The sequence below is a fragment of the Staurois parvus genome, unplaced genomic scaffold (assembly GCF_062004578.1).
Source record: "Staurois parvus isolate SC_StPar_1 unplaced genomic scaffold, SC_StPar_1.0 ptg000388l, whole genome shotgun sequence".
NCBI classification, from domain to species: Eukaryota; Metazoa; Chordata; class Amphibia; order Anura; family Ranidae; genus Staurois; species Staurois parvus.
In genome coordinates this window covers 3,501,690-3,573,778 of record NW_028318184.1, presented here as the reverse complement: position 1 = coordinate 3,573,778, position 72,089 = coordinate 3,501,690, and positions in this window count along the sequence as shown.

The window sequence follows — 72,089 nt, the reverse complement described above, 5'->3', positions numbered from 1 at the left end:
ATACCAAAAGATCAGATCTATAAGGGAACATCCAGGAGCAGAGTCAGGCAAGCCAAGGGGTCAGGACAGGAGAAGGCAACAAGGTCAGACAATCCAGATCAGAGTACTCACAACACAGGCAACAGGATACAAAAGACCATTCAGCAACAAGCGTCTGTGCAGGGCTGGCTTAAGTCGCCCGCCCTGCACCTGACAGGCGCCGCCTAGGTCCCAGTGTCTGCCTAGTACTGTCAAGACGACGGGTGCGCCTGGGTCCTAGTGCCCTGCTACCTGCACGTCTTGACAGACACCTACGCATGTGTAGACCCATGCGTCACGATGGTCCCTGACACTCTGTCCACTCCTTGTGAAAGTCCCCAACACTTTTGAATGGCCTTTTCCTGACAATCCTCTCCAGGCTACGGTCATCCCTGTTGCTTGTGCACCTTTTTCTTCCACACGTTTCCCTTCCACATAACTTTCTAATAATATGCTTTGATACAGCACTTTGGGAACATCCAACTTCTTTTTCAATGACCTTTTAAGGCTTTCCCTCCTTATGGAGGGTGGCAATGATGGTTTTCTGCACAACTGTCAGGCCAGCAGTCTTTCCCATGATTGTGATTCCTACTGAACCATACTGAGAGACCATTTAAAGGCTCAGGAACTCTTTGCAGGTGTTATGGCTTAATTAGCTGATTAGAGTGGGACACTTTGAGCCGAGAATATTGCACCTTTTCACAATATTCTAATTTTCTGAGATTGTGTATTTGGGGTTTTCATGAGCTGTAAGCCATAATCATCACAATTATGACAAATCACGGCTTGAACTATCTTGCTTTGCATGTAATGAGTCTATGTCATATATTAGTTTCACATTTAAGTTGCATTACTGAAATAAATGAACTTTTGCACGATATTCTAGTTTTTCGAGTTTCACCTGTATGAAAGCTGCGGAAACATGGACTCTTCACAACAATGTCTCTGTGATTCAATCAGGCATTGTGACCACATAGCATACTACCTTTTAAGACTCTATGACAACAAAGTCAAGCTGACAATCACCACTTCAGTAAAATAACACAGAACACAGCCACTTGCAATTATCCTCATCAACAGGGTCCCTCACATTGAAATCCAGGGTAACTCTAGTAACTCAGGTGAAAATCTGGAGGAATCCAAGGTCCAAAGACAATATGCTACCCCATTGGAACTGAGGTGCATTGTAGCAGTCGGGGAGGGTATTTTGGAATAGCTGTGTGCTATCGGCCTGTGGCCCAACTGCCAGCACATTGGTCCTGACAGTGCAATGACGCCTATCTGGCTGCAGATAACTTGCCCAGCTACATCTGCCTCATAAGGTGTGACCTCTGAGCTGCTCAGGGAGAGATGCTTTACTGGGGGTCTCCGGGAACCAAGGGGTTTTCAGAAAGGAGTTAAAGGGGCCACACCTGCATCTGATAATGGTGAGTAAATGGGCACAACACTAGATACCTAAAAGAGACCTGCTAGCAGTGTAGGGTGGCAACTTGTCTAATCGTTTAGTCCCTAATTCTAAGTGAATAAGTAAGTAAATAACGACTTGGCAAACTGGCTCTCCTCTCTCTTTGCACCCACAGCACCTGTAGCCCCATACAAGGTCTCACTACACAGACATGGCCAGAACTGAGAAGGAGCTCTGCTGGAGAGCCAGTAAACAGCATTTCAGTGCTGTGACAGGACAAGATTCTCCATCACCATCAGCAGTAATGCCAATCTGTGCTCCTGTCAGAGCCTGGGCCTTCTGCGGTGAGCGGCAATGTTTCTTCTTGCTGAGCCACCTGGAATGTTGGACAGCTCCCTTGACAATTATTTGGATGATCCTGCCTTGACCTTGTTTGTCATGAACTTTGAACTCCTTGCTCCTCCCATGAACTTCCTGATATAAGCCATGTCTCTGTACTTCCTGTTTGCCAGTTTATTGTGCTCTCCAGCCAGTATCTTGCTCCTTATCATCTCTGTTATTATCCATATTTTGCTACCAATCATTATTGACCCTTGGCTTGTTCTTGACTATGCTTCTGCCTAATCCCAACCTGCGACTGCTCCTTACTGACATTGGCTTGTTTAATAACCACGCTTCCGTTTGATCCTTACCTGCTTATACTCTACTGGACCTCCGCTTGCTCACCTCCTGGTGGGGTGATCCTGAGGACCGTGACCTGGTGCTAACACGCAGCCAAATCCATCTCCACCATCAGGAGCTCTGGTGAGCACCGGTTGGTACTTAGACTCCCCACCTCGTGTGATCCCACTCCTGCGCCACGGTGACCTGCCAGTGTACCTATTCTGCTGGTTTCAGGTGAGCCTTTCCACTACTATAGCAACTGGTCTTCGAGCCTGACCCCTGATCGTGACAGCTCCCACCTCTGAGCTGAGACAAATGGAGCTTGCACATTGGCATGTACAGTGGCTGAGTTGATGCAGAGTACAGATATGACAGCCAGTGTTCACTGACCTTTGCTTATCACCTTTTGGTCCAAGGGCAACTGAACATGGAGGGGGGGTTCATGTCTTGTGATATTTATTGTTGTTAAACTACTGTAATTTATGTATAATCAACATGTTTAAAACAAAACTAAAGCATGTCTATCTTATCAAAAGTAGATAATTTATTTTGTAATTTGTTCCTTTTCTAAAGGTACAAAAACTATGTTTGTGGGCAGGTCCAGTCCGCTGTCTGCACTGTAGGTGGTGCTCGACCCGAGTGGTACCAAAGCCTGGAGAAGAAATGAGGAGAAACTTAGTTTTTCTATGGTTACCTGGTCCCTGGAGTTAGCATTCCGATTGGCCACACTGCATCCAGGTGACCCTTGGTGGCCATCTTAGGTCAGCAGAGGCTTCACAAGTCCCTGCCCCCAGGTTTTGGCGCAAATTTGTGAGTGAGTAGAGTAGGGTCAGGTAGCACATATGTTAAGGACAGAACTAGTGGCTGGGAAAGGTTCCTGACGAGGAGGGAAAGCATAGGGCTTGCAACTTCTTTGAACATCTTCCCGCTTGGGTACAAGACAGCCAGGCCGCATTGTGACCCTCCTCACAGGCGCTGTTGACTTGTCTGAAACCTGCTCTTTATTCACTGTTAGGATCCGTGAGTGCTGGGATATCTTCTGACCAGGTTTGTTGTGATTGCCATCCCCCTAATCACTGGGAAGATCAGTGTACTGCTCTCCCTCTGCCACCTGCTGACACACCCCCCTGCAGTCTCCACCCCCACCTCTCTATCACCTTCTGCATCTGAGAACAGAGATCCTGTGATCACTTAAAAAAAGGTATTTATAAAGTGCATGAAATTTCTGTTTCAGTTGTTTTTATTAAGTTTCAAGTAAGAAAAATAAACAATATAGCATAACAGTATCGTATACAGCAGTGATGGCGAATCCGTGGCACGCGTGCCACAGCCGGCACGCCGAGCCTTATCTGTGGGCACGCCAGGAGAATCCAGCGGCGCGCTGTCTTCCCGGCTGTAGTGTGCGTGACAGCCGGGTCCCAAGTGCGCATGCACAAGAAGCAGTGCTGTTTGTGAATGGTAAGGCGGTACCTGGGACACATGACAGATCCCAGAAGCCGCCGGACCAATCACAAAGCGCAGCGCTTCTCGCGCATGCGCACTGGGCATCCGGCTGTCCGACGAGCGCCCACACTACAGAAGCCGGAAAGACAGCGCGCGGCTGGATCGAGGAACAGGTAAGATAAAAAAAAAAAACTCTGCGGAAGTAAGAGCGGGTACCTGTCAAATTCAGGTACCCGCTCCCCCTCCCTCCCCAAAGGTCCGCAGTCTCTGGTCATCTCTGTACTGTCCGCAGTCTCTGGTCATCCCTGTGCTGTCCGCAGTCTCTGGTCATCCCTGTGCTGTCCGCAGTCTCTGGTCATCTCCTGTGCTGTCCGCAGTCTCTGGTCATCCCTGTGCTGTCCGCAGTCTCTGGTCATCCCTGTGCTGTCCGCAGTCTCTGGTCATCCCTGTGCTGTCCGCAGTCTCTGGTCATCCCTGTGCTGTCCGCAGTCTCTGGTCATCCCTGTGCTGTCCGCAGTCTCTGGTCATCCCTGTGCTGTCCGCAGTCTCTGGTCATCCCTGTGCTGTCCGCAGTCTCTGGTCATCCCTGTGCTGTCCGCAGTCTCTGGTCATCCCTGTGCTGTCCGCAGTCTCTGGTCATCTCTGTGCTGTCCGCAGTCTCTGGTCATCCCTGTGCTGTCCGCAGTCTCTGGTCATCCCTGTGCTGTCCGCAGTCTCTGGTCATCCCTGTGCTGTCCGCAGTCTCTGGTCATCCCTGTGCTGTCCGCAGTCTCTGGTCATCCCTGTGCTGTCCGCAGTCTCTGGTCATCCCTGTACTGTGTCCCCAGTCTCTGGTCATCCCTGTACTGTCCACAGTCTCTGGTCATCCCTGTACTGTCCGCAGTCTCTGGTCATCCCTGTACTGTCCGCAGTCTCTGGTCATCCCTGTACTGTGTCCGCAGTCTCTGGTCATCTCCTGTACTGTCCGCAGTCTCTGGTCATCTCCTGTACTGTTCGCAGTCTCTGGTCATCTCCTGTGCTGTCCGCAGTCTCTGGTCATCTCCTGTGCTGTCCGCAGTCTCTGGTCATCCCTGTGCTGTCCGCAGTCTCTGGTCATCCCTGTGCTGTCCGCAGTCTCTGGTCATCCCTGTGCTGTCCGCAGTCTCTGGTCATCCCTGTGCTGTCCGCAGTCTCTGGTCATCCCTGTGCTGTCCGCAGTCTCTGGTCATCCCTGTGCTGTCCGCAGTCTCTGGTCATCCCTGTGCTGTCCGCAGTCTCTGGTCATCCCTGTGCTGTCCGCAGTCTCTGGTCATCCCTGTGCTGTCCGCAGTCTCTGGTCATCCCTGTGCTGTCCGCAGTCTCTGGTCATCCCTGTGCTGTCCGCAGTCTCTGGTCATCCCTGTACTGTGTCTGCAGTCTCTGGTCATCCCTGTACTGTGTCCGCAGTCTCTGGTCATCCCTGTACTGTGTCCGCAGTCTCTGGTCATCCCTGTACTGTCCGCAGTCTCTGGTCATCCCTGTACTGTCCGCAGTCTCTGGTCATCTCCTGTACTGTGTCCGCAGTCTCTGGTCATCCCTGTACTGTGTCCGCAGTCTCTGGTCATCCCTGTACTGTGTCCGCAGTCTCTGGTCATCCCTGTACTGTGTCCGCAGTCTCTGGTCATCCCTGTACTGTGTCCGCAGTCTCTGGTCATCCCTGTACTGTGTGCGCAGTCTCTGGTCATCCCTGTACTGTCTGCAGTTCTGGTCATCCCTGTACTGTCTGCAGTTCTGGTCATCCCTGTACTGTGTCCGCAGTCTCTGGTCATCCCTGTACTGTCCGCAGTTCTGGTCATCCCTGTACTGTCCGCAGTCTCTGGTCATCTCCTGTACTGTGTCCGCAGTCTCTGGTCATCCCTGTACTGTCCGCAGTCTCTGGTCATCCCTGTACTGTGTCCGCAGTCTCTGGTCATCCCTGTACTGTGTCCGCAGTCTCTGGTCATCCCTGTACTGTGTCCGCAGTCTCTGGTCATCCCTGTACTGTTAATTAGTTTGCACTACTGTACGAGTTGTTTTTTCTAAACCAAAAGCTCGATATTCAGGTTTCATTGCAGTGTTGGCACTTTGAAAGAAATAAGTTGGTTTTGGGTTGCAGTTTGGGCACTCGGGCTCAAAAAGGTTCGCCATCACTGGTATACAGTATTCAGCCCCCGGAATGGGAACCATACATAGTGTTGCCATCAGGAAGGGACTTAAGCCTACACACAATCATAAAATCGTACAAAAAATACTGCTTTTGAATTGATTGTACGATAATCTGATCATTCGTACCCAACATTCGTCCGAAATTATTAGATAGGACAAGCACGAAAAATTTTCTCGTACAATACCAGATTGTATGATTTTCGTTTAATCAGTACAGTTTTTGTCTGAATGTACAATACATAACATCACTTATGAATTTGTATTCTGTCATCCGAGAATCTTCGAGAAACTTTAGTAACCTCTTCATTTTCTATATGGAGCAAAAAAAAAGGAGGTTGATCATTCGTCCGATATTCTCATAGTGTGTACGAGGCTTAAGTGAGAGCCCCTTATCACAGTCCAGCATTAGGTAAGAAGAACGTTGGTGAGGGAACTAACAAATGGGAGTCCATTATTGCTGTGGAGGAAAGCCCCAACTTTAAAACAAAACATTGCAACAGGTGCCCCTTTAATGCTATCTGGCAGTAGGACCCAGCAGAAGGCTAGGCAGGACTACACCTGCTTGCCCATCTACCAGGTCAGACCAGCAACAATGCTCCAGACTCAGCTTTAGCATAGATAACAAACAGAAAAACTCCAAACATAAAGTGGTCACCACATCAGTAGGATCATCTGTTAAGGTGTTGAAACCCATATCATTCTCATTAATGGACTATGTTACATAGTTACATAGTTAGTCTGGCTGAAAAAAGACAAAAGTCCATCCAGTTCAACCATAAACAAAAAAAAAAAAAGTTATAATCCTATACCCACAGTTGATCCAGAGGAAGGCAAAAAACCCAACAGAGCATGATCCAATTTGCTTCTGCAGGGGAAAAATTACTTCCTGATCCCCCAAGAGGCAATCGAATATTCCCTGGATCAGCTTTACCTATAAATGTTAGTATCTAGTTATATTCTGTGTATCCAAGAAAGAATCCAGGTATTTTTTATAGCCATTCACTGAGCTGGCCAGAACCAACTCTTGAGGGAGTCTATTCCACATTTTTACAGCTCTTACTGTGTAGAAACCTTTCCATATTTGAAGATTACATTTCTTTTTCTCCAGACGTAAAGATTGCCCCCTTGTCCTCTGTGTTGACCTCAGGGTGAATAACTCTACCCCGAGTTCACTATATGAACCACTGATGTATTTATACATGTTGATCATATCCCCCCTTAATCTCCTCTTCTCAAGAGAGAATAAATTCAGTTCCTCTAATCTTTCCTCATAGCTGATCTCCTCCATGCCTCTTATCAGTTAAATTGCCCTTCTCTGTACTTTCTCCAGTTCCCCAATGTTCTTTTTGTGAATTGGTTCTCAAAACTGAACTGCATATTCCAGATGAGGTCTTACTAATGATTTGTACCGGGGTAATATGATATCTCTCTCTCTGCAGTCTATACCTCTTTTAATACAAGAGAGGATTTTGCTTGCTTTAGAAACCGCAGCTTGGCATTGCATGCCATTATTAAGGTTGTGATCTACCAGAACCCCCAGATCCTTCTCCACCATTGATTCCCCCAGTTGTACCCCCCCTAGTATGTATTATGCATGCATATTCTTAGCCCCCAAGTGCAGAACCTTACATTTATCAACATTAAATATCATTTGCCACATAGTTGCCCAATTAAACAGAGCATTGAGGTCGGCTTGTAAATTGAAGACATCCTGTAAGGACGTTATTCCACTGCACAGTTTGGTGTCATCTGCAAAGACTGAAACGGGATTTTTAATCCCAGACCCTATATCGTTTATAAATATATTAAAAAGTAAGGGTCCCAACACTGAACCTTGGGGTACACCACTGACAACCCTAGACCATTCAGAGTATGAATCATTAACCACTACTCTCTGAATACAGGATTTTAGCTAGTTTTCTATCCATTTACATACGGATTTGTCCAAGCCTGTAGACTTTGCCTTACACATTAGCAGTGTGTGGGGAACTGTGTCAAAAGCATTTGCAAAATCCAAGTATACCACGTCCACCGCCACCCCTCTGTCCAAGTATACCACGCCCACCGCCACCCCTCTGTCCAAGTATACCACATCCACCGCCACCCCTCTGTCCAAGTATACCACACCCACCGCCACCCCTCTGTCCAAGTATACCACATCCACCCCCACCCCTCTGTCCAAGTGTACCACATCCACCGCCACCACTCTGTCCAAGTATACCACGTCCCCCGCCACCCCTCTGTCCAACTATACCACGTCCACCACCACCCCTCTGTCCAAGGTTTTGCTCACCCCCTCATAAAAAAAAATCAGATTTGTTTGACAACTTCTGTCTTTCATGAATCCATGCTGTCTGTTGCTTAAAATATTTTTTTCCAGCAAGAACTCATCTATGTGGTCTTTTATTAAACCCTCCAGTATTTTCCCAACTACAGAAGTTAAACTAACAGGTCTATAATTACTTGGTAAAGATTTTGACCCCTTTTTAAATATTGGCACCACACCAATCCAGTGGTACTATGCCAATCATGAAAGAGTCCCTAAAAATTAGAAACAATGGCTTTGAAATGACAGAGCTCAATTCTTTAAGGACCTGTGGGTGTATGCCATGCCATGAGAGTGCCTAAAGAAGAAGAAAGCAATGCGTGAGCAAAGAGTGAAAAAGGAAGAACAGGGGAAAGTAAAAGGAAAGAAAGTAAGATATCAGAGGCATGTATGTCCAGGAATCCATCGAGCCTGTACTCAGAGATAACGTCTTGGTGTCCAGTACCTGTAGATAAGAGAGCCAGGGGGTCCAAACTTTTTTGAATATGTGTTGTTTATCCCGTTAGACACTCACAATCTTTTCATTAAGCATAATCCAGGTTAACTTGCACTTCATCAGAGCCAAATCGATTACTGGGCTTTTTCAAGCAGTATCTATAGCGACTTTGGCAGCCAAAAACATAAAGTAATCAGTGTTTGTGTGTGTCTTGGGATATTTTCTACGGGTTTGTTTAATAAGTACATTGAATTTTTACTTTAAACTGAATGGGATGTTTTACAAGGTAAGAGTGAACATACAGTATACTTAAATATGGTACTTATACAGCTTGCAAATGTTTAAAGAGCTGTATTCATTTGTGACTTTTATATCTGTCTACAGTTCAGCTTTAATGCTAGTTTGGATCAGTTCAGCTGTGACATGCTAAATGGGAGGAATGGCCACACACAGCATCATAAATTCACATAACTTCACATGAAGAGGCATGGGGAATCAATAAGCAGTGACTTTTTTCACTCCCAGAATATTTTGTAGTTTTCCTAAAAAAGATCATGGGGTAATTTTACAGATACAAGTCATACTTAATGGAGTTCTTCTTTTAAAGATATATTTCTGTGAGTTTTAAATCTTAGATATATCTTTCCACTGTGTGGGCAAGGCGCCAACTCTGATCCACAGAGAAATAACAGCCTTGCCCGTCTCTGCTTCTTGCTGGAGCAATTAAAAAAGACAAATTAGAGGACGTTATCTTACCATTTTCCCTGACTATGGAAGGGGGCAGTGGAGGAGGAATGTGGAGGGCCCACAAGACTCCAACTATTCAAGGTCTTAACAGAAACAAAGAGAAAATAATAATCAGAAATGAAAATCAGTAAATGTGATGGTTTTACATTGGAAAATTCTCAGTATCTAGCCTCTGTATGGTCTTTGTCATCCTCTATTGAGTGTGATTCTTAGCTCAAACAGATCACATTGGTAATGCTTTTTGTTTACAAGACTGCACAGAGAGTGTTGGAGAATCTCAATGTGCAACAAATACACCTAATGCTCGCAAATTAAAGCAAAAATATCACCTTTGTAACAAACAGAACTTGTAAAAGCCCAACTTTGGGAACCCAAATGGGTTACAGGAGCTCTGGCTGCAATTTCCACCTTTGGCGTTGTCCCCCACAGTAATTGCCTCCATGCCACTAGATGTCCTCAGTCTACTGTGTAGTTCCATCCCCAAAGGTGAGGAAATCCTGTGAATGTATGGCATCATGGAACTGTCCCCAACACCTTGTACTCACAGGTGATGATGCAGAAAGTCATCATGTCAGTACAGCTATCTGTATGATTAAAAAGGTACTAAAGCTTAATTTAAAAAAAAATAAAATAAAAAACATGGTATACTTACTTGCTCTTTGGAATGGTTTTGCACACAGCTGCCCTGATCCTCTTCTTTTCTTCTCCAGTGCTCCTGGCTCCTTCCCTTTGAGCAGTGCCCCCAGAGAAAGCTGCTTGCCCTGGGGGCACTGCTGCGTGTTTACTCCTGAGCCACTGCTCTATGCATCCATAAAAGACATAGAGCTGCGGCTCGGCCCTGCCCTCTTGTTCTCTCCTCATTGGCTCACTGGCTGTAATTGACAGCAGCGGGAGCCAGTGGGCTGCCGCTGCTGTCTCAGCCAATGAAGAGTTAGAATCCCCATACAGCCAAGGTTATTGTGAGCATTGCTGGATCAGAGGGGTCTCAGGTAAGGATTGGGGGGACTGCTGCACACAGAAGGTTTTTTACCTTCTTGCACAGAATACATGAAGGTAAAAAACCCTCAGCCTTTAGAACCACTTTTTTAAAATTCATATTTAATTTTACTGATATTACATATAAATACATCTTACAAATAATTTCATATACTATCTCCTACATATGTAGAAGAAGAAGGGATAAAGAAAACAACTTAATAAAGAGCATATCCATATAGTACATACTAACTATAACCAATGTACAATCTCACTTGTATATAAAATACGATTCATTTAGTCCAGATCATTAGTAAAATGTACCATTCCGGCATATCCATAAAATTCTCTGGGCAAATAATTGCATTCATCACATTACCCTTCCCTACCTCCTCCCCACAACACAATGTGCTTCCATTCTACCTTACACACATACTTAACATATAACACATCTTCTCTACTTGTCTCTATTTCCCCCTACAAATTTAGTTACTTTTAATTTATTCCACAAAAACCATGTCTTTATTATCCACTTGCCATTAGCCTTTCCTACACCCACTGCATAGGCATTACTTCTATGTTGTTAACCCATTTACCCCATATTTTAACATATTTATCCAAACTACCTCTGTGATGGTATACCATATGTTCCTTCTGTATTACTTCTTTTACCATTTTAACCCATAATGTATGGCTTGGGGACAGGGGCGGACTGACCATTCGAGCACTCGGGCACTGCCCGAGGGACTGGGGTCAGTAGGGGGCCCCATGAGATGCCCCTGATACCTTTCATTGGCTTTTTCATAGGCTTTTTTGGGTGTGGGCGAGAACACAGGGGCCCCATGATCCCGTATTGCCCGGGGACCCCATGAGTTGCAAGTCCGCCCCTGCTTGGGGGGGTCCTGTAACCTTTGTGCGATAAATGTCAGAGCCAGCAAACGATTAACTGTTAAACATCCATACTTTGAAAATCGCCCTTTATCCATCCACCCCAGAATTCACACCTTTGGATCCCTCGGGATGTTAATCCCATATATCCTATTAATTGTTTCAATCACCTGTATACAGTATCTAAACAGCTTGGGACATTTCCACAACATGTGTATTAAAGTACCCTCTTTTTGCTCACACCGTGGGCACAGCGGATCGTCTCTTCTGTTCCTATTAAATAATTTTTGTGGGGGTTCTATACGACCAATGGATAATAAATAACTGAGTAAGTTTCTGAGAGTCTGACAAAGACACATGTTCCACATTCTCCAATATATCCAACTATTCCTGATCACTCATCATCTCTATCTCATCTTGCCACTGCCCTCTACATCTTAATAGTGTTGCCTTTGAAGTTTTCTTTAATAATGTCTTATAAATGACTGATATTTGCACCTTCTTCATATTTGCCCCTATTACCTTATTCAACACTATGGACTTTTCATAAATCCACTGTTTAGACCTCAATTAAATCTGTATAGCATGTCTTAGCTGTAAATATTGATAAAAACACTTGGTAAATTGAATTCACCCTGTAAAGTGCAAAATTCCTTCAAAACTTGACCCTAACCTTGAAATAGCTGAGGCAGATATTCCAGGCCACATATCTGCCACTGGCCAAATCCCTGTAATTGAAATAATTCCAGGTAATTACGATTTTCAAATATGCTGGTATAATCATTATATCCCCCATATTCAAAATACATTTTGATCTTATTCCATACCTTATCCACCATGACCAGCGTTGGATAATGCTTATCCTTCCTAAAACCCCCCGCCTCCAAACTATCCACCACCTTCCAACTTTTTAATACTCCCAAATTTTATACCTTTAATGGGATCTACATTTGATTCCAACCATCCTGCCATATGTTGTGTCTGAGCCGCTAAATAATACAAGAAAGGAACTGCCAATCCACCCATCTCCTTAGCCTCCTGTAATGTATGTAGTTTAATCCTTGCTGTTCGCTATTTGCATTTCAGTGCCCGGAATATAGTCTCAATTCTTTAAAGAATTACCATGGGTAGCCAAACCGGAGCATTATGCAGTACGTATAGCAACTGTGGCATCCATATCACTTTTATTAAATTTGCCCTCCTCACTACTGACAGTGGTAATTTACACCAACTGTTAGTCTTCTGTTTAAATTTGGCTATTAAGGGGTCTATATTTAGCCTAGCATATTGTTTAACATCCTTATGTATTACAATTCCTAAGTATACCAATCTTTCTACCACTTTTACCTGAGAGGATACTAATGGCATGGGATTTTGTGATGGGTCAAGTGGTAGCAGCATAGACTTTCTCCAATTTATGGTGAAACCTGAAAAAGTTCCAAAGTTATTAATAAGGAAAATCAACCGCTCTATTGATCCGGTCGTATCCCCTAAAAACACTAGGACATCTTTTGCATATAAAGCAATTTTGTCCTCCTTTTCACTTCTCCTAAACCCACCACCTGACTATCCCCACGTATGGCTATGACCAGGGGTTCCAATGCCAATATGAACAAAAGGGGGGACAACGGGCATCCCTGCCTTGTCCCCCTGCTTAGTTTAATTGGAGCTGATAAAAAGTTATTAATTATTATTATACAGGATTTATATAGCACCAACAGTTTGCTCAGCGCTTTACAAAATAAAGGGAGACAATACAACAACAATACAAGAGGTTTAGGAGGGCCCTGCTCCTTGGAGCTTGTAATCTAAGTCTTAATCGAGCTACAGGGGATTGATATAATAATTTCACCCATTCAATAAATTCTTCACCTACATTAAATTTCTTCATTACATTCAATAAATACGGCCACTCAACACTATCAAATGCCTTAGCGGCATCTAAAGATAGTATATCCGTTTCACCCATATTATCAGAGGGAACCTGAATATTCAAATATACTCTACGAATATTTACAGCCATCAACCTTTCTGGTATAATCCCAGATTGGTCTGGATGTACTAATTTTGCTATAACCTTCGACAAACGAATGGACAAAACTTTAGATAATATTTTAAGATTGGTCGTCAATAATGATATTGGTCTATATGAATCTACCAAGGATGGATATTTTCCTGATTTTAATAATACCACTATTATTATGGAATATTCCCCATTTTCTTAGCTTCATTAATTACATAAAGCAGTTCTGGAAGGAGTACATCACCAAATGTCTTATAAATCTCAATGGGTAATCCATCACTCCCAGGAGCTTTTGAACTAGGGAAGCTTGATACTGCTATCTGTATACTTCTAGCGTCAATGGAGCATTCAGGAGGTCTCTGTCTTCTACCCTTGAAGTAGGTACTGTCATTTTTTCTAGCCATCTGTAGGACTCATGGTTATCATCTACCATTGTATTGCTATAAAGATCCTCCTAATACGGCCTAAACCCCTGTACTATTGACAGAGTGTATGTAACCATACTCGCCCTGTTTACCGCCAATACCGGTTTAAGTGTGTTAGTCCTATGGGATTTACCAATAACTGCCAATAAGTGTCCTGTTCTCTCCCCTCCTTCAAAGAAGGTTTGTGCACTAGAAAACTTCTTTCTTTCTGCCTTTCTTATAGCCAAACCTGATAAAATTGTTGAGCTTCTAACTTTCTCTGTTCTATTTCGCTATTTGGGTTCTCTATGTATTCTGCCTCTGTTTTGATCACCCTTTGCCTTGCTTTTGTCTCCAACTCCCTTGTATTATGTTTTATAATTGCCACTTTCTTCAGACACAGACCTCTAATATAAGCTTTCAATGTGTCCCACACAATCAATGGAGATGCTGTGTCCTTGTTCTCTAAGAAAAATAGTTTTATGTGTAAAACTATATTATTTTTATTCTCAAATAGTGGAATCCGAAAGGGATTTAATTTCCATATCACTGTATTCTTTTGTGCTCCAAAATTCATTGATAAAAAAACAGGTGAATGATCTGAGAATCCCCTAGGTAAATATTTAACCTGTGGTAAAAAAATAAAAAACTAAATCATTACCAAATACAAAATCAATATGTGATAGTGATAAATGTGTCCGTGAAAAACACGAATATTGTGGTTCCAAAGGATAACAATGCCTCCAGATATCTTTAAGCCCTACCTCCCACATATGGCGGGCAAATGGAATTTGTCCTCTTGGGCCCATTGGTTGAAAAAATGTTAATATATCTAATGTGGGATCCAAAATATTATTACAATTTCCTATGACAATGAGAGGAACTAAAGGGTGATTAGCAATAAAATGGAACAAGGACTTCAGCACCTCCATACCAAATGGAGAGGGTACATAAATATTTGCCAAAATGCATATATAAGAATCCAAGTTACATAATAAAAATATATACCTTCCTAACTTATCACTCAAAGCTTGCAGAACAGGGAAGGATGTGTCAACTGATATTACTATTCTCATTCCTCTGGAGCAGTTCGTATACCCTGAGTGATATTGTAGCGGATATTTTACCCTTCTCAAAAATAATTCTGTCTCCTTCAAACATATGATTGTTGGATTATAATACCCTATAGTATTAAATATAGCCATACATTTGCTAGTATTGTGCAAACCTCTTACATTCCAGGACATTATTGTATTCTTACCCACAGTCATACAGCCCAATACATATCATATTCAATATCCCTATATTATACGAGATATAATCCATACATAGGGATAATCCTTCTATTTTTGCTTTTGCTAAACCCCCTTTTACCTTGGCAATGATCTTTTCACTTTAATAAATCCCCTAGAAATAAGTAGTACATCCTAACCATAAAAAACACCTCAACCTCTGACAACACATTCTACCCCACTCATAATCCCGCAGGTACAAAGAACCACTTTAATGCCTAGAACACACAATAAGAAAATCGTACAGAAAATACCACTTTCACAGAGAGTTTTTTTTTCTTGGGAGAGTACATGTGATCAACACAGGGTCAATCAGCACTGTCCACAGAGTTCAGGGGTCCTGCATCCTCCTACAGGAGAAAGAAAACTCCTCCTACAAGCTGTAACCAGTATTCTGCTGGACACTGATCAGTACGACTTCAATCAGTATTCTGATTGAAGTCGTAAGACTGCTATGTACTGCTGATAAGAAAAGGTATTTAGCAGTTTTTATTCTCTAGAATAATTGCATTTCCATGCTCTGTGTACTGTGGGAGACCAGATATAGTGAATGCAGGGTCCTGGGTTTAGTAAGAACTCCGGAGATGTAAAGACATAAATGATGCGCTTTGTGCCAGCTTGGTTCAATCTGATGCTCATAGGACAATCAGAGGAGAATGAAAACTCCTCCTCCAAGCTTTAACCAGTGCTCTGCTGGACACTGATAGAAGTCACAAGAGTGCTATATACTGCTGATGAGAAAAGATATTTTGCAGTTTATATCTACTAAAATAATTGCATTTCCATGTTCTGTGTACTGTGGGAGACCAGATATAGTGAATGCAGGGTCCGGGGAGACCAGATATAGTGAATGCAGGGCCCGGGGAGAGCAGATATAGTGAATGCAGGGTCCAGGGAGACCAGATATAGTGAATGCAGGGTCCTGGGTTTAGTAACACTTTAAGTACTTTCCTGCGGTGCACTGCTGTGGAGAGACACGTTTGGACAGCAGTATTATAAATCTGGGTGAAGGTAGTGTTACATGCACTAGCAGAATTCAGATTTAAAGCCAGACTCCCGGTCAGTGTGAAATGGTTTCTCTCAACCCACTAAAGGCCACTTTTGCTGGACCGTTTGGTCTGTTGGAGGAAGTTGAAAAAGAACAGACTTACTGGATGGATCACCAGCTAAAAATAAAAAGGAAAAAAACCCCCTAAAAATGAAAAATAATGCAGCCACCAAAACTAAGTATCGGTAAGCTGCAATAGAAAAAAAATAGTTTTTCAGTTTGATACCACTTTTTAAGTAATCTCTCGATTTGTTCAGAACATAACTACATTGCTCAAAAAAATTAAAGGAACACTATGAAAACACATCAGATCTCAATGGAGAAAATCTCCTGCTGGATATGTATACTGATATGGACTGGGTAATGTGTTAGGAACGTAAGGATGTCCCATCATTTGATGGAAATGCAAATTATCAACCTACAGAGGACTGAATTCAAAGACACCCCGAAAATCAAAGTGAATGATGCAGAAAGCTAGTCCATTTTGCTGAAATGTCATTGCAGCAACTCGAAATGGTCCTCAGTAATTTGTATGACCACCATGTGCTTGTATGCATGCCTGACAACATCGGGGCATGCTTTTAATGAGATGATGGATGGTGTCCTGGGGGATTTCCTCCCAGATCTGGACCAGGGCATCACAGAGCTCCTGGACAGTCTGAGGTGCAACCTGGTGGCATTGGATGGACCCGAACATGATATACCAGAGGTGTTCTATTGGATTTAGGTCAGGCGAGCGTGGGGGCCATTCAATGGTATCAATTCCTTCATCCTCCAGGAACTGCCTGCATACTCTCACCACATGAGGCCGGGCATTGTCGTGCACCAGGAGGAACCCAGGACCCACTGCACCAGGGTAGGGTCTGACAATGGGTCCAAAGATTTCATCCCAATACCTAATGGCAGTCAGGGTGCCAACATTTCCAACATGTCTGAAAATCTCTGTTTCTGATGACAAGGACATCCAACCACTGGAATTTCTGTATGCCACTTTTGTTAACTCCTACTTGGCCTTATCATCAAATATATTACTTAATGTAGATGTGCATGACCACTGTTTCTGTATGTGTGGCCACTTAGCCTAGAAGACTAGACAGAACCCCAAATATTGCACTACTTGCTTTCAGTATAGGTAACTGGGGGATTTTTCTTTGAGTAAGCTTCTTTGAGTAGGAAGGCTGTAATGACCCCTACAATTGGGTCCTTGGAAGCCTTTTTGCATTTTTTGTTAACTTGTATGTTCCTCTGGTCAGATATACAGCTTCAATGGTGCATTCAAGATAGTAAGATAGTATACTAATGCTTTTCCTAATGATATGCTAAAGACCTTTTCTCTTTAAAAAACTCAGACCCCTATACCAAAAATAACAAACAATAAAATAAAAATAAAAATAAAATAAATATAATAAATATATAGTCCAAGAAATGTGTCCAAAAATTAATATCCAAATATGAATCGTCCACCAAAATATTCCAATCCAGTGTATCCAACTTTATTCGTCCATTCCAGACCACGTGATACCTAAAAAAAAAATAACTAAAATAGTATATTACCTTCAAAACTACCTTCAATGTATATACCTTTAACAAATTAGTATATACTAATACTAAATTAGTGAAAAATAAATAGATAATACATAACAGATTAATCTATCTATCTATGTATTATCTATTTAATTATCTATTTATTTTTCACTAATTTAGTATATAGTAAATTTGTTAAAGGTATATACAGGTATATAAGGACACTTATTTCTTGGACTATATATTTATTATATTTATTTTATTTTATTTTATTTTTATTTAATTTTATTGTTTGTTATTTTTGGTATAGGGGTCTGAATTTCTTAAAGAGAAAAGGTCTTTAGCATTTATTTTGCTTTCAAGGGTGAAAGTGTGACTTTTCTTAGGGGAATTTGTATTTAGTTTGTATTAGAATTATTAATTAAGGAAATTGTGGCGTGATTTATTGTTCATTTCCTAATGATATGTTAATAAAGATAAGTATATCAATGATTTTCATTAATTACATGTGCTCATATGTTTATATAATACATCTATAAACTTATCAATTAATCTATTAAATATATAAATCTGCACAAAATGATAACAATAAAACTCTTATTGGCTCATATACAGGTATATTACAAAAATATTAATGTGTGCACCCATTTTATAGATTTTTATCTATTCTCTGTGTATGACTATTTAGATATTTTTTAACACTTCAATTTTATTTATATGATATTTTATTTCATTTTCATATGCCATTGGAAGCAGTTTTGTTCATATACAGTATATTATTTTGTTTTCCTATGTATGCAATTAGATGTAATCCATTTAATATACATGCAGTCTATACTGTATATAATGTATACAGTATAAGCTGCATGTATACATTATTTACAGTATAAACTGCATGTATATAATGTATATATTTACTGTATATTCAAATATATATTGCTTCTCGGCACCCTCCAAAATTCCTTTTTTTTTCTGCTGTTGTCTGACTTCCTGTGTTAGATGGTGGCTGCACTTGTTCTCCTTGGTCCCAGTGTATGTAGGAACTAGAGATGAGCGAATTTCTCAAAAATTCGATTCGGCTGATTCGGCGAATTCCAGTGTGAAATTCGATTCGATGCGAATTTCTTCGCTACGAAGATGACTTATAAAAAGGGTTTCTAGGCTTCAGAGAGCCTTTAAATTAGTGCAGAACACTGTACCTTTAATTTAAATGCCCTTGGAGATGAGGAAAGAGAAGGAGAAGGAGAAGGAGAAGGATGAGAAGAAGGAGAAGGATGAGAAGAAGGAGAAGGAGAAGGATGAGAAGAAGGAGAAGGAGAAGGATGAGAAGAAGGAGAAGGAGAAGGATGAGAAGAAGGAGAAGGAGAAGGATGAGAAGAAGGAGAAGGATGAGGAGAAGAAGGATGAGAAGAAGGAGAAGGAGAAGGATGAGAAGAAGGAGAAGGATGAGAAGAAAGAGAAGGATGAGAAGGAGAAGGATGAGAAGAAGGAGAAGGAGAAGGATGAGAAGAAGGAGAAGGAGAAGGATGAGAAGAAGGAGAAGGATGAGAAGAAGGATGAGAAGAAGGAGAAGGATGAGAAGAAGGAGAAGGATGAGAAGAAGGATGAGAAGAAGGAGAAGGATGAGAAGAAGGAGAAGGAGAAGGATGAGAAGAAGGAGAAGGATGAGAAGAAGGAGAAGGATGAGAAGAAGGAGAAGGAGAAGGATGAGAAGAAGGAGAAGGAGAAGGATGAGAAGAAGGAGAAGGAGAAGGATGAGGAGAAGGAGAAGGATGAGAAGAAGGAGAAGGATGAGAAGAAGGAGAAGGAGAAGGATGAGAAGAAGGAGAAGGAGAAGGATGAGGAGAAGGAGAAGGATGAGAAGAAGGAGAAGGATGAGAAGAAGGAGAAGGAGAAGGATGAGAAGAAGGAGAAGGAGAAGGATGAGGAGAAGGAGAAGAATGAGAAGAAGGAGAAGGATGAGAAGAAGGAGAAGGAGAAGGATGAGAAGAAGGAGAAGGATGAGAAGAAGGAGAAGGATGAGAAGATGGAGAAGGAGAAGGATGAGAAGAAGGAGAAGGAGAAGGATGAGAAGAAGGAGAAGGATGAGAAGAAGGAGAAGGATGAGGAGAAGGAGAAGGATGAGAAGAAGGAGAAGGATGAGAAGAAGGAGAAGGATGAGAAGAAGGAGAAGGATGAGAAGAAAGAGAAGGAGAAGGATGAGAAGAAGGAGAAGGATGAGAAGAAGGAGAAGGATGAGAAGAAGGAGAAGGAGAAGGAGAAGCAGAAGGAGAAGGATGAGAAGAAGGAAAAGGAGAAGGATGAGAAGATGGAGAAGGAGAAGGATGAGAAGAAGGAGAAGGAGAAGGATGAGAAGAAGGAGAAGGATGAGAAGATGGAGAAGGAGAAGGATGAGAAGAAGGAGAAGGAGAAGGATGAGAAGAAGGAGAAGGAGAAGGATGAGAAGAAGGAGAAGGAGAAGGATGAGAAGAAGGAGAAGGAGAAGGATGAGAAGAAGGAGAAGGAGAAGGATGAGAAGAAGGAGAAGGATGAGAAGAAGGAGAAGGAGAAGGATGAGAAGAAGGAGAAGGATGAGAAGAAGGAGAAGGATGAGAAGAAAGAGAAGGATGAGAAGGAGATGACTTATAAAAAGGGTTTCTAGGCTTCAGAGAGCCTTTAAATTAGTGCAGAACACTGTACCTTTAATTTAAATGCCCTTGGAGATGAGGAAAGAGAAGGAGAAGGAGAAGGAGAAGGAGAAGGATGAGAAGAAGGAGAAGGATGAGAAGAAGGAGAAGGAGAAGGATGAGAAGAAGGAGAAGGAGAAGGATGAGAAGAAGGAGAAGGAGAAGGATGAGAAGAAGGAGAAGGATGAGGAGAAGAAGGATGAGAAGAAGGAGAAGGAGAAGGATGAGAAGAAGGAGAAGGATGAGAAGAAAGAGAAGGATGAGAAGGAGAAGGATGAGAAGAAGGAGAAGGAGAAGGATGAGAAGAAGGAGAAGGAGAAGGATGAGAAGAAGGAGAAGGATGAGAAGAAGGATGAGAAGAAGGAGAAGGATGAGAAGAAGGAGAAGGATGAGAAGAAGGATGAGAAGAAGGAGAAGGATGAGAAGAAGGAGAAGGAGAAGGATGAGAAGAAGGAGAAGGATGAGAAGAAGGAGAAGGATGAGAAGAAGGAGAAGGAGAAGGATGAGAAGAAGGAGAAAGAGAAGGATGAGAAGAAGGAGAAGGATGAGAAGAAGGATGAGAAGAAGGAGAAGGATGAGAAGAAGGAGAAGGAGAAGGATGAGAAGAAGGAGAAGGATGAGAAGAAGGAGAAGGATGAGAAGAAGGATGAGAAGAAGGAGAAGGATGAGAAGAAGGAGAAGGATGAGAAGGAGAAGGATGAGAAGACGGAGAAGGAGAAGGAGAAGCAGAAGGAGAAGGATGAGAAGAAGGAAAAGGAGAAGGATGAGAAGATGGAGAAGGAGAAGGATGAGAAGAAGGAGAAGGAGAAGGATGAGAAGAAGGAGAAGGAGAAGGATGAGAAGAAGGAGAAGGATGAGAAGAAGGAGAAGGATGAGAAGAAGGATGAGAAGAAGGAGAAGGATGAGAAGAAGGAGAAGGATGAGAAGAAGAAGGAGAAGGATGAGAAGAAGGAGAAGGATGAGAAGAAGGAGAAGGATGAGAAGAAGGAGAAGGAGAAGGATGAGAAGAAGGAGAAGGATGAGAAGAAGGAGAAGGAGAAGGATGAGAAGAAGGAGAAGGAGAAGGATGAGGAGAAGGAGAAGGATGAGAAGAAGGAGAAGGATGAGAAGAAGGAGAAGGAGAAGGATGAGAAGAAGGAGAAGGAGAAGGATGAGGAGAAGGAGAAGGATGAGAAGAAGGAGAAGGATGAGAAGAAGGAGAAGGAGAAGGATGAGAAGAAGGAGAAGGATGAGAAGAAGGAGAAGGAGAAGGATGAGAAGATGGAGAAGGAGAAGGATGAGAAGAAGAAGAAGGAGAAGGATGAGAAGAAGGAGAAGGAGAAGGATGAGAAGAAGGAGAAGGATGAGGAGAAGGAGAAGGATGAGAAGAAGGAGAAGGATGAGAAGAAGGAGAAGGATGAGAAGAAGGAGAAGGATGAGAAGAAGGAGAAGGAGAAGGATGAGAAGAAGGAGAAGGATGAGAAGAAGGAGAAGGATGAGAAGAAGGAGAAGGAGAAGGAGAAGGAGAAGCAGAAGGAGAAGCAGAAGGAGAAGGATGAGAAGAAGGAAAAGGAGAAGGATGAGAAGATGGAGAAGGAGAAGGATGAGAAGAAGGAGAAGGAGAAGGATGAGAAGAAGGAGAAGGAGAAGGATGAGAAGAAGGAGAAGGATGAGAAGAAGGAGAAGGAGAAGGAGAAGGATGAGAAGAAGGAGAAGGAGAAGGATGAGAAGAAGGAGAAGGAGAAGGATGAGAAGAAGGAGAAGGATGAGAAGAAGGAGAAGGAGAAGGATGAGAAGAAGGAGAAGGATGAGAAGAAGGAGAAGGATGAGAAGAAGGATGAGAAGAAGGATGAGAAGAAGGATGAGAAGGAGAAGGATGAGAAGAAGGACAGTTCTGTGACAGTTTCTGTCTATTTCTGACAGTTCTGGGACATTCACTCCATACAGCTGTTTCAACCGCTGTATGGAGGGAATGTCATGGAACTGTCAGAAATAGACTATTAATGACAGTTCTGGGACTGTCCTTCCATGCAGCGGTTGAAACATTGTATGTATTTGTTTCCATAAATGGATCCATTTATGGAAACAAATACATACAATGTTTCAACCGCTGTATGGAAGGACAGTCCCAGAACTGTCATTAATAGTCTATTTCTGACAGTTCTATGACATTCCCTCCATACAGCGGTTGAAACAGCTGTATGGAGTGAATGTCCCAGAACTGTCAGAAATAGACTATTTATGACAGTTCTGGGACTGTCCTTCCATACAGCGGTTGAAACATTGTATGTATTTGTTTCCATAAATGGATCCATTTATGGAAACAAATACATACAATGTTTCAACCGCTGTATGGAAGGACAGTCCCAGAACTGTCATTAATAGTCTATTTCTGACAGTTCCATGACATTCCCTCCATACAGCGGTTGAAACAGCTGTATGGAGTGATTGTCCCAGAACTGTCAGAAATAGTCTATTTCTGACAGTTCTGGGACATTCACTCCATACAGCTGTTTCATCCGCTGTATGGAGGGAATGTCATGGAACTGTCAGAAATAGACTATTAATGACAGTTCTGGGACTGTCCTTCCATACAGCGGTTGAAACATTGTATGTATTTGTTTCCATAAATGGATCCATTTATGGAAACAAATACATACAATGTTTCAACCGCTGTATGGAAGGACAGTCCCAGAACTGTCATTAATAGTCTATTTCTGACAGTTCTATGACATTCCCTCCATACAGCGGTTGAAACAGCTGTATGGAGTGAATGTCCCAGAACTGTCAGAAATAGACTATTTATGACAGTTCTGGGACTGTCCTTCCATACAGCGGTTGAAACATTGTATCTATTTTTTTCCATAAATGACATTCTGCAAATACACTTAGAGGAGCGCTGCAGATACACTTTTTGCCGGCTTGGAATTAATCTTATTTTCATCCTACTTCTTCTTCTTCATCCTCATCCTCATAAGAAGAAAAAGAAGAAGTAGGATGAAAATAAGAATAATTCCAAGCCGGCAAAAAGTGTATCTGCAGCGCTCCTCTAAGTGTATCTGCAGAATGTCATTTATGGAAAAAAATAGATACAATGTTTCAACCGCTGTATGGAGTGAATGTCCCAGAACTGTCATAAATAGTCTATTTCTGACAGTTCTGGGACATTCACTCCATACAGCTGTTTCAACCGCTGTATGGAGGGAATGTCATAGAACTGTCAGAAATAGACTATTAATGACAGTTCTGGGACTGTCCTTCCATACAGCGGTTGAAACATTGTATCTATTTGTTTCCATAAATGGATCCATTTATGGAAACAAATAGATACAATGTTTCAACCGCTGTATGGAAGGACAGTCCCAGAACTGTCATTAATAGTCTATTTCTGACAGTTCTATGACATTCCCTCCATACAGCGGTTGAAACAGCTGTATGGAGTGAATGTCCCAGAACTGTCAGAAATAGACTATTTATGACAGTTCTGGGACATTCCCTCCATACAGCGGTTTCCGGCAAAAAGTGTATGTGCAGAGTTCCTCTATTCTGCAGATACACTTAGAGGAGCTCTGCAGATACACTTAGAGGAGCTCTGCACATACACTTTTTGCCGGCTTGGAATTATTCTTATTTTCATCCTACTTCTTCTTCTTCTTCTTCTTCATCCTCATCCTCATCCTCTTCTTCTTCTTCTGAGGATGAGGATGAGGATGAAGAAGAAGAAGAAGAAGAAGAAGAAGTAGGATGAAAATAAGATTAATTCCAAGCCGGCAAAAAGTGTATGTGCAGAGCTCCTCTAAGTGTATCTGCAGAGCTCCTCTAAGTGTATCTGCAGAATAGAGGAACTCTGCACATACACTTTTTGCCGGCTTGCAATTATTCTTATTTTCATCCTACTTCTTCTTCTTCTTCTTCTTCATCCTCTTCTTCTTCTTCTGAGGATGAGGATAAAGAAGAAGAAGAAGAAGAAGAAGTAGGATGAAAATAAGATTAATTCCAAACAGGCAAAAAGTGTATGTGCAGAGCTCCTCTAAGTGTATCTGCAGAATAGAGGAACTCTGCACATACACTTTTTGCCGGCTTGGAATTATTCTTATTTTCATCCTACTGCTTCTTCTTCTTCTTCATCCTCATCCTCATCCTCAGAAGAAGAGGATGAGGATGAGGATGAAGAAGAAGAAGAAGAAGAAGAAGAAGAAGAAGAAGTAGGATGAAAAGAAGAATAATTCCAAGCCGGCAAAAAGTGTATGTGCAGAGTTCCTCTATTTCTGACAGTTCTCTCACAGCTTCTTCACATGTACAGCGGTTGAAACATCTGTATCCTAAATGGAAACTAATAGATACAAATTGTATCTATTAGTTTCCATTTAGGATACAGATGTTTCAACCGCTGTACATGTGAAGAAGCTGTGAGAGAACTGTCAGAAATAGAGGAACTCTGTACATACACTTTTTGCCGGCTTGGAATTATTCTTCTTTTCATCCTACTTCTTCTTCTTCTTCTTCATCCTCATCCTCATCCTCTTCTTCTGAGGATGAAGATGAAGAAGAAGAAGAAGTAGGATGAAAAGAAGAATAATTCCAAGCCGGCAAAAAGTGTATGTGCAGAGTTCCTCTATTTCTGACAGTTCTCTCACAGCTTCTTCACATGAACAGTGGTTGAAACATCTGTATCCTAAATGTAAACTAATAGATACAATGTTTCAACCGCTAAACATGTGTTCCTTCTGTCAGAGAACTGTCAGAAATAGCGGAGCTCACTGCAGGGACACTTTTGCCGGCTGATCGGGAAATGTTCGATTCGCGCACCCGAAGTAGGCAAAATTTCGGTTTCGCCGCGAATCGAATATTTCCTGAAATTCAACTCGAATTCCGGTTCGCCTGGTTCGATTCGCTCATCTCTAATAGGAACCAGGGGCAGACTGACAACTCATGGGGCCCCCGGGCAATAGGGGATCATGGGGCTCCTGTGTCCTTGCTCAAACTCAAAAAAGCCTATGAAAAAGGTACCAGGGGCATCTCATGGGGCCCCCTACTGACCCCGGGCCCTCGGGCAGTGCCCAAGTTTCCAAATGGTCGGTCCGCCCCTGGTAGGAACTTGCATGCTCCCAAAATGGACTATGGTTTATGGGACTTGTAGTGTGCAATGCACATGACTGCAACTAACGTGCGCTGCTTGGCCAAACAAATGGAAGCGAAGTGTAAAAGGAGAGGTTTGGGTGCTCACCGAGGGCATTACAAGGAGGCAGAAAAACACAGTAAGAAACAATTTCATGCAAAATAGATTGCAGGGCCATTAGGTAGTTGATGTGTATGGATTATGTTTGGAGAATAAGGACATTGCTTAGTGTCGTCGCTTTAAGTATAGCTAATGCTTTGGAAGGACCAGGGCAGACTTGGATGGAAATTGAGAGTCACACTCATACATAATTTAATATAAAACTTAAACTGTGGCTGACCCATAGAACGTCTTGAGCAGTTAATACAGCAAATTAATACAGGCTTTCTAAAAATACCCTCCTCTTCATTCCTGTCTCTGGTTTAACTCCTGACGATAACCATACAGAGCCTTAGCGGAGTCCGCACAAACTTGGCAAATGTCAGCCACAGTTCCTTTTAATCTCCAGGGAGGTAGGTCGGTGCCTGTACTGACGGATTCCTCTGTCCGCCTTTCCGTGGATATAAACAAAATCCCGGAGAGAAGCGTAGTACGGCCAATACAGTGCGCTTCCTCCACAATCGCATGGCGCTGGAAGCCCCCGGCCGCCATGAAAAGCTTTTTCTTATCTCCAGTACAAAAGTGCTTTTGGCGAAAGTCTTTTTCGTGCAGTGTTTAATGTTTTTGTGATCCTTGCCTTCTGGAAAACAGACACACTACATCAAAGTCAAGAAGTTTTTTTTCTTCTTCATCATTATTATTTTTTCTCAAGATAAATATTTTTGTGACCTTGGTGGAAACTCGTATTGCCTTGGTCAGCCTGGAAAAGAAGTAGTTAATCATCTATGGTGTCATCTATTTGAATAATTAATTTTTTAGCTGTATTTGGGGATTTTATCATCCTAATGTAAAGTAAGCTTAAATAAAGTATAGCAAAAGTCCTGCAAAAAAAGTCTGCTTACCTTTTTCTACTATAAGAGCAGACATTCTGTGTTCCACGATGACTGCTCACAAGGTTGTACTTGATTATACCAGAATGCAGCATTAACATTTTAGAAGCATACATTTGTATTTATGCCCACTCAGTCTTGAGATTTGCACAGCTCTGCTACACTGCACAGCCCCATCTGGCAGGGCAGGAGACCTGCTTTTTCTTTGCAGCAGTTCAGTAATGGATACAGGTCTTGCCCCTCCCCTAGCCTGTGATTGGACAGTGAAATGAGAAACAGGTCTTCTCTCTGTCACTCTGATCTTTCCTCCTTTGGCTCCTTGTACTACCTTTCCCTCTCTCAGTGTGCTGTATACGGCATTGAAGGAGGCTCCTACATCGACGGATTACACTGCTTGCATTAACAAATAAATTTAATGATGTATTAATCAAGTGGTCTTCACACTGCGGCCCGAAGACCGGAAGTGCCCCTTTACTTGCTGTGTCTGGCCCTTGAGGCACTATTCCTCCTCCTGATACCAACAATGAGGCATTATTCATCCCACTGACACCAATGATAGGGCACTATTCCTCCCACTGACATCAATGATAGGGCACTATTGCTTCCACTGACACCAATGATGGGGCACTATTCCTTCCAATGACACCAACAGTGGGGCACTATTCCTTCCACTGACAACAACGATGGGGTACTATTCCCCTCACTCACACTAACGATGGCGCACTATTCCTTCCACTGACACCAACAATGAGGCATTCTTCCTCCCAGTGACACCAATGATGGGGCAGCATTCCTCCCACTGACACCAATGATGGGGCAATTTTCCTCCCACTGACATCAATGATGGGGCACTATTGCTTCCACTGACACCAAAGATCGGTCACTATTCCTTCCACTGAGAACAATGATAGGGTACTATTCCTCTCACTGACAGCAACAATAGGTCACTATTCCTTCCACTGACACCAACAATGAGGCATTATTTCTCCCAGTGACAACAGTGATGGGGCACAATTCCTCCCACTGACACTAACCATGGGGCACTATTCCTTCCATTGACACTAATTGGGCAATATTCCTTCCATTGACACCTACGATGGGGCCCTATTCCTTCCACTGACAACAATGATGTGGTACTATTCCTCTCACTGACAACAATGATGGAGTACTATTCCTCCCACTGACACCAATGATGGTGCACTATTCCTCCCACTGACACCAATGATGGTGCACTGTTCCTGCCACTAACACCAATAATGGGTCACTATTCTTCTCCTATTGACCACAGGCACTATGTAATTTTTCAAATCTCACTGACCATCAACAAGCCTGGACTCCTACTGATACAGGGGCATTTTCTACTCCCTCCGGCCACAGTCTAGCCCTCCGAAAGACAGCAAACCGGCCCTTTTTTCAGGAAGTTTGGAGACCCCTGTATTAATGAATACAGAGCTGTGTTCATTTTTGTCTTTAAATCAACTCTAATCAAAATTGATTTGAATGGCAAAATGCTGATGTGCAAATGCAGGCTTTTTGTTTCTAATGCACTGCAATACACAGTTTTGGACAGGTTGTGGGAAACAATATATTTTTCTCTTTTCCATGAATGTTGCCTACAGTGGAAAATATAGAGGAAGCATGGCAATGCATCCAGTTTGAGAAAGCCGTTCCCATGATATGTGTCCAAGGGCAGGACAGAGCGGCCAAGTAACCTACCTCCTGATGTAGAGCCACCTATAGGCATGTGCCTACTGGTAAATATGGCCCTGCAAGAGCCATACAGATTTGAGATTACTACCCCTTCTTTAAACTAGACAAATTATGAAATCAGGAGTACAACTTCTAATATCTACAGGACATGTACAATTCACTTGATACTACCAGAGACAACTTTCACACTGCGGCCACTGCAAAATAATTACTCCTGATCCCCCGAGAGGCAATTGGATATACCCTGGATCAACTTTATCTATAAATGTTAGTATCCAGTTATATTCTGTGTATCTAATAAAGAATCCAGGCCTTTTTTAAAGCAATCCACTGAGCTGGCCAGAACCAACTCTTGCGGAAGTCTATTCCACATTTTCACAGCTCTTACTGTGAAGAAACCTTTCCGTATTTGGAGATTAAATTTCTTTTCCTCCAGACATAAAGAGTGCCCCCTTATCCTCTGTGATGACCTCATGGTGAATAACTCTACACTGAGTTCACTATATGAACCACTGATGTATTTATACATGGAGATCATATCCCCCCTTAATCTCCTTCTCAAGAGAGAATAAATTCAGTTCCTCTAATCTTTCCTCATAGCTGAGCTCCTCCATGCCTCTTATCAGTTTGGTTGCCCTTCTCTGTACTTTCTCCAGTTCCCCAATGTTCTTTTTGTGAATTGGTGCCCAAAACTGAACTGCATATTCCAGATGAGGTCTTACTAATGATTTGTACCGGGGTAATATGATATCTCTCTCTCTGGAGTCTATTCCCATGATTTGCTCCTTTATAATTTGTTAAATATACCATTTAAATTGTTTGTTATATCTGTACTATACCGATTGATGATTTCAGAAATTATCTGTTCACTTCTCCTGTGTTATCACAAGCAGTCTAATCAGCCTTCCCAGTTCTAATTTTGGATTGCAAAACAATTGTCCTCTATGTTGTGGAGATGAATAGTAAAGTAGGGATTCTGTAGTTTAGCAAAAGCCAACTGGGCAGGGCTGACACTACTTCTTGTGATTGCAGTACAGAAAAGGCACTGTGTTGTCAGCCTACAGCAAGTATTTTTCTGTACTAGTAGGGTCTCTAAAGGGATAAAATATATGGGGAAATGTGCATGCTTTGCAGAGATGCACTGTATATTCGTTAGGCTATTGATTATGTCCTGTGCTACATATAGAAAATCCACTAGAGGGCATGTGATACTTATGTGAACTGTTCCCATTTTCCATTGGAATATAAAGAACATTCTCCGGTAACGTGTAGATCTGCTTTCAGTGTAGTTGTGGCTGGTGAGGGCATTTCTCCCCACCATGGTCCTAGACTGCAGTGCAAATCTGGCGGGTAACAGAACCCTAGACTAAATGGAGAGATGCATTTTGAATACATTTGCCCTTTAAATCCCCCCCATTGTCTGTTGACCATGCCTCGTACTGTGACTATTTTATAAGAAAATGATTTGAAATTTCTAGACACCGCTGAAGTATTTAAAAGGAAGTACATTAGTAATTAGAGACAGGATCTTGAGCCACAAGCCTGACTCACTGACATAATCTGGGCTGCAGCCAGAGAAAGAGGTCAAGAACCTCAAAGTGAAACTATTTAATGTCTTTTAAGCTCTGGTGTCAGTGCTGAGTTGTCTTTGTGGTCACAGAAGATGAATGCATTTAAAAGCAAAGTACAAACTGTATGATTTACATTGAAGCTAACGAAAAAGATGTTAAAGCTAGGATGCATTTAAAGAGAGTAGCTCCAATGAAGGGAAACGGACATTGTTTAAAAATAAAGAACTACGTGAATCACTGAATATAGTTTGCTAAAGCAGATGTCCACTTAACCACTTGATCGCAGGGTGTCAACTCCTGTAGGATTCTGGTTTACGTACTGATGGCCAGTTGGCAATTTGAGCACATAAAGTAGAGCTCCCAGCAGTCCTGGATCCTATGCCTTGTTAATAGAGGAATCTTCCTCCCACTGATCACCAATGTCCAGGAAGGGGGAAGCTTCCTCTCACTGACAAACAATACCTTGTTAGGGGAGAGATCCTTCTTCCACTAACCACCAATGCCTTCTTAGGGGAGGAATCTTCTTCCCACTGACCACCAATGCTTGGGAAGGGAGAATCTTCCTCCCACTAACAAAAAGTGCTTTGTTAGGGGAGGATTCTTTCTCCCACTGACCGCGAATGCCTGGGGAGTGGGAATCCTCCTCTCGCTGACCAACAATACCTTGAGGTATGCTTCCTTCCACCAATGACTTATTAGGAGAGGAATCTTCCTCCAACTGACCACCAATTCCTTGTTAGGAGAGGAATCTTCCTCCCCTTGGCCACCAATGTCTTGCTAGGAGAGGAATGCTTAGGAAGTGAAAATCTTCCCAATTACCACACATTTCTTGTAGGTGAGCATTCTTGCTTTCACTGACCACGGATGCCTAGGAAGAGGAATCTTCCTCCCACAGACCAACAATGCCCTGTTAGGAGATTAATCTTCCTTCCAATAAACACCAATGCCTTGTTAGGAGAGGAAACTTCTTCCCACTGACCACCAATGCCTAGGAAGGGAGAATCTTTCTCCCAATGACCACACATTTCTTGTTAGGAGAGCATTCTTCCTTTCACTGACCACTGATACCCAAGAAGATGGAATCTTCTTCCCACTGACCAACAATACCCTGTTAGAAGATGAATCTTCCTTCCAATAACCACCAATGCCTTGTTAGGAGAGCAATCCTCTATCTACTGACCACCAATGCCTTGTTAGGGGAGGATTCTTCCTCCCACTGACCGGCAGCGCCTGGGAAGGTAGAATCTCCCTCTAACTGACCACCAATGCCTGGGATGAGGGAATCGTCCTCCCACTGACAAACAATTCCTTGTTAGGAGAGGAATCTTCCTCCCCTTGACCACCAATGTCTTGTTAGGAGAGGAATGTTCCATCCACTGCCTACCAATGCCTTGTTAGGGAAGAATACTTCCTTCCACTGACTACCAGTACCTGAGAAGAGATAATCTTCCTCCTACTGACCAGAAGCGCCTTGTTAGTGGAGGATTTTCCTCCCACTGACCACCATTGCCTGGGAAGGTAAATCTTCCTCCCACTGACCACCAATGCCTAGGGAGGGAGAATCTTCCTGACAATTACCACATGTTCGTTGTGAGGGGAGCATTCTTCCTTTCACTGACCGTCAATGCCTGGGAAGGGAGAATCTTCCTCCCTCTGACCACAAGTGCCTTGTTAGGGGAGGATTCTTTCTCCAACTGACCATCAATGTTTGGAAGTGGGAATCTTTCTTCCACTGACCAACAATGCCTATTTAGGAGAGAAATCTTCTTGCCACTGATCACAAATGCCTTGTTAGGGAAGGATTCTTCCTTCCATTTTTTCTTTATTATAAAGGATTTTTCCTTCCACTAACCACCAATGCCTGGGAAGAGGGAACTTCCTCCCATTGACCATTGCCTTGATCAGAGGGGAGATTCTAGGGATCTGGTCTTCCTCCCACTGACATTGGCAATGGGGAACTCTTCCACTCACCACTGGACTTTGCAGTAGCAATGTTTCACTAGAAAAGAAATCAATGTATGCATGCATATACTGTGATGGTATTTGCACTACTGTATTGTACTAAACATTCAGTAGATGACCAAATCTGGAAGTTAGAGCTCACTGGATTCCTGAAAGAATCAACAACTATTTTTCTGTACTTGCCCTATTGTGTGCATGGGGAAGTGTGCATTTTTTCAGAAATGTACTCAATATGTTTTTTTTAATAAGTTTACAAACTACAAAATACAAAGTAACTCAGCATACTTCTGATTGTTACGTGCACAGAAAAAAATGACCTCCGGCTACATATTCACTGAAGAATAGTAACTCAGGCTGTCTTTGTATTAGCATCTTGTAAATCCCACTACAGCATCATTCAGACTAGGAGAGCTAAAAAAGAGGAAATGCTGTAACCTAAATGTAAAGGTCTCTGATTGGAGAAAAGAGCACACAAATGTCTCAGTATGCTGCTGCGTCTTCACTACCCAAAGTCCTGACCAAAATATTCTACTTGAAGCTACAGTGCAAAAAAGTTAGGATCAGGATCTGGCAATAGTGTCTGGCAGGTCGTAATACAAAATCCGATACTACAAACCTCTTGGCAGGTAGGACTGCTCACATATATGAATTTCAGCAAGTTTCGAAAGTTTTAAACCCTCCAAGTCCACCATTGCTTTATTTTCTTCTCTTCTCCCCCCAACAGACACACACACAGACACCCTTTCATTTATTAACTTTTGGTGGTAACAGTGATTGTATAGGAAGAGGTCTTTTGTGATTCTACTTTATTACAGCAGTAAAACCAAAAATGTAACATATTGAAGCCTGCCCGTCATTAGATGTGGAGGCTGCATTAATTCTCTTTTTTAGACTGTTTCCCTCTGTTTTTACCTGGGGATCTAGCCTATAACACCTCCTGTATTAGAGTGCCTCTACTCTGAATGAAAGAGCACAGGGACATCTTTAGACAGCAGCATTGTCAATCTGGGGGAGGGGAGTGTTAGATAAACTAGCAGATTTATACACACTAACAAGTTGAAGCCAAACTCCAGCTAACACTTTTTAAGCAGTTACAGACACAGTTTTTTTCCTTTTGGGATAAAGGTTTTACATAAATAAATAAAAGCTGATCAATGTAAACACTCCTGTCAGTGGTAAATGGTTTGTTACAACCACCCAACTGCTACATCTGAAGGACAGCTTGTTCTGTTGAAAAACAAGAGACTTACTGACAGGATCGCCAGTGAAAATAAGGAAAAGAAAGCCTAAAAAAGAAAACCAATGTAGCCATCACCTCTAAGAATTGGTAAGTTGCAATGTAATAAAAGTTTACTTTTGGGTTTACTACTGCTTTAACAACATTATGTAGAATGCACTGTCTTTGTGCATACAGTATGTATTTAAAGCGGAGTTCCACCCAAAAGGGGAAGTTCCGCTTTAATGCTTTGTCCCCTGCTCTCCATTAAGGATTGGCACCTTTGGGGAGCGGGTACCCGAATTTGACAGTTACCCGCTCCCACTTCCACTGCGATCACCTAGGCTCTCAGAAGTGGAGGTTGTCCTCCCTCCCTCCCCGTAGTCTTCTGGGACACATGACAGGTCCCAGAAGACTATGGGGCTGTTCAAAAAGCACAGCGCTTCTCACGCATGCGCAGTGGGCAACTAGCTGTGAAGCCACAAGCTGTCACAGCTGGGTGCCCAGACTTAAGATGCCAGCACCAGGGAGAGAAGACGGTTGGTGAAACCAGCGGTGGTGAGGACACCGATGGACCGAGGGGCAGGTAAGTGTTTGTATTTTAATAGTCAGCTGGAACTTTGCTTTAAGGACCTCTATATGTCTGTTTCTTAGTTGTACTATAAATACCTTGCTCCTCCTCATTTCTATGATTAAGTGAAATACCTCAATGGAACTTTGTTTAGCTTTTCCAGAAAAATAAAGCATTATTCTATGGTGTGCCACCGACTTCTCTATTTTGGATTTGCTGGCAGTTCAGTGCATGGACGACCCCTGGCTTGGCTCTGCTGTCCAGTTAGTGAAGGTGCTTGCGAGTAGTGGATAACCCTTTTTGTTTCTAAATAGTGAACTTGCATAATACACACCTCTTCAGCACTATGGACAGCAGGGATCCACAGGGAATAATTGCACAATCATTTTAAATTGCTGAGATTTGCCACTTCAGCCTGTAGATAAGAAAAATTAAGGTGTTCAGCCAATGTGTGCCAAGTGTGACATTTGAAGAGATATAGACAAGGGGCATAGTACACATAAGCCTTTTTCCACCATTAAAAACAGGCGTTGTCAAGGGTCAGCAAATGTTACTTGACCTGGCAAATGTGCTGTTGCAGCTGACCAGCAAATTAGATTGATGAATATGGCAAACTGCACCTTGGCGCATGTGTGGCCAATGTCCTAAGATATATACCAAATTGTATAAATATGTTGGTGGAAACTACTGAACCCATTAGAATGTTTCCGAGGAAAAAGCAGAACATCTGAAGAATTAACATTTTAGCACAAGGAGAACATACATGCTTAGCCCTTAGACCCAGAGCCCAGAGTTCTAAGCACTAGACATTCTCAGTCTGATGGCCAGCATCATTCAACTCTCTTCCTCTGAGCCCAGGTCACACAGCCATTAATGCTCTTCTATGTGTTGCAGTTATACATGGTAAACTGTGTGTTTTGCTGCAATGCACAGATAGAAAGTTAACCTGAATGATCAAAGCTTAGTCTGTGGCAGCTATTACTTATATTGTATAAATGAACTTGAGGTTGAATGTATGGGCACAGTGGTGTCTCCAGTAACTGTCAGAACATAAAGGAACAAGAAAGCCAAAAAAATATTATCATCCCAGCCAGGTCCAATTTTAAAGAAGGGAGCTGATGTAAAATTGCCTACTGATGATTGAGAATGGCTCTATGTTTCAGTGTATGAGATTCCTATACACATAAACAGAGGACAATACAAAATAATATGTAGCCATTGATACAGACATAACAGTAAATGTGTCACTGTGTTCTCTGAGTTTTCAACACAACACAATTACAAGGCCAGATTCCAACATCTTTGCATGGTGACTTAACAAATCATTTCTCATTTTATTTAAATAAACATCCTCATCACTGCTGGACCAAAGTTTGTTCTGCTCATTTTCTGTCTGTTATACTAAAGTGCCATTAATAGATACAGAAAACGTTGTTCTTTGACTTTAGCTAAATTTGCAGAGTTTTAGTTCTAAAAAAGATAAGTGATAACAGTTTAATCTACATTTTTTAGCCAAGGGGAAAACCTAACATGAGGGTTGTACCGAAATTAATACAAAGATGTATGTAACTGTTTTAGTAATGTGGCACCCTCTAATGCGCTACTAGAATAGTGTAGTGTATTGTAAGTAAAATCATTGTGTACAACTCATGGTAAGTGTGTGAGTCTGTGATTGAGGTCGGGCTTTGCAGGCCAGCTGGATGACTTGGCAGATTGTGGCTATATCGCCTCCTCCTGACTCTGAAGGACCATAGAATCTTCCAGAAGTTGGTGGGCAGGAGGGGGTGGAGACCTATTCTGCATGTTTATGGGAGTCCAGGCAATCCCAGGTTTGGAGGCCCTGGTAGAGTGGTGGAATGGCCCATAAATATGAGAGAGTAAAGCTGAAAGAGGAGTCGGGTAGAAGAAGGAGTGCCGAGGAGAGTGTCGGTGCCTGGGAGGGGTCCCCTATGTCTAGGGGGGGTCAAGCCTCCAGGCTGGGCTTGGGCTGACTCTCGAGATTACTGTCAGCAGTGTTGCATGGGTGGGATCAAGACCTGGAGCAGCAGGGAGCAAAGAGGACAGAGTGAGTACAGCAGCACCTTTTGGGATCTACAAGGGGAAAGACTGCCACATGTAGCAATCTGTCAGGGTTCTGTCTACAGCAGAAGTTCTAGGAGACCTGGCACTCCTGCCAGTACCCTGCATGGCCGCAGAAGTGCACGTTGGTGAAGATCCATGTGTATTGGTGCACGGACGCGAGTCGTAACACGCATGCGCACAGGAGCATAGTTGCGCACGTATTGGCTCAGTTTGCCTTTATAAGGAGGCTCATCACTCTTTCAAGTTGCTGGTTGATCTCTGGCTCCCCAGTAACATTGTTTGTATTCCTTTGCTATAGTGATTTCCTGTTACCGACCCGGGTTGCTCTTGGACCTGTCTTCTCTGCCTGACTCCTGACCTGACCCTGGCTTGGCTAACGGATATTCTCTTCCGCTCCTCTGTGTATGACCCCGGCTATTCTACTGACTACATCTGCTCCAATCTCCACCTGGCACTTGACCTTGGCTTTGAACTGACTATCCTGTGGTCCTCTGTTTCCCAGAAGGCTTGTATACCTCTCACAGGCGCCACCTGTCTACAGACTCCATTCCAGTGCATCAGCTGTGCTCCTGGGTGTACCTCTGACCAGCACTCCTACAGGCGACCTGTGCTACTTTGGGCCTGACTCCTGCTGTCCCATAGCCAGGGGAGTCTGGAACTTAGCCGCAAGGGAAGCCCTCTCTCCATTGGCCTCCATTACCAGGTATGTGATACAATCTTTCAAAGGACAGCGTTGGGCTCAATCCTTTATCTTTGTCCCAGGAGATCTTCTGAGTAGCCAGTAGGACTAGTAGTGTTTGCAGACCATGGAGCTGGGAGCAGCTCTACAGGGGGAGAGAAGACATCCCTGCATGTAGTTATGAGAAGTTAAGCTGATTTTTTGAAGGGCTGCTAGTTTTTTGCCCATAAAGGGCTGTTGCTACTGATCTGCAATGACTGAAATGTTTCAAGAAAAGAACAGTCCAAGATCTGCCTTTGTACATAGGAAGGAAGGTGTCCCCCTTCATTGATTCAAGCCAACTGGGCATCTAATAACCCATATTTCCCTATCCAAGCTGATTTCCCCTAATAAAACCACAAAACCAAGCCCACAGACTGATTACTGTCTCTTGGATGCAAGTCTGTGTGAGAAATACCTGCTGCCTGGATGTGCAGAGAGAGAAGCTTAGGAGGAACCTGCACCCTTCCTTCATCAAGAACTCAATGGTGGCATGTTGCTGCTGCTTGGAATCCATTATTTAACTGCAATGAAAAAGAAGAACAATTACTGTATGGGAAGAGTTACTCTACCAACATATGAAATTTTAACAACCTATGTAAGTTAATAATAAAGTTATGTACACTTTTGCTTTACTTTTGGTACAGGTCTCGTATGTGAAGTCCATCATCTGTGCTGGAATCCCTTAATAGTTTTACATATGCCAACCTCATCAGTGCATTGTGCTTTACTTCTTTGGCTCCAACAGAACATTTTTTTTCCTGCTTCAATCATGATGCACTGATGGGAAACAGTACACTTGCACATGCTATAATTTTTTGAAGGCTTCCTTGTGTGTTCAATTGATAAAGGCAAGTGGTTGTTGATTATATAACTTACCAATAGCGAGCTCATAATTTGTGTGTCAACCTGGAGTCTACAGTTTGATCGCCTAAATGCAAAACAAGCTTTATCACATGCCATAGCATGATTGCCAAAATAATGATATGTTTTAACCACTTGCCCTTTCAGAGGATTTACCCCCCTTCCTGACCAGGCCATTTTTTGTGATACAGCGCTGCGTTACTTTAACTGACAATTGCGTGGTCATGCAACGCTGCACCCAAATTAAATTTATGTCCTTTTTCCCCACAAATGGAGCTTTCTTTCGGTGGTATTTGATCGCCTGTGCGGTTTTTGTTTTTTGTGCTATAAACAAAAAAAGACCGACAATTTTGAAAAAAACAACAATACGGTACTTTTGACTTTTTGCTATAAAACTTATCCAGTAAAAAAATTTAAAAATCAAATTTCGTCATGAATTTAGGACAAAATGTATTCTGCTACATGTCTTTGCTAAAAAATGCCAATATGTGTATATTAATTGTTTTCCGTGAAAGTTATAGCATTTACAAATGGCGGTATATATACCAGAATTTTATTTTTTTAATACTATTAATGGCAGCAATCAGAAACTTATTGTGGGACTGCGGCGGGCATTCTGACACTGGAGGGGAACTGATTAACTGTCACTGACAACCCCAGTGACACTAATACAGTGATCAGTGCTAATAAAAAGCCCTGACACTGTACTAATGACACTGGGCAGGAAGGGGTTAACATCTAAGGCGATCAAAGGGTTAACTGTGTGTTGTGTGTTTTACTGTGTGCTATGTTTTACTGTGTAAGCATGCTGCTTTGTGTTGCTCTGCTGGTGCTGTGGCGAAGATATCGGCACTCTTTTCCACATTTTTTGGCTTTGCCGACACATTGCATCTTTCTGGAGAGAGGTCCTTAGTCTTTTGCGGCTACTTTTACAGGTCCACATCCCATTTGACCCCATTCACTTTTTACTGGGCCTACTTTTTACAGGACTCCCTAAATTTGCCAAGAAACTATCTTCTCATGTCCTAACAGCGGCCAGGAGAACCATTCCCATGCACTGGCTTTCTACTACGCCTCCTACACGGTCGGAATTGGTTAAGGTTGTTGCTGAGATTAGAAGAATAGAGTACCTCACTGATGTGCAAGCTAGTTTTGTCTCCCTTTTTGAAGCAGTGTGGGAACCATGGCATCTTTTTATTTCTGATAGGTCTACTCAGAAGTCTGATATTGCTAGCCTATCCACGGTTATACTCTGACATTGTATGTATCTACTTTTTCATCGATGAACCTGTTTCCTCTCTCTTTTTGTTGATTTACCTTTCAAAACTCAATAAAAATTAAATTGAAAAAAAACCCCTAAAAATTGAAAAAAATATAACTGCAACAAAAAGTAGACAATTCCAATGAATTTACATGGAGCAGAGTAAACAATTGGAAGCAGGGGCGGACTGACCATTTGGAAACTCGGGCACCGCCCGAGGGCCCGGGGTCTGTAGGGGGCCCCATGAGATGTCCCTGGTACCTTTTTCATAGGCTTTTTTGAGTTTGGGCAAGGACACAGGGGCCCCATGATCCCCTATTGCCTGGGGGCCCCATGAGTTGTCAGTCCGCCCCTGACTGGAAGCTCTGTTTTGTGCAGAAATTAGTTAGAATAAAGTGATTAAGAAAAATAAACAAGGAAAGAAAGGTCTGTAATCATAGCCCTAGTTCTAACCCTATTGTCACATTACATTAATCTATTCTTAACCCTACCACCCCCCTGCCATAACCCTACTCCTAATGCTCCAATCACCTACTCTAACACTTATCCAAACAGTATCACTATCCTAACCCTAGGCTTAATCCTATCACCACCTTACCTTTATCCTTGTCCTCACTTTACCATTGCTATACCCTACATCTCAATCTACCGGCCCCATAGCCTAACTTTAGACTTAACTCTACCACCACCCTACCTTAAGTCTAACCCTAACTCTACCTCCACCATACTCTAACCCTAGTTTTAACCCCACCATTACACCACTCAAACAATTCTAGCCCTACTTCAACTATGTCCTAAGCCTACAAGAACCCTATCCTAACCCCAGTTCTAGTTTAACTGCTACCCTACCCTAACTCAAGTCATTACCACTACCCGGCTTTAACCATGCTCCTAACACTATTTCAACCCTACCCAAACCTTAGCCTTAATCCTACCTTTACTGTACCAAAAGCCTACCCTAATCCTATTGCCACTCAACCCTAACCCTAGTTTTAACTATACTACCAACCTAACCCTGCAGCCACCCCAGTTCTAACCCTACCATCACCCTGCCCTATCACAGTGTATATCATACAGTATTGTCATCTTAACTTAACCCTGTGCTGACCCCACCACCATACTATCCTAATGCTATCTCTACAGCCAACATGCCTTAGTTATCAACCTTCCAAACAATAACTAAAACTAAGGATACCTATATACATAGATATGTGTAGATATTTCTCAAAGTGATTAGGAGGAGAAATGTCAATTTTTTTTAACAGTTACATTGCCCCCCCCCCCCATACTATGGGACAATACTTTACATTATAGTTCTCTCTTTCCATTGGCTATTTGCCAGAGAAATGTGAAGGAAGAGATGAGTCGGGATGTGATTTGTATCTCCCACTGCTTGTTCATGCTTATGTGAACTTTCCAGCCACTTCTGTGTAGTCTGTGCTGATGCTGAGTGCATTGGTGGCAGAATTCGTCTGTTGGATTGCACTGCCCACCCTTAGAGGTTGATGTACTGGGGAAGCGATTCTACTCCAGTGGCTCAGGAAGGAGTAAGGATAACTGTTAAAAGACTTATAGTAGCATCTTGCCGCTACCAAGAAATTTTCTTCTACTTCCTGTCTCCAGGACAGCCTGTCAAGCAGACAGGAAGTGAGGGAAAACCTTGCCAATGAGAGGAGTCAGTAATAAAAATTTGATAGAGGTTCTATCCCTTCCCCACTCTATCCAAAACAAAAAAAAATGAACTTGGGCTGGACTTTGACCCCTAAAACAAAGCCTAAAACAAACCTAAACTAAGGACTAAAACACGTTAATCCTTAGTCTAAATATCATGCTGAAACTACACAATACCAAGATCCCAGCGCCAAAGAAATCCCAACTAAACCTGTTATAAGCCGTTATAACCCTAATGGGAATGCCATGAAAGCGTTAAAGTAGGGTAGCTACTGGGAATATATTGTCTGTGAGATTTACATTATATCTACAACTTGTCTAGGATTGTCTGCAAACTGAGACATGTAACTGACCACTGAAATTATCCAGATAATGCAAATTAGGCTCTTGTTTCTGGACGTGATTGCTTCAGATTGACTGTGTATTTGTATTTTTCATATTTTCTGTCATAAGTAGGGATCTGCTTCATATTCTGGCATTGACTCTTGCCTGTCACTGAGCTGAGTATTCCCACTGACCTCCTTCCCTACACTAAATCCATTTAAGACTGTTGCCCAACCCAACTTTAATGAGATGGAATCTTATGTATGTAGATGCCATAAAGTGGACCTTTCAATAAAAATGTCTTAGCTATTATCTATTACCCCTCTCCCCATCTTAATTAAATCCTAGAAAAAAAACCCCACACATTTTGAAGAATAAAAGCAATAAATACTTGCTGCGCACACTGGTCTCTGGTATACTCACCTAGGAGACTTTGACATTACTCAACCCAAGATTCTGGTGAAGCTAGGTATCTCAAAGTTATTTGTAAGACGTTGCCCTTGCCAAGGTGAACACATTAGGCTGGAGTCTGCTGTAAGTATCTTTTCCTTTTTCCCCTATTATGGGTAAGGTTGTTTTTTTAGGACTTAGTCAGTTCTTTTAGATTGGGATCGAATGGCCTTTAGAAAATGTTGAAAAAAATGTTGGCAAATGCAGCCACTATGGACTGGTAAGTTGCAATCAGGGGCGGACTGACCATTTAGAAACTCAGGCACTGCCCGAGGGCCCAGGGTCAGTAGGGGGCCCCATGAGATGCCCCTGGTACCTTTTTCATAGGCTTTTTTGAGTTTGGGCAAGGACACAGGGGCCCCATGATCCCCTATTGCCCAGGGGCCCCATTTAACATATTAGCGGCATGCTATTTATCTGTAAACGCCTACCTGATGTAGACATCCAAAACACCTTTGACTGCTGCTGGGTGGCACTATCTTGAATGTGAAATCAGTAGTCCCATAAGACTCAGGGTTGTCAGTCAAGTGATACTCTATATTATTCTTCTATGCTCCTCCCACAGCTGCCACATAAAAAGTATAATAGGGAGGTGATAGGAAGGGTGAAGGAGCTGGGCTAGTACAGACACCAAACAGATATTCCCAAAAGATGAGAGGGCCATGTTAGGGCTCATGTACACTGCAGCTGATAAATTCACGTTTAGGAGCTGTTCAGCGTTTTTTTCAGCAGCCCCTGAACTCTCCCTAATGTTTTCCTATGTGTCCATGTACACATCTTCGTTTACAAGCATTTGAGTTTACAGTCTTTTTTTGAACGCAGAAAACTTGCGTTCAGCAGTCGATTTCTTGTAAACATGGCAAAACGTGTTTATAAGCGTTTGCGTCTGAAATTTTTTTTTAACTCTTTCAGTTCCAGATGCTGTCCAGAGCCTTTTTTCATCATGAAAAATGCATGTGAAGCATTTTCAAGGTACTCATTTTCAAGGTAGATGGACAAAACATTAAAAATATGATGTTCCTACCAAGCTTGTCACACATGGTAATGACCAATTCACACCTCAGACCTCTCCCAACAAAAGATATGTTAATGCCCATTAACACCTCAAATTCCTCATGAAGACCCCCTGCCAGGTGGCCTTAATAACTCACTCCACCAGACACCTTTCCCACCCTTGGAAACAAAAGAAATGTTAATGAGCAACTCATACCTAGCTAATGTCAACACATACTGCTCTCTCTGCTTCTACTCTCTGTATTACTCTGAAACAGTCTGAAATAGTTAATAATGTACCACTTTTCAGTGCATTCTGGGCATTTGGGAGGTTCTCCTGCGCTTATCTTTAAAAAACGCTTCTAAACGCAAATGCACATAAAAGCGTTATGCAAACGTGGCTAAACAGACATTTTTTAACCTACGTTTTCCAGCAGTCAGTTTCCATCGTTCAGAAGTGTCTCGTGTACATGGGGCCTTAGGGATTTGACTCTTCCTGAAGTTGTCACATTTTCTTGCAAGTTCAAAAGCACATTACAAGTCAATAAGTCATTGTGAAATGAAGGAAAAATGCTGCAGGGTCTCTTTAGTGAAAGGTATTCAGGTAAACTTGTCCTTTAAACAGTGAGATACAAGGCAGTTGTGATTGCTATATCACTGACAGTTGGTGTTGTGCTGCTGCTCTTTTGTCCATGTCCACTTAGTCATTCATTCTGCAGTGTTGTGAACAGGGGCGGACTGACAGTTCATGGGGCCCCCGGGCAATAGGGGATCATGGGGCCCCTGTGTCCTTGCCCAAACTCAAAAAAGCCTATGAAAAAGGTACCAGGGGCATCTCATGGGGCCCCCTACTGACCCCGGGCCCTCGGGCCAAGTTTCCAAATGGTCAGTCCGCCCCTGGTTGTGAGGGAAGGGCACTAACACTCAATCCCGTGCTCGCTCCTTACATCTTCACTCTGTTGCAGAGCACTGGCCTTCAGAAGCATCCTCATATATGACACATTTCTGGGTGTGTTGGCTGCCTGCATCTCTGCTGGCTGTAGGAGTCAGACTTTGGTTCCTCCTGGAAATGTTGGCTGTGAAGATCCTGCTGGGGGTAGAGCTCCATAACAGAGCAAAGATTTTCTCTTACCTCTGCTAAAAAAGAATCAACTGTGAGAACTCCATTACAGAAGTGGTGTATAAAAGCTAAAGGTCAGAAGGGGGCATATCAGTGATTTATGATTTGCTGACAAAATCCACAGATAAATTGTCCTATATGACTACATGGGAAACTAAGGACACAGAGTGATTCTGTGGACTCCTTATTTTCTCGATGCTTCAGAGATTTTCATGGTATTATCAATGTCTCACTTAAAGCTAATTTTAAAGTTGTATTTGGTTCCTATTAGACTTGCAAAAATGTATGCCAGTTACAGCCCCTATGTTTTAGGGCATTGTGATCCATATTTGGAGGGAATGTCCCAGAATCAGAATCTACTGGAATAGAATTTTGAACATAATTTTCAAAATTACAGGCGTATAAGTACCGAGACATCACATCATATACTGCTTAATGAACCGATGAAGGGTATTTCTAGACATTCTCAATCTTTACTCTCCCTTAATGCTTTTGGCAACCCAAATTACAATAGAACTGAAATCCTGATATATATCTTTATTGGCAACTTATTCTAAAATGTTCAGATTTATGCACTCATGGGGATAAGCAACACAATTATGAGAAACTGTGAAACCCTTGGATTGAATATATCAACACTCAGTGATAGGGTCTGTTTGTTGTTTGACCTACATTTCTACCTAATTTATGGGCTAATTTGGAGCACTGCACTTCACATCTTCACTTCTGTTCCTCTTTCCCTTTCCTTTGTCTTTTGTTTCTTTTATCTTCTTTCCCTCCCCTCTCATTGCATGTCTTGAGCATACACTATATATGGCCAGAAGTATTGGGACGCCCCTCCAAATCATTGGATTCAGGTGTTTTAATCCCTTCCATGGCCACAGGTGTATAAAATCAAGCACGTAGGCATGCACATGGCTTCTACATACATTTGTGAAAGAATGGGTCGCTCTCAGGAGCTCAGTGAATTCAGAGTGGTACCATGATAGGTTGCCACCTGTGCAATAAGTCCATCCATGAAATTTCCTTGTTCCTAAATATTCCATGGTCAACTGTTAGTGGTATTATAACAAAGTGGAAGCAACTGGGAACAACAGCAACTCAACCACCAAGTGGTAGACCACATAAAATGACCGAGCGGGGTTAGCGCATGCTGAAGTGCACAGTGCGCAGAAGTCGCCAACTGTCTGCAGAGTCAATAGCTAAAGACCTCCAAACTTTATGTGGCCTTCAGATTAGTACAACAACAGTGTGTAGAGACCTTCATGGAATGGGTTTCCAAGGCTGACCAGCTGCATCTAAGCCTTACATCTTCAAGTGCAATGCAAAGCGTCGGCTGCAGTGGTGTAAAGCACGCCACCACTGGACTCTAGAGCATAGGAGACGTGTTCTCTGAAATGACAAATCACACTTCTCTGTCTGGCAATCTGATCAATGTGTCTAGGTTTTGCGGTTGCCAGGAAAACGCTACTTGCCTGACTGCATTGTTCCAAGTGTAAAGTTTGGTGGAGGGGGAATTATGGTATGGGGTTGTTTTACAAGGGTTGAGCTTGGCCCCTTAGTTCCAGTGAAGGGAGCTCTTAAGGCGTCAACATACCAAGACATTTTGGACAGTTTCATGCTCCCAACTTTGTGGAAAGAGTTTGGGGATGGCCCCTTCCTGTTCCAACATGACTGCGCACCAGTGTACAAAGCAAGCTCCATAAAGACATGGATGAGCAAGTTTGGCGTGGAGGAACATAACTGACCTGCACAGAGTCCTGACCTCAACCTGATAGGACACTTTGGGATGAATTAGAGCAGAGACTGCGAGCCAGGCCTTCTCGTCTGACATCAGTGCTTGACCTCACAAATGCACTTTTGGAAAAATGGTCAAACCTTCCCATAGACACACTCCTAAACCTTGTGGACAGCCTTCCCAGAAGAGTTGAAGCTGTTATGGCTGCAAAGGGTGGGCCAACTCAATATTGAACCCTACGGACTAAGACTGGGATGCGAATAAAGTTCATGTGCGTTCAAAGGCAGGCCGACCAATACTTTTGGCAATATAGTGTATCTTATAATTGTAAAAAACTTTATTGAGAAAGAATTCCTACCTTTGTAGAAGAATATTTTTTGTACCAAGACCTTACTATATGTGACTCTTTATATTGAAAAAGAAGAGAGCAAAGATCCAAGGAACGGTCCCTGAAAAGGTAAATATTAATACTCTTGTTTTACTTGCAGCTTTCTGACCAAAGTAGACAATAGAATTTTAGATTTTAAGTATAGGTCTGCTTAATGTGGAACTTCATGTTCTCAATCAACTTTTACTATTTTAAATCCTTATTCTGCTAGCATTAGTAAATAGATAGAAAAGTATATTATATTTACTTGTTTTACATTTTTTTATACATTTCTTCAGTTACTTCCTCATTTCCATGCCTAGGCAAATGATCTCACACATCCCAGGGGTCTTCAAGAAGGGTTTTCTCAGCTAAGCACACCTTTCTGCCTGCATGGCTGAGCTACACGCAGATGGATTCCAGGAAGTAAATACAAATGAATCATCTGCCTTACTCAATATGGCCAGGGGCAGAAATGCTTCGGGGGTGTTTTTCAAAGTGATTTCTCAGCAAAATAAAACATGGAGACATGGATGGATGGATGGATGGGAGAGTTTGCTTTGAATATAAAAAATGAATTAAATAGTGATTTTAATTTGTGGCGCTTAGAAGCAGTGTAGTTCTACTATAAAAAATCCTAGTTTTGGACGTAAATCTTTATTTTATTCTCTTTCAGTTCAGGAAAATCAGAAGTTTGCAAAGTTTGCCTGGATATCTCTTTGAACTGCAAAGAATTGTCCAATTCTGACATTTGTGATTTGTGAATTTCATCATTTTAATAGTAGCTGATTCGAAAGTGTATCTGATTTGTGAATTGCTTATCCTTTTCCATTTTATAGAGCTAATAGTTAGGTACAAGGCTGGGCTTTAAAGGAGAAGTACAGCTAAAGCTTTTTTGACTGTACTTTTCCTGTGGCTCATAGGAGTGTAGTTCGTTCTGCAATCCTGCGACCAGTTTTCAGACTAACAGTCACTGCTTTCTGCTCACAGCGGCTTTGAGAACCCAGTTATCCATGGTCATGTGATCGCTGAGTTCTTACCCTTTGAGCCGGTGGAGGACAGATGCAGCATTGGACTGATGCGGCATCCACCTAGGTAAGTATCATTTGAGGGAAAAAAAATCCTCCACACTTCTCTTTTAAGCAAAAAGTAAATCTGGCATTTTACATGATTAGTACACATTTACATGGGCAACCCAGATGGCATGATGTTCAAGGGTAGAGCTAAGGAGCAGTATTTGGGGGAAGAGGACTTGCATTATGCTTGATGGTGGAGCAGAGAAGTGATGTGCAGTGGTAGGAGAAGCAAAGGAGCAGCAGGGCAGAGCACCAAGAACAGGAGGAGAGCAGTGTTTAAGGGAAGAGGAGTGAAATGTTGTTTTTGGGGGGTAAAACAGAGGATCAATATGTAGGGGTGAAAAAAGAAGACGGGAGCAGGATATAGTACAGAATAATAAAAGGAGAGCAATGTCTAAAGACATAGAAGGAAATTGGAGGCAGGGGTGTAGATCAGAATGGTGGATCCTAGTCTGGAGTAAAACATTGCAGGTTTCACTACTGACCTGGTCTTAGGTTCAGGGGAACAACTGTAATTGTAACCTGAATCTAAGACAAACATAAACAATCAATACGGGTCTATTAAAGTGTCATTAAACCCACATCATTAAAAACTATCAGTAAATGCTTAAATAAAGAAAAATAGTGAAGCGCTTACATTACATAAAAATTAATATAAAATAAAACGTGCCTTCAAAAATTATAATAAATATCATAATAATATGTGACAACTCTATATAATATACACTAATGTCTCCCTCTAATAGAGGAAGAAAAATGGTGCAACCAAACTTATTTAAAATAGTGAATTAACACACACTGTGAAAAATACTAATTTGCAGTGCATATAATCAAAAAGACTCCACAAATCAAATTAAAAGTGAATATACAAGTGAATAAAAACTCATATAATATATCAATTGACCACTAAAATGTCGTAACCCTGATGAAGTCACGACGCACGTGACGCAACGCGTCGGTTCGTCACTTCCGGTTGACGCACGTCCGGACGCCGCGGCCATATTGGATTCCCCAGTGCATGCAGATTTACCCATAGGTTGTGGTAAAGAAGCCTGTTACAAGAGGATGATAATGTGAGTGCAATATTTTATTGATTTACCTTCCTAAATAAAATATGCTACACTATGGAAAGCTCTATGTTTTTTTATGAGTTTGGAGTGGAGAACTAAGAGAGGAGAAGGAACAAGGAGTTTGCCAGGAGGGATATACCACTGAGGTGGAAACAGCTCTGCGGCCCTGTGAGGGTCAAGGAGGGGAGGTGAGCAGGCATTGCTGCCATTCGGAGGATTTATTTTACACCTAGAAGTGGAGAACACGAGTGGTTTTAAAAGCACAGAGTCACATGCATGGACAATTTTTTTCACCTATGATGTATATGTATATATAATGTGTGCAAATTAGGCACGAAATTTTAGTGGTCAATTGATATATTATATGAGTTTTTATTCACTTGTATATTCACTTTTAATTTGATTTGTGGAGTCCTTTTGATTATATGCACTGCAAATTAGTATTTTTCACAGTGTGTGTTAATTGACTATTTTAAATAAGTTTGGTTGCACCATTTTTCTTCCTCTATTAGAGGGAGACATTAGTGTATATTATATAGAGTTGTCACATATTATTATGATATTTATTATAATTTTTGAAGGCACATTTTATTTTATATTAATTTTTATGTAATGTAAGCGCTTCACTATTTTTCTTTACTTATTTTTACTTGGTGGTGTAAGTTGAGTGACGGCAGCTACATAATAGTAAATAGCCATCCTATTAAGCGCAGGAGGATTCTTTCTTTATCAGTAAATGCTGTATTACATGCTGTTCACATTCACTAAGTCCCTATGAGATTTGTTTTCTGAATTCTGAAAAAAAAAGCTGGTTGATTCTGCTGTTCTCTGTCTACCCCTTCTGTCCATGTCCCCACTGCAGTTGGGGATTTTGTAGAGCAGTGTTGACAGCTAGCTCACATGCTCAGTTTTAAGTGTATTTTCTACCTTGAGCATTTCCTCTCTATCATATCTGAGCAGCCCATGTGACTATAGAGTCACACATGTGGGTGTATGCACAGTGGTAAATGACAGCCCACTCCTTCCCTTCTCCTCCATGCCCTCTAACCAGTTAAACACAGTGTGGGTGCAATACTACATTTTGATTGATGAAGACTTCACCTCCCTGTTATTCTAAGACACAGGCTGGAGGGGTGGGGGGTGTGACACAGCCTGTGACTTTCAGAAATCCAACCATACCTTGTTATTGCCAAAAAAATAATAACAATTTGAATTCAAATATATATCTGTATGACAATTTCAAACAGTTTTATGATATTACATATGTATTTTACTCTGTGTTTTTATTTTGAACATGTGACCAGTAGCAAAGGACTACAAGCTCCTCCTGCCACTGTTTCTCTACAGATAAACTGAGAAAGAGCTGGGTCATGTGACAGCTGTATATCAATTAGAAAAAAGAAATTTTTACCATTAAAATAATTACAGTGCTATCATCCACATACAGAAAGCGAATGGATAATGTAAAATAAACAGCGTGTTTAGTATCACTTTAAGTTACTGCAAACAAATTAGTCGTTCAAATACTGTATAAAAGATTGCAGTTTTATTAAAGACAAAAAAATGAATTACTTGTTACTGAACATGTTATACATGAACAACCCAGTAAATCAACATGAAGACCACCATTGTGGGCCCAACAGACAAAGTCAAGTTATTCATCAACACCTGATAAAAAAAAGGGTATTAAAAGTTCTTGGCCCAAAGCACTTTGACATTTTTTGTGGATCCCAGTCTACATTTTCAAGGAGGAAATTAGGGAGGTGCTTCTCTGAAATATATAATCATGCAATTATGAAAATTACACAGTCAAAAATGCTTTCCTTTCATGTGGATAATAATTATGCATACAAAAGGAAAGTATATTATATTATATAATTTTCATGCATGTAATTGCATGATTATACTGTATAACGTAAAGAGGTGCTTTAATGAATTAAACCCGCAATGGAGGTTTTACTGTGAAATACATGTGTAACATGTTTTATGGGTTTTTCATTTTTAGTACCTAATAAAACCATAATTATTTTAACAGTAGTTGAACAAATGGATCTTAAAAGTCCCATTTGGATACGTTCTTTTAATTTCATGAACTAGGGATATTGTACACCCACAAAGGGGAAAGAGGATGGAATCCATCATGTATCTCTTATATACTATGTATATGTGCCTTCCATTCTACAGAAGTAGTAGTACATGACTATAAAAATTTTCAAATACTGTATGTCTTTAGCACAGATTGGTGATCTGTTTTTTTTTTACTCTACTGAGAAATGGGAGAATCGTATGGCTGCATCTTCTAACTAAAAATGTTGGTGCTAAAATATTTCGCTTTCCCATATCAAAAAATTGGGGTGTCAGAAATAATAAAGAGGACACAATCCTCCGAGTCATCTTTGCCCTCTGTCTAACCTCTTTTTACCATGATATGGAAATGCTGAACGTTGCACAAGGTGTTATCTTTCAGGTGGAAATTTGCTGATAGTTACAGAAGGTTCTGAACTCACAGTCCATTTATATAGCAGATTACTTTATTTCTTTGCTCTATCAAGTTTACATGGATTTATGAACATCTAAATATTTTACTGTCCTGATAGAAGAGAGATGATATACAGCATTTTCTCCAGCCTATTTAGCAATTCCCAAAATATTAATGTGAAACTGTGATGTTTTCTAAACAGTCCATAAGCATAGTTAAAAATAGTTCATTCTGGCACACCCCACTCCCAATTCTAACTATACCTCTTGGTGATTACCGCTGATAAGCAGGAGATCTGGTCCAGGAGCTGCTGGGACACTCTAGTTCTGTTTTCGGTCTATGTAAAATAGATCCGGAGGAGATGAGGACCAGAGCACCTTCATTCCCAGAGTAGGCTACAGCTCCTTGACTTGATCACTTGCTCGTCAATGATGAGTGTAAAGAGGTAAACGTAGCATAGGTGGGGAGCTATAGGTTTTTGTTAACATATAGTTACCCTTAAAGGATCTGTCAGCTCAGATTTTGATATTTTTCTTCAATCTTACAGGGACTATGGTGGTAAGATCTATGTACTTAAGTACCTGGAATGGTGGGTCCCTTTGGATGAATGGGGATTGGGGTGATGACAAGGTTTAAGGTGCCCCACTATACTTATTGGGTTTTTTTTTATGTTATTATGTAAAACGCAAATAAATACAGGACAACACACCATGGTTGAAAGTAAGGCACAACATTCCAAGATGGGTGGGCACAGAGCCATGTACCAACAAGAAAATCTTGCTACTAGAGTCCTCAAAATATAATAAAAATCTGAGAGGTTACTTATTCTACACCATTTAACTGAAATGTCACTTTTAGGGTAGCAGGCAAACTTAAAGGCATGAACAGATGGGAACCATCTATAAACATTTCTTGATATATTTCCTGGGATATAAAGGTGCTAATCTGCAGCCCCCCCCCCCCCCCAGTCTTACACTTCCTTGTTTCCACTTTACTTAAATCTTTACTGTGCTGCCTTCTTAACACCACACAGATTCTTCTTCAAATTCTTCATCTTTGGGTCGGCTCCTCCTTGTGTGCTGCAATCTCCATTCATTCTTATACAGTTTGATCCCTGCTTGTAATGACAAAGTCCAAACTTTTTTTCATCCCCTGGTGGGGCAAAACCAGGAGCCAATCAGTGCTTCAGTAGACTAACAATGAAGAGTGAGTAGATAGATAACTTCAAGAGCTGCTGCTATTTCTCAGTTGGGGGCTGGCTGGTTTGTCCTTGACCAAACTGGAACAGGCTGGGGGTTTAATCTTGATCAAACTGGAACAGGTTGGGGGTTTATCCTTGACCAAACTGAAGAAGGCTGGGGGTTTGTCCTTGACCAAATTGGAGAAGAGTGACGGTTTGTCATTGACCAAACTGTAGCAGTCTGGGGGTTTGTCCTTGACCAAACTGGAGCAGGCTGAGAGTTTGTCACTGACCAAACTTGGGCAGGCTGGGGGTTTGCGCTTGACCAAACTGGAGCAGGCTGGGGGTTTGTGCTTGACCAAACTGGAGCAGGCTGGGGGTTTGTGCTTGACCAAACTGGAGCAGGCTGGGGGTTTGTGCTTGACCAAACTGGAGCAGGCTAGGGGTTTATCTTTGACCAAGCTGAAGCAGGCTGGGAGTTTGTCCTTGATCAAACTGGAGCAGGCTGGGGGTTTGTCCTTGACCAAGCTGAAGCAGGATGGGGGTTTTCCTTGTCCAAACCTCTCTGTTGCTCTAGTACAGTGGTCGGCAAGCTGCGGCTCACGAGCCACATGCGGCTCTTTACCCAGTCTAATGCGGCTCTTCTGTGTGCCGGGTGCCTGCTCCCCTCCCTCCTCTCGGTCGGCCGCTCCCCTGCCTCCTCTCGGTTGGCAGCCCCAAAAGTCCGCGCGGACCTTTTAATCCGGCCTGCGGATGTGGCTGTCAGGATGTGTGTAGGCGGGGCAGCGTGCCGAACGTGAGGGGAGGGGAGCTAGGCTCCTCTCACAGTCCGCCCTGAAGACCCGAACGGCGCGGGAAGACAGCGAGAGGAACGCAAAAGGTAAGTGAATTGACACGGGGGACTTGGCTTACTAGAAGGGGGGGGGGATAGTACTGTGGGGGATGAAATACTATATGGGGGGATGAAATACTATATGGGGGGATGAAATACTATATGAGGGATGAAATACTATATGAGGGATGAATTACTATATGAGGGATGAATTACTATATGAGGGATGAAATACTATATGGGGGGATGAAATACTATATGAGGGATGAAATACTATATGGGGGGATGAAATACTATATGAGGGATGAAATACTATATGGGGGGATGAAATACTATATGAGGGATGAAATACTATATGAGGGATGAATTACTATATGGGGGATGAAATACTATATGAGGGATGAAATACTATATGAGGGATGAAATACTATATGGGGGATGAAATACTATACGGGGGATGAAATACTATACGGGGGATGAAATACTATACGAGGGATGAAATACTATACGGGGGATGAATTACTATGGGGGATGAATTACTATGGGGGATGAATTACTATATGGGGGATGAATTACTATATGGGGGATGAATTACTATATGGGGGATGAATTACTATGGGGGATGAATTACTATATGGGAGATGTATTTTCAGTTTTAAAAATGTGGCTCTCAAAATAAATTTCAATCATGGTTTTGGCGAGATTTGGCTCAGTTGAAAAAAAAGGTTGCCCACCACTGCTCTAGTAGCAGTTAAAGGCCTTGGCTGGGGCATCTGGATCACAAGAATGAAGTATCAGTATTAGTTTAACTTTAAGGTTTAGCTTCAAAGTTTAGCTTTAAGGAAATGTGTTCTTTGTTTCAGCAGTACACAGCCTTGTACCTTGTTTCATGTTTCTGATGTCAATGACATTTACAATTTGAACAGGGTTAGAATGGAATAGACAGGCCCTCCAAGTCCCCCGACTTGGGTGTTGGCTGTACTCTGGATCTTATTCTGGGGACTGTGGAAACAGGGAACGGTAGGAGAGGTCTGGATTCTGTCACAGGAGTTTCCACTGCTGGAAATGGAAATGGTTTCTTACTTAACATCCTGATAATCTTTATTAATCTGTTGCTGCTCACAGGGTAGTTAACACATTTTTGTGCTGATAATGTAGAGTATATATAAAGTATCTGTAAACAGTTTTTATTTCATTTTATTCGCAGAATAAACTGTATATGGTGCTGGTGCCCAACATACAGCCTACCAGAACTCAACATGTGACTCACTATATTCCCAACCTTAGTTCAGGTCTGGAGCACAGAAAGATTCAGAGTCTTCAGCGGGCTACAGCACTGCGACCACTGTCAATTTTTTTAAATTAAAACTTTTTTTCACTTTTTTTATATCTTTTGTTTCATCTTAGTGCTTCTGATCTCTTGTATATTCCGATACCTGCTTGTAGTCTTCAGTGGAAGTTTGTGCAATAGGGTGGCAATGCAGGAGATCAATTGGAAGATGGGGACAGAGCATTGTCATCCCACAACAGGAAGTACAGTGCCTTGAAAAAGTATTCATACCCCTTGAAATATTCCACATTTTGTCATGTTACAACCAAAAACGTAAATGTATATTATTAGGATTTTATGTGATAGACCAACACAAAGTGGTACATAATTGTGAAGTAGAAGAAAAATGATAAATGGTTTTCAAATAAATCTGTGAAAAGTGTGGAGTGCATTGTATTCAGCCCCCCCCCCGGAGTCAATACTTTGTAAAGCCACCTTTCACTGCAATTACAGCTGCAAGTCTTTTTGGGGATGTCTCTACCAGCTTTGCACATCTAGAGAGGGACATTTTTGCCCATTCTTCTTTGCAAAATAGCTCAAGCTCTGTCAGATTGGATGGAGAGCGTCTGTGAACAGCAATTTTCAAGTCTTGCCACAGATTCTCAATTGGATTTAGGTCTGGACTGTGACTGGGCCAATCTAACACATGAATATGCTTTGATCTAAACCATTCCATTGTAGCTCTGGCTGTATGTTTAGGGTCGTTGTCCTGCTGGAAGGTGAACCTCCGCCCCAGTCTCAAATCTTTTTCTCTAACAGGTTTTCTTCTAAGATTGCCCTGTATTTGGATCCATCCATCTTCCTATCAACTCTGACCAGCTTCCCTGTCCCTGCTGAAGAAAAGCATCCCCACAACATGATGCTGCCACCACCATGTTTCACGGTGGGGATGGTGTGTTCAGAGTGATGCGCAGTGTTAGTTTTCAGCCACACATAGCGCTTTTCTTTCAGGCCAAAAAGTTCAGTTTTGGTCTCATCTGACCAGAGCACCTTCTTCCACATGTTTGCTGTGTCCCCCACATGGCTCCTCCCAAACTGCAAACAGGACATTTTATGGCTTCCTTTCAACAATGACTTTCTTCTTGCCACTCTTCCATAAAGGCCAGATTTGTGGAGTGCATGACTAATAGTTGTCCTGTGGACAGATTCTCCCAATTGAGCTGTGGATCTCTGCAGCTCCTCCAGAGTTACCATGGGCCTCTTTGCTGCTTCTCTGATTAATGCTCTCCTTGCCCGGCCTGTCAGTTTATGTCAGCCTTGTCTTGGTAGGTTTGCGGGTGTGTCATACTCTTTCCATTTTCGGGTGATGGATTGACCAGTGCCCTGTGACATGTTCAAAACTTTAAATATTTTTTTATAACCTAAACCTGCTTTAAACTTCTCCAAAACTTTATCCCTGACCTGTCTGGTATGTTTCTTGGCCTTCATGATGCTGTTTGTTCACAAATGTTTTCTAACAAACCTCTGAGGGCTTCACAGAACAGCTGTATTTATACTGAGATTAAATTACACACATGTGGCCTCTATTTACTAATTATGTGACTTCGGAAGGCAATTGGTTCCACTAGATTTTAGTTAGGGGTATTAGAGTAAAGAGGCTGAATACAAATGCACAACACACTTATTTGTAAAAAATGTGTAAAACCATTTATCATTTTCTTTCCACTTCACAATTGTGCCACTTTGTGTTGGTCTATCACATAAAATCCCAATAAAATACATTTATGTTTTTGGTTGTAACATGACAAAATGTGGAAAATTTCAAGGGGTATGAATACTTTTTCAAGGCACTGTACATGAACAAGGACCTGTTTTGCAGTATCTCCAGCTGATAGTTAAACAAAAGCTGCAGATTTAAATGTATTGAGAATGACTTATGAAATTGCACTATTATGTTAAAGTGATATGAAAAATTTAGGGGCATATTTATAAAGTTGTGAATGGGACATTCACCAAATATTTACTGCAGGTGAATCTTCCTTGCGCATGTGCTGTTAATTTCAGGGAATTATAACGAACTGTGAATGTGTGGTCAATGTCACATTCACTGCTTTAGTGTTTGCATTTACGTATACTTTAGGGCAGTGGTGAAATGTTTCATCAAAATGTAAGGCTCGTTTACACATGCTTTTCCCTCTAAAGTGTGATCTGGGGTGGATCACTTTTCGGAGGGTATTTGTCAGGCATTGAGGGGAAATAATGTTGCTTCCTCACTGCCTGTTTTAACCCCTAAAAGTCTGCAACACTGTGTTGCAACAATGTACATGTGTGCATGTGGTTGCAGCGAGGCCCCATTCACTTAAATGGGTAGCGTTCAGAGGATGGTACTGCCCACTAAACTTGACGGAAGGGTTAATTTTAGTTGCACCACAATTTGAAGCATTATGGCCATGGGATGTGTATACCCCCATATGGCTGCCTTTGCAGCTTGGGGGCAGTAAAAATTCAGCTCACCACAAGTTCTTGACATTGCCTAACTAAGCCTAACATTGCAGAAGGGCCATCTGGAGAAAGGGTTAATGCAGAGGTATTATATACTTGTACAAAATTCACCATCAATATTCTCACGTTTGTCCCACCATGTTCTCTGCCCGCCACCTTCTCCCAGGCACGCCAGACTCTCCCCTATGATAAGATAGACCCTGGAAAAGCCTTTTAAACCAAGTGATAATGTAATTCCAGGGAAGGATCTTGCGTGATTACTGTGCATTAGTTTGTCATGAGAAGCATCGCATCCCAAGCAAACCATAAATCACCATCCTGAAAAGTACAGTAAAACCCACTTAGCAGGAACTTCAGCTGACAGCTGCTTAGAGCCCAGTTATCCTGGGATAATGGGACCAATCAACTGTCATTGGGGAACACAAATTGCTCTACACCTGAGTATAAATGCATTACACTTTTTACAAGTCAAATATTTTTCTTTTCTTTCTTTTTCTTTCTTTGCTTGATAATAAACAAATTTAATTGTTCAGAAATTCAACCCAAATCTGAAGATGTTGGCAAAATGTTGCCAAAATTGGTAATATTGCCAAAATCATTTCTTGCACACTATTCAGACCACCTAACGATCACAAAACCTTGAAAAAGTCAGCAGGCTTTAGCAGTAGCCTTGGATCATAGCCTTCTAGAACAACCTGAAGACCAGCCTTTACTGGTTATAATGGGCATTGGTCTGTAATGAAATCCTCATGGCAGAAGTGCCAGGATAAAGACAGTGAACCTGATGGCAGTGTCAAGTGCAGTGAAAGGGCATGGAATGGTCACTGACTATGGATGCAACCTACAGGACAATGTGATTATATTGCATGATGCACAATTATTTGTTAATGTTAACTAAGAATTGCACAGTCGAGCTTTAAAAACACAGACTGGGGAATTCAGTAACGCGTTTATGACAGTTTTCAGGCAATGGGTCTATTTAACCTACCTGGGCCTAATTCAGGCAAGGATTTAAACCAGTTTCAAGACCTGAGCAGTGGAATAACGTCCTTACAGGATGTCTCCAACTTACAAGCTGACCTCAATGCACTGTGTAATTGGGCAATTATATGGCAAATGAGGGTTAATGTTGATAAATGTAAGGTTCTGCACTTGGGGGCTAAGAATATGCATGCATCATACATACTAGGGGGGGTACAACTGGGGGAATCAATGGTGGAGAAGGATCTGGGGGTTCTGGTAGATCACAAGCTTAATAATGGCATGCAATGCCAAGCTGCGGTATCTAAAGTGAGCAAAATCCTCTCTTGTATTAAAAGAGGTATAGACTCCAGAGAGAGAGATATCATATTACCCCGGTACAAATCATTAGTAAGGCCTCATCTGGAATATGCAGTTCAGTTTTGGGCACCAATTCACAAAAAGAACATTGGGGAACAGGAGAAAGTACAGAGAAGGGCAACCAAACTGATACGAGGCATGCAGGAGCTCAGCTATGAGGAAAGATTAGAGGAACTGAATTTATTCTCTCTTGAGAAGAGGAGATTAAGGGGGGATATGATCAACATGTATAAATACATCAGTGGTTCATATAGTGAACTCGGTGTAGAGTTATTCACCCTGAGGTCATCACAGAGGACAAGGGGGCACTCTTTACATCTGGAGGAAAAGAAATTTAATCTCCAAACAATGAAAGGTTTCTTCACAGTGAGAGCTATGAAAATGTGGAATAGACTCCCTCAAGAGTTGGTTCTGGCCAGCTAAGTGGATTGCTTTAAAAAAGTCCTGGATTATTTCTTAGATACACAGAATATAACTGGATGCTAACATTTATAGGTAAAGTTGATCCAGGGAATATCCGATTGCCTCTCTGGGGATCAGGACAGAAGGAGCAAATTGGATCATATTTTGCTGGGTTTTTTGCCTTCCTCTGGATAAACTGTGGGTATAGGATTATAACTTTTTTTTTTGTTAATGGTTGAACTGGATGGACTTTTGTCTTTTTTCAGCCAGACTAACTATGTAACCTGGTGGAAAACTGAGAACCTAGCTCCCCATCAGGTCTGCCTTGCTTTTGATTGAGAGCAAATAGCAGTGGATAATTATTTAATAGCCGCTATGGATCCACCTACTGTTGTGCGTTATCAATATAGAGCAAGGCAGACCTGATGGGGAACTAGTTTCTCAATTTCCCATCTGGCTCAGACCACTCCACTACTCAGCCATGCACCTGGCTATGTGATGGGCTCAGTGGCTGTTGAAGGAGTGCATTGAGGAAGGAATGCCTTGTGTGGACATTTCAACCTTAGTGCTGGCCTCCGACAGATTCATGTACCAGTTTCTGACAGGTACATGAACCTTGTGCAAGAATAGAAAATTTCAGTACAGAGGCCCGAATGTCCATGTCACTCTGAATTCTCCCAGAAATCATCAGATACCAGCAGGCATCTGCACAGAAATAGATACAGTAAGATAGATAGATAGATAGATAGATAGATAGATAGATAGATAGATAGATAGACAGATGAAAGAATCTGCCTGGGTTGGATTTGACAAGGGTTCAGTAAATCTGGCTCAAAGTTCGACATTCCCCATGTCCATTTTTTGGCAATAGTTTGCCTATTCTCCTAGATTGTAAGCTCGAAAGAGCAGGGCCCTCGAACCCCTCGTGTATCACATTGTATTGGTATTGTTCTGTCACATGTTCTGTCCCCTTTGTAATGTACAGCGCTGAGCGAACTATTGGCACTTTATAAATACTGTATAATAATAATAATAATAATAGTCCTAAAAAAATGGCCAGGATTTAACAGTGGGATCCACCTCCTATAAACTTCAATGGGATTTGGCAAAAAATGTTTTATGGCAAATCCCATTAATGTCTATAGGAGGCGAATCCCACTGTTAAAGGATACGTTCACCTTTGCACACATGTTACATGTTCCGCCCGTTTTTAGGGTGGAACATGTAACATGTTCCCATAACTGCAGCTGCGTCCACCGCCCCCTCCCCCTGAGGGATAATACAGGGAGAAGTTTCCCCATACTATCTGTCAGATTTGAAAACAGCATGGCCATACAGGGGTCCACCCACACGGCCGCATCATTCATTCATGGACCTCTGTGAATTAATGAACTGCAAGCCCTGACAGCCTTAGTGGCTGTGGGCTTGTAGTTTTCCATGAACTACCACGGCGCTGTGGAGCTCAGTGGTAGTTCATTGAAGCTTCCTGTCAGTATATCTGCTTGGCCCTGCATTCTGTACGGCAAGCAGATATTCAGATCTGCATGGCATCAGTGATTTACTGATCACTGGTATAATGCTTTCCAGGCTCCTTTGGACAAAAATAATAAATGCACATTTTTTTACCTGCAAAAAAATGTGCATTTATTATTTTTGTCCAAAAGGTGAACTTATCTTTTAATTCCTGGCCATTTTTTGGGCTATTAGGCAAATGTTTGTCAAAAAAGGGAATGGAGAATTTGGCATTGCCATGTGGGACATTTACCAAAGCAAAAAATAAAATAAATAAAAATTTAAAAAAGTACTCTACAGTGTGAACTGGGCCCTTTGTGGCTTCAAATGCACTTTGCCAAAAACTGGCTGCAGCAGAGGACCCTGAGTCCACAGTGTCACTGAGGACAATACTGTCCTCTTCAGTTTTAGTTTGGAATCTGATTTGAGTATTTTGAATAAACCGCAGGCAGGTTTGCATTAATTGTGGTCTGATGTGATCAGGCTCCTCCACACAGCTTCCTTATATCTTGACTTGCCTTGTAGCATGTTCCTGAGTATGTGGACATTTGCCAGTTCCTAAAGCGAATGCATCATGGGACTTCATGTCACATTTGAACAAGTCTATTAGGGCAGAATCAGTATGACCCGCAAAACCGTAGGCATGGAAAATGCAGTATATGGTTTCCTTTTTACAGAAGACATCAGAGATGAAAATGAAAAAGATAAAAAAGCTTACAGTAATTGAACCCCTTATTCTCCATTGTGGGCAAAAGACAGTTTTCTATTTCAACGCAAAGGCCAGACAAGTAATAATGCAGTAAACAGAAGTCAGTTGTACTGGACTATTAAATTCACCGAGCTTTCTTTCGGTGGTATTTGAGCACCTCTGCGGTTTTTATGTTTTGTGCTATAAGCAAAAAAAGACCAACAATTTTGAAAAAAAACAAAACAATATTTTTGACTTTTTGCTATAAAACGTATCCAGTAAAATAATTTTAAAAATCTAATTTTGTCATAAATTTAGGCCAAAATGTATGTCTTAGCTAAATAAAAATCCCAATACATTTAAATGGTTTACGTGAAAGTTATAGTGTCTACAAATGGCAGTATATATACTGGAATTTAAAAAAAAAATAAATTATATATATATATATATATATATATATACTAGTAATGGCGGCAATGAGCGGCTTATAGTGGAACTGCAAGACAACAGCAGGTATTCTGACACGGGGGGAACTGACTGCCACTGACATCCCCAGTGACAATAATACAGTGATCAGTGCTAATAAAAATCACTGACACTGCACTAATGACACTGGGCAGGAAGGGGTTAACATATGGAGCGATCAAAGGGTTAACTGTGTGCTGTGTGCTGTTTCAAGCCATACAAAGCAGCATGCTGGTGCTGACGGGAGAGATCTGTGTTGTTTACATACAGACCTCTCCCCTGTCAGTGTGCCGCGGCGATTTTTTAATATATTCTTCAGATTTTCTATTAACATATAAAAAAGTAATTTAAACATATATATTTACATATATTTGTAAATACATTCCAAAAATGTAGATTTGTATTTTTAAAGACATACAGTATAGCTGAAATGTATTTTTAAAAATATTTTTCATATATTTTGTAATAAAAACGCATTTCAACATGCAGTATATATATATATATATATATATATATATATATATACCGTATTTTCCGGCGTATAAGACGACCCCCTACTTTTCCTGTTAAAATATAGGGTTTGAGCTATACTCGCCGTATAAGACTACCCCTCTTCCAACGCACACCAAATAAAAATGAAAAAACATCAGATTTGATTTCAATATGGTATGCTATTTCAGTATGGTATTCCAATGATGGGGTGCTATTCTTCCCACTGACAGCAGTGATGAGGCACTACTCCTCCCACTGACACCAATGATGGGGCACTATTTCATCCACTGACACCAATGATGGGGCACTATTCCTCCCACTGATACCAATGATGGGACACTATTCCTCCCACTGACACCAATGATGGTGCCCCATCATTAGTGTCAGTGTGTGAGGAATAGTGCCCCATCATTAGTCAGTGGGAGGAATAGTGCCCCATCATTGGTGTCAGTGGGAAGAATCGTGCCCCATCATTGGTGTCAGTGGGAAGAATAGTGTCCCATCATTAGTGTCAGTGGGAGGAATAGTGTCCCATCATTGGTGTCAGTGGGAGGAATAGTGCTCCATCATTGGTGTCAGTGGGAGGAATAGCGGCCCATCATTGGTATCAGTGGGAGGAATAGCACCCCATCATTGGTATCAGTGGGAGGAATAGCACCCCATCATTGGTGTCAGTGGGAGGAACAGCGCCCCATCATTGGTGTCAGTGGGAGGAATAGCGCCCCATCATTGGTGTCAGTGGGAGGAATAGCGCCCCATCATTGGTATCAGTGGCAGGAATTGCGCCCCATCATTGGTGTCAGTGGGAGGAATAGCGCCCCATCATTGGTATCAGTGGCAGGAATTGCGCCCCATCATTGGTGTCAGTGGGAGGAATTCCGCCCCATCATTGGTGTCAGTGGGAGGAATTGCACCCCATCATTGGTATCAGTGGGGAGAATAGTACCCCATCATTGGTGTCAGTGGGGAGAATAGTGCCCCATCATTGGTGTCAGTGGGGAGGAGGAATAGTGCCCCATCGTTGGTGTCAGTGGGGAGGAGAAGTAGTGCCCCATCATTGTTATCAGTGGGGAGAATAGTGCCCCATCGTTGGTATCAGTGGGAGGAATAGTGCCCCATCATTGGTATCAGTGGGAGGAATAGTGCCCCATCATTGGTGTCAGTGGGGAGAATAGTGCCCCATTGTTGGTATCAGTGGGAGGAATAGTGCCCCATCATTGGTATCAGTGGGAAGAAGAGTGCCCCATCATTGGTGTCAGTGGGGGGAGGAATAGTGCCCCAACATTGGTATCAGTGGGAAGAACAGTGCCTCATCGTTGGTGTCAGTGGGGGAGGAACAGTGCCTCATCGTTGGTGTCAGTGGGGGAGGAACAGTGCCTCATCGTTGGTGTCAGTGGGGGAGGAATAGTGCCCCATCGTTAGTGTCAGTGGGGGAGAGGAGCGGCTGCTCCTTCTTCCAGTTCGGCCGCTTGATTTTCACGGGACCGCTCAGCTCCGCCTCCTCGCCGGTGATTGGTCACCTGTGTGCCTTTCCAGTGCTGGCGCCCAATCACCGGTGAGGAGGCGGAGCCGAGCGGCCACGTGACCATCGAGCGGCCGAACTGAAAGAAGGAGCAGCCGCGCTTCCTGGACCGGATCGTCGTGGGACCGGAGCCAGGTAAGGTACAGCAGCCCCTCTGCCCACCCCTGTACTTTGTGTCTGTTGGAGGAGGAGGGGGGGCGGCGCCACGCCGCCCCTCGAAAAAGTGCTGCCCTGACAACGGCTCGCGCCGGCGTATAAGACGACCCCCGACTTTTCAGAAGATTTTCAGGGGTTGAAAAGTCGTCTTATATGCCGGAAAATACGGTATATTTGAAATATATTTTAAAAATATTCTTCCCAAATATATTGCCACATATTTGAAATACTACAATTTTGGCCATATTCCATATATTTAAAAATATATTTCAATAAATATATATATATATACTGCATGTTGAAATGCATTTTTATTACAAAATATATGACAAATATTTTTAAAAATACATTTCAAATATACTGCATGTCTTTAAAAATAGAAATCAACATTTTTGGAATGCATTTACAAAAATATATATTAAAACGACTTTTTTATATTTAAAAAAAAATCTGAAAAACATATTTAAAAAAAATATTTTTAAAAATATATATTTTTTTAAATATATTCTTCAGATTTTTATTAACATATAAAAAAGTCATTTTAGCATATATTTTTACATATATTTGTAAATACATTCCAAAAATGTAGATTTGTATTTTTAAAGACATACAGTATAGCTGAAATGTATTTTTAAAAATATTTTTCATATATTTTGTAATAAAAACGCATTTCAACATGCAGTGTATATATATATATATATAAATATATATATATATTGAAATATGTTTTGAAATATATTGAATATGGCCAAAATTGTAGCATTTCAAATATATGGCAATATATTGGGAAGAATATTTTTTAAATATATTTCACGTATATTCCTCTTCCATATGGGTACTTCTGCTATAGGGCGGTTGGCAAGTAGTTGGCTCGACAGCATATACAGTACTGTACTTACCTTTTCAATTTAGCTGCACTCCAGCTACTGGGAGCAAAGGAAAAGCTTGGTGTAAGTTATTATTTGCTGGAGTTGTATCCTACTCAGGAGTATAAACTCTCTGTATGACAGGACTGATTGGGCCAGAACTGTCATACAGAGCCCCAGGTATTCCATTCGGCTCCATATGCTGCCCAGAGTGGTGTGGGGGGGAGCAGAATAAAGGTCATTTTAATCTGGCATTGGGGGTGATTGAAGCAAAGCTAGTGCAAAAACATACCTGTTAATCCCGAAATGAATCCTGAAAGAGATCCAGAAAACCTTGACCTGTTCACCTCTGCAAACTACAGAACATCTATTCCATGTTACAGAGTTGAGAGGGAGGTGGTTGGTAGTCCAAACACACTTTATGTCTTGGGTGACAATGTTGCTACTCAGTACAGTTAGTGAGCATAGACACCCTAGGACAAGAACATGTTACTGGCAGGATCACCAGGGACAAATAGTGGGGAAAAGTTTGACAAAAAAAGAAAACAAATGCAGCCACCACACCTAAGGACAGGTAAGCTGCAAAATATGAAATTTTTATTGAGTTTAGATACATGTGAATTCTGTAACCTTTGGCCGCTTCCTGAGTAGCTGTCACCAGACCATTCATTTCATTAACACTTTCCCCAAAAGATTACGTGCATTTAAAGTAGTTTATGCGTGTGATTTACCTGTAAAAGCCTTCCTTGTGTAGAGGTCCAAAAGCCCTGAGACTGCTGCTGGGCACCGCCATCTAGGTTGTGATGTTAGCAAACTTAAAGCTAGCACTTGTAAGGCCAACTTCTGCCAAAACGTACTTGGTTTTGAAAGTTATGAGCTAGGGCAGGGGCGTATTTACCACAAGGCAAACAAGGCATTTGCATAGGGCGGCGTTTTTCAGGGGGGCAGCATTTCCCCCCGAAAGAAGGAACACAAGCTGCATGGGGACCAGGTGGGATCCAAAAGAGTCTGTGGGCTGCTTGACGGTGTATGCAGAGCCCGACTCTTGTTCCCAGGGATGTCCGGAGCTGTAAAGGTGAGTGTCTGTGAGTTTCTTTCTCTCTCTTGCCAGAGATGGGAGGAAGGTGGAGGCGGGTGTATGGGGAGGTGGTGGTAGTGGAAGGCTGTCTCGGCCAAGGGGGGTGGGAGGTGGTGTTGGTTGGTGTCAGGCTTTCTCCTTTGGGGGGTGGGATGCTGGTTGGGATTATGCTCTCTCCGTGGTTGGGGGGTGTTGGTCATTGTCAAGCTCTCTCCTTTGGGGCATTGTTGGCCTGTGTTATGCTCTCTCCAGGGGGGGGCGTGTTGGTCGGCGTCAGGCTCTCTCCACAGGAAAGGTTGGGGCGGCTGATTTTTGTGTTGCCTAGGGCAGCACAAAACCTAGATACACCACTGAGCTAGGGTCTCTATGAAGACCTTTTTGCTGTCTATGTCCTCACTGGGTAAAATCCCCTCAAGTCCTGTAAGGACAGGATATTATGGAAAATATCTCCAATGGAGATGCAGACAAAAAAAACATTTTTAGTAGAGCTGGAAAGATTAAGAACTTCCTGTATTGGTGACAACTGCCCCCCTTCCCAATTCTTGCACTGGCATCAGGAAAATCTCCCCAACAGAGTCACAGACACATATAGAAACCTGCCAAATATGTTGCTTCTTCCCAACTCTGTCCAAAAAAGAAAAAAATTACTGGAGTTAAGCTTTAATGGCTGTGGTTTAGCACAATGGCAAGTATCTTTATTACGTGTCCTTCATCTCTTTACTCATAAATGACTAATACAAATCAAATGTATTTGTACCGAGCCAAATAAATGCAGAGCTGCTATATACAGCACCAAGAGGCTACGGTAATGAACTTTGCACATAAGTACAGAGCGCTTCTAATTACGTGGAAAATTCTGTGCTCGTAAATGGCAGATCAGAGCTCCAAATCAGCAGTTTCTAATAAGTAACATCAGATAAGTTAAATGCTAAACTTGAAAATTTGTTGCCCCCTCCACATTTTACCTCACCATGTCTCCATGGCGGAATTTATTTGGTAGAAACAAGTATGAAATTTGAAGGTGCGATTCTTATTTTACCTGAACTATTGTCTTGGCCAAATTATGAGGGTTTTATAGCTTTCTCTGACCTTTGTTATCCTCACAACTTAATAAAACAAAGCGCAACTACAAAAGAAAAAATAATGCTAATCCACAGCTTTTCAAACACTCATAAATTCATCCTACTCCTGTAGAAGGTCATTGGTAAAGACCATCTGCAGGACTGTAATGAGTTCCTTCTACTTTACAGTCCTTCCGTTTTTGGCAGCAGGTCTCGGAGCAAAGGCATCATCCTGATCTCTCTCTTTTGAAATCTTTTCTACGTTCCCTTGATGAAAAAAGAAACACAGAAATTCATCAGCATGTTTCAGGAGCTTTTGGAGGCCAAGGACCTGATCTCCATCACATCTCCACCTCCCGTAGAATGTCCTGTACCCTACCCTCAGGAATGCCAGGAGGGAGACAACCTGCGTCAAACAGCACTGGGTGAAAGGCCTTGATTCTCTTATGGGAAGATGAACAAGATCAGCAATATGGACAGTGAAAGACTTTGTTTTAAAATGTGCGTAACCCTATGGATTCCAGAATGGAAAAAAATAAGTGGAGGCACACTGATGACACTACTGTAGCACTACCCCCTTAGGGTTTGCTGTTGATTTGGGTCCCCCCATAGTCCTGCATAGCTAGGAAATCTACATTCTGCACACAATCTTGCATTCAAAGTCAGAAATCAGTCCATGAGCTTTGAAATTTGTAACTGGGATAGGGTAAGGGGGGTATAGGATGCCCAGTGAAACTGATAACTGAGGACAAATTTCCTAGAACTATTCACAAGCTTCTCTTTTGCAATAGTCTCTATTGGAGAGCTAACCAGCATCTCTTTGATGTACCACCCCTAGACGAAATTCTCCTCTTCACTTAACAATCTGGAGGTTTTCCTGAGCAGGGGATCTGGCCCCTGTCCCTTTAAATAGGTGAACAATCACTAATCTAAGATGGCTGCCGGACCTCCACGAGGCTCCAGGGGTGTGACGTCATGGCGTAACCAGCTCCTCCTAAGGCTGTCTTGGATCAACGTTAAGCCCTGGAATTGCCCGTTGTGCTACTTACCCTTCAGAGGGAGGATCATCTACCATCTGTTCTACCCTGATCCCATTGAGAGAACATCTATACCCATATTTATATGCGCATTTAGGTTGCACATCTGGTGAGTGCACAATTTTACTATTACCATCTGCACATGCACTGGAATATCTTTGAAGCAGGCACCTTCAGAACACTATTGTCACTTTTGGAACATTTAAATTTTATGATAATTTATCCATGAACTTTATCTATCATAAAGGCACCTTATTAGATGTGTTCTTCTTAGCGCTGCACTACGTTGTTTTATTCTGATTTATAGGTTCTATTTGGTTACCTACCGTGCATAGCTGCTACTAGTAGAGCGCTCACATACTTTTTACCTTTTGACTAGTAGGGGGCTAATCTGGTTTCCCACAAGAGTGCTCCTTCCACTATCTGCCCAGGGGTGCAGGTGTATTCACTCTCCTTTAGCACTTATGGGTTGGCTGCTGCTACCAGGCCTATCAGCTGAGCTGCTCCTTCCCTGTCATACAGTTGGTCCCCGCTCAGGGGGCTGGTGGGTTCCAAGTTTTACTCCTTTTCAGCTCTAGGCTCGCAGGCAGGCTCCATCCTACTAGGCCTCCTGGCAGCCTCCTTCCTCACAGCCTCACATCTTCCGCTCTCCTTCTCTCCCACACTCCACACTCCTCCCTCCTGCCACTGAACAGGCTCCAACACTTTTAAGGGAGTCCCAACAACTTGCCAAGCCTTCTGTTGGGGATAGGCAGAGGTCCCTCAAGAGTGCAGCCAGCCACTCCTCAGATCCACCCTCTGCCTTCAAGCCTTCCTCCAAAAGCCTTAGAGGTTGGCCTGCATAGTCTCTCAGCCCTGACCATAATTTGACCCCTCTGGCTATTACCCCTGGAGAAAAGAGCACACAGGCTCTGGTGCAACAATCTTTTTTATGATAAAAACTACTGTAGATAAAAATGCACTCACAAGCAAAAATTATCAGAGCTTATCAATCACATCTCCCCAACACAGCACTGTGCACCAAAATCTTCCCACTGCCCTCAATAGGAGCTCCAGCTGACAAGTTCTCCCAAGAGAGGGCTCACAGCTTGCATCAAGGCTGAGGGCTCCTTAAGGGAGTGCTGAGGAAGCCCAGTGCTGTGATGTGCTTAGGAAGAAATGTACAGCATCCTGCTGGCTCCCCCACCCTCCATGATCTCCATTTAGCACAGTGGCTAAATGGTTAGCACTTCCTCCTGGCAGTACTAGGGTCATTGGTTTGAATCCCAACCACAGCACCACCTGCTTGGAGTTTGCATGTTCTCCCTGTGCCTGTGTGGGTTTCCACCCACACTCCAAACACATGCTAGTAGGTTAATTGGATCCTGTCTAAACTGGCCCTAGTATGTGTATGTATGAAAATGAGTTAGAGACATTAGATTGTACGCCCCTTGAGGGTTAGGGACTGATGTGAATGTACATATATATGTAAAAGTGCTGTGTAAATTGACGGCGCTATATAAGTACCTGAAATAAATAAAAAATAAAATTACTAAAGAAGTACAGAGACCCAGTGATGACCTCACTGGGCCAAAAATAAAAAAAAAATGGAAGCCTTTTTTTTTTTTAAATGTATTTGGCATGTTGGTGCGTGTGGGGGCAGGGAAGGTAAAATAGAAGAAATTAAACTTCAGATTTAATTTTATAGCAATATTTTAGTTAAATGCCAATACGTGTACTTATTTATCACTGCAATATTTAATAGACCTGAAAAAAACCCGTGTGACATTTTTCTGTTTGTTCACATGTCGCCCTTTGCAGCGTGGGATTTCTGATCATTTCAATGCTTTTCCTCTTGCTGGTTTTGTTCTGTTTTCTATCAGAGTTTACTAACACTGTATTGATGGTCTGTTTGTTTTGGCTGTGTGTGTGTGACGGTGACAAGGGGATTATGTCACTACGGTACACACTCAAAACACTCTGCTTGTTCTTCCATTGATTGGCTTCTGTCTGTATAAACAGTGTGCAATGTCAAGTCTGGCCAGGGCTACTAACATTGTGGCATTCTGTTGAATTACAGTTACTCTGTCAATGTGAAAAGAATCCCCAGGAAATCAGTTGCCTTAAAAGAAGAATGGAAATACTTACCTCTACAGGCCACTGCACCTCAGAACTCCCATAATGCACTTGCAGGCAGATGCAGTTAGCTACCTAGTCACTAGGTGGCTCTGTACCAGAATAGTATCTGGTACAACAGGTAGTGACACCAGGTGTTAGTCCCCTTTTAGGTGGAGCCCTCCTGCCATGATGTCAGGGGTGAGTCAGCACCCACATATAAGCTAGGTGCGGAGGGGACACAGTTAGTCTTGGGGCTTGGGTAGGGTTGCAACCTCATCCCTTTAAAACCGAAAACATTAACCACTTGAGCTCCAGAGGATTTACCCCCCTTAATGACCAGGCCTCTTTTTGCTACTCGGCGCTGTACTAATTCAACTGATAATTGTGCGGTCATGCAATGCTGCACCCAAACAAAATTTACGTCCTTTTTTTCACACAAATAGAGCTTTCTTTCGGTGTAATTTGATCACCTGTGCGCTTTTTATTTTTCACGCTATAAACAAAAAAAGGCCAAAAATTTTGAAGAAAAACAATATTTTTTACTTTCAGCTATAAAAAAATATATAGTAAACTCAAAGTTGGTTATAAATTGAGGCCAAAATGTATTCTGCTACATGTTTTTGGTAAAAAAAATCCCAATAAGTGTATATTGATTGCTTTGTGTGGAAGTTATAGCGTCTACAAACTATGGTATAGATACTGCAATTTACGCCATTTTTCTGCTATACAGCTCTGCGCTAGTTTAACGGACAATTGCGCTGTCATGCAATATGGTACATAAATGAAATTTACATCCTTTTTTTCCCCACAAATTGAGCTTTCTTTCGGTGGTATTTGATCGCCTGTGCGTTTTTTATTTTTTGCGCTATAAAAAAAAAAGTCTGACAATTTTGAGGAAAAAAAAACAATATTTTGGACTTTTTGCTATAAAACATGTCCAGTAAAAAAAAAATGCAAAAATCAAATTTAGTCATAAATTTCTGCCAAAATGCATTCTGCGACATGTCTTTGCTAAAAAAAAAACCCCAATACGTGTAAATTAATTGGTTTACGTGAAAGTTATAGCGTTTACAAATGGCGGGAAAGATACTGGGATTTTTAGGTTTTTTTTATACTAATAATGGCGGCGATCAGCAAATTATGGTGGCGATCAGGGACTTATGGCAGCGACCACCGACTTATGGCGGGACTGCGGGACTGCAGCGGACATTCTGACATTGGGGGGTACTGACTTGGGGTCACTGACATCCCCAAAAACACTAATACAGTGATCAGTGCAAAAAAAAACCACTGACACTGTACTAATGGCAATGGGGAGGAAGGGGTTAACTTTATTTTGCAGGGAAGGGTTATAGGAGTGAGGGGGAGTGTTTTACTAGGGGGCGGGGGTGTGTACTGGGCGGGACAAGGCTGATCAAGAAAGAGAAACTGTTCTTTCTCGATCAGCTCATCCTCGAGCTGACAGGGAAGTGACAGACAGCACAGCTACTGCAGCTGTGCTGTCTGTCACTGTTTGCCGCCGATCGCCGGGAAATAGCCGCAGGCAAAACGTGGTTTTGCCTGCGAGTGCCGCCCTGCCATCGTATATGTACAGTGGCTGGGCGGCATGTAGTTAATTACACAGGTTCTGTGGCTGATTAAGGTGGTAATTGAACTTACTTAGTGCCTTTTCTGCATTAAATTAGCCCCAGAATCTGTGTAATTAATATGTGTTTGGTTTTAAAGGGATGAGGTGGCAACCCTAGGCATGGGAGCCAAAAGCCAAAGACCTATGAGCACCAAGACAAGGGGGCCCTGGACAGGGCAGGAGGCCAGATGAAGTGGACCTGTATACAAGAGACGTGCTTCTTAACCACTTCCAGTCTGGACACTTTCACCCCCTTCCAGTCTAGGCCAATTTTCAGCTTTCAGTACTATCACACTTTGAATGAAAATTGCGCAGTCATGCAACACTGTACCCGTATGACTTTTTAAGCATTTTTTTGAGACAGATAAAATTTTATTTTGGTGGTATTTATTCACCACTGGGATTTTTTTTTTGCTATATCAATGAAAAGTCTAAACATTTTGAAAAAAAATTGTTTTTCTTATCAAATTTTGCAAATAAATAATCTTTCATCATAAATCTTGGCCAAAATGTATTCAGCTATCTTTTTTAGTAAAAAAATAATAACCCAAATTAGTTTATAACCAAAAATTATACATTTTTAAGATTTCTTTTTACATTTTTATTTCTTTTAATATTATTATTTGTTTTTTTTTTACATACCATCACCATGGTGACACTGTACTACTTGTGGGGGGTGAAGATTTTTTTTTTTTTTTTTACACTGATTGCTTTTATACCAATAATTTCTCTTTCTCTCTTGCTGCGTTCTTACAGCCATTACGAAATACTGTGTGAGCTGTGATTGGTCACAGCTTGTCATATGATACAAGGCTGTTGTGATAAGCCTTGTACCATGTGATATCTGTGATCATTCACAGATTTCACAAGTAGTAAGCAATGAAGTCAGGAAGTGACATCTTGTTTACTACTGTTCATGTGATCACTGATTGGCCAATCAGTGATCACATGATCGGGACCTCACACAGAGGTCCCATACAGCGATCGGTGTTCCTCTATGTGCGGAGGACACAGCGGGCACCGAATCACGGTGCCGCGTGCTCCCAGGGAGCGCGCACAGGCATTGAATGTGGGGGCCATTTATAAACGGCCACCCAGTTCGGCGCTGCTCCCATCTGGCTGTTTATGTACATGGGCCGGACGGGAAGTGGTTAAGGAGATGGGGGCTATGGTGGATTGCAAGGCTGTTTAGGCCAGGCTGGAGATGCTTGTATGAGGCTGCTTCCTTGGTGGGTCCTCGGGAGAGATGTACCTAGCTAGGAGGTGTCTACAGAGAGCACAGTCCTGTGTGTACGTATGACCATGGGCAGAGGAGAGATTGTAGGGAGATGGCTGTGAGATGCTATATATGCTTTCATTTAAAACTACTGCGGATTGTCCACTTGATGTAATTGACTGTGTATGTCAAGTGACACCAGATTATATGTCCTTTTGATGTGACTGTCTTGCCATTCACTGAACAACACCAGTAAAATACAGTAAATTATTTATTGTGTGTGCCAGGTGGATGGGTGCCAAAACTAGCCAACCTCTCAAGCCCCTCCTACACACTGCATAGCAGTTACTCCTGATCAGCCATATTGTCATTGTGTGTTGTGACAATGTACTGTAGGAATAGATACTATGCGATACTTTGCATTTAATTTTGGCATTGGTATATGTCCAGCTTCCCATGCCTCTTATTAATAATAGCTTTCTTATTATTCCTTCAAATGACCAGAATTGAATAATAAGACCCCCTCCCTCCCCATTACTTTCGGTTGGCAAACTTTGAGTAATTTACAAACATTTTTCATGAACCAGACCCAGGGAGATTCACTCATCCCTACTGAGGATTCATCCTCTAACATCTACTGAGAAACAGGCAATTCTGGGAGTGTAGATCTTCTGTGTCTTCCATGGAATTTAGTGGTTCCTCTTGCTGACCCCCTTTTCATTACAGAACACAATGGTGATCTGGAAGTCTACAGAAGGAACCAGTGAAGGCAAGGGGGGAATCAGAAGATTGACACTCCCAGAAGTACCAGTTTCTTAGCAGACGTCAGGGGATGATTCCTCTGCAACATAGTGGAGTTTAGTGGTGTGGAGGGCAGGAGAGGTAACTAGTATATGAATGCTAAACAATGAACTTAATTTGAATAACATTTATGAACTGAAATTAGACAGATTCACTCATCCCTACTGAATAATTGTCCCCTAAAGTCTACTGGGAAATAGACATGAAAATGGATTGAAATTCGGTCAGTTCCAGGTTATCCATGTATGGCCAGCTTTACACTCTTAAAGTAGTTGTAAACCTCAGTAATGAAATATGAACAAAGCATATCCCTCAATAGTGTGTACTTGTCTCAATTAAGAGCACTAAGTGCCATTTCTGTCTGTTGCTTCATTCCTCTGCTATTAGCATGAGTTACTGTTGACAAATTTTCCTGGCACCAAGAGAAAACAGGTGACAGACGAGAGACCTCCAGCTGATTGGCAGCCTCAGCTCTCTTCCTGTGAGCTGTGTGAAGGGGAGTGTGTCTCTTCCCTCCAATCAGCTCTCAGAAATCTCCTCACTGAGCTCTGCACAGTGTGACTTCAGCTCCACCCCCTTAGACAAGCTTTATA